Source organism: Marmota flaviventris, chromosome 9 (assembly GCF_047511675.1).
Source record: "Marmota flaviventris isolate mMarFla1 chromosome 9, mMarFla1.hap1, whole genome shotgun sequence".
In the NCBI taxonomy this organism is placed as follows: domain Eukaryota; kingdom Metazoa; phylum Chordata; class Mammalia; order Rodentia; family Sciuridae; genus Marmota; species Marmota flaviventris.
Genome location: NC_092506.1, coordinates 15126966 through 15199054, shown reverse-complemented (window position 1 = coordinate 15199054; position 72089 = coordinate 15126966). Strand labels below are relative to the sequence as shown.

The 72089-nt window shown below is 38.8% G+C and overlaps 2 protein-coding genes and 1 pseudogene across 2 annotated transcripts; 2 read left to right on the top strand and 1 right to left on the bottom strand.

The window, feature by feature from the left end:
* Positions 1–2452: 2452 nt before the first annotated feature.
* LOC114082391 (olfactory receptor 5AK2-like) lies at positions 2453–3382 on the bottom strand. Its single transcript, XM_027923635.2, has one exon. It carries the CDS (start codon positions 3380–3382, stop codon positions 2453–2455), a length of 930 nt encoding a protein of 309 aa, XP_027779436.2.
* A 15291-nt stretch (positions 3383–18673) lies between these two features.
* Positions 18674–19785, top strand: LOC139706943 (putative olfactory receptor 5AK3; annotated as a pseudogene).
* Positions 19786–42035: 22250 nt separating this feature from the next.
* LOC114099674 (putative olfactory receptor 5AK3) lies at positions 42036–42965 on the top strand. The gene has a single exon (XM_027944049.2). The coding sequence runs from the start codon at positions 42036–42038 to the stop codon at positions 42963–42965; it is 930 nt and encodes a 309-aa protein (XP_027799850.2).
* The last annotated feature ends 29124 nt before the right edge of the window (positions 42966–72089 follow it).

Sequence of the window (72089 nt, the reverse complement as noted above, 5' to 3'; positions counted from 1 at the left end):
AATCAATTCCTTCTTTCCTTATGATGGCGTAGTAGTTGCTATTTTGTATCTTCTGTATAGCTTTTGGTGATCAATACTTTCTGACAGAAAATCATCTTCCACCAGGCTCTCTAATTTGTTTCCGTACTGTGAAGCTAATTATCCTCTCATTTCTGTATTTCCTGCTTCCCCAAGCATTATTTTTCTTTAAAAGATAGCAAACAATAAAATTAAAAGAAAAAAAATCCCACATTTTTGCCTTTGCTGCAAAGAATGAGGCCTTAGATTTATGAGTTGTATCATTTAAAAATAGTGATTATAAACTAAGTTTATGTAAAATAAAAGAATTTTCTTCTCAACTTACAATAATTTTATCATCTTTTGAAAGGTAGGCTTAATTATTTTATCCTATTTGTGCTTATTAATTCTAGTATTTGTAGAGTCATAAATTTTGTTTGAACACTGTAGCTTAAAATGTAGCTTCTAAAATGGTTTTGTAAATTCTTAGAGATATTTGCAAACTTTGTTCAACCAAAGGCTGGCTTAAATGATTTTTAACTTTCAAAGTGGCAGAAACCTAGAGAAACTCCCTCTTCCCCTAATCCATACTTGGGCTCATTTAGCAAAGTTCATATTAAACTACAAATGCCCTCCCTAATGCCTCCTATGATAAGGCCTAATTTCTAAGCATGTGTTGCAGAAGTTAAAAAAAAAAAAAAAAACACCTGAACTTTTTAACTCTAGACATGGTTTAATCCATGCTTTTTAAAACAAACTAAAGTCCCTAAATATGAACTTGATCAATTTCATTAATTATATCTAATTATTTTTCTATAAAATAAACTTTTTCTTAACGTGGCCTGCCATGGGCTGGAACAGGTTAATTTGCTATAACTATTGCCTTACTTTTGTCCTTTATTTAATGTATTTCTAGTTTATAAATGTTGAATATAACTTATTTGGAACAGAAATTGACTAAGGATATTTCCCACCTCTGAGCAGTCCAGTTCCTCTGAGTAAGGGCATTGGTAGCCATTATCTCTAAGAACAATTGTATTAGGAGAATATCAGGATGGGAAAACTTCCTGACGTTCCCTCCATGAGGATGGTCCAGCATGGAAAAGATCAAACTTCTACTTCACTTTTAGAGATTTCCTCACATTTCAGAGTAGAGTTAAGATTTCTCTCAATAAGGGAAAGGATGGACAGGATACCAGCATCATCATATGAGACCAGACTTAACTAATTTGGGGACTTCTCTACTGTGATGCACCCTGATGCATGGTTGGGAATCATTTGAATTCCCTTGGCACATTTGGGTGATGGTTGGTTGACCACTGTTTCTATCTCAGTGAACTTTCTGGAAACATTGGGAAAGGTGGTGAACAAAGATCCCACTGACACCTCCCTATGGTTTAACTAACCAGAGAAAATACCAAAACAGAATTGCAACAAGGGTTCTCAGCCTTTTTTTAATATTTACTTTTTAGTTGGACACCATACCTTTATTTATTTATTTTGCTGAGGATCGAACCCAGGGCCTCACACATGCTAAACAAGCGCTCTACCTCTGAGCCACAACCCAGCCCTCAGCCTTTTAATTTATATTTCCTGTAAATAGGATGAGTGTGTGCTAAATCCTTTCAGTTTTCCTCCAGCTGTTGAGAACACCATGTTCAGAGTGCATACTTGACTTCCAGATTTAATCCTGGATTCTTGTATCTGTTCTCAATTTTGGAGTTTGGGCAATGAGTCTCCTCTGCCTTGGATTTTGTTTTCCTAAGACAAACACCGATAGTGGAAGAGAGGTGAAGATTCAAGGTACATTTTACCAATGATAATGCTGATATATACCAGATTTTCCTGACTTCGGTGTCAGTTTCCTAATTTGTTAAGAAAATAGGACAGAAAGGGTGGATTTCATTCCTTTTTCCTCCATATGTGTGATGATCTACCCTATTGTCCTCTTGGTCCGACTCTTCTGTAGGTACATATTATCTGAAGAAATGCCCTCTAAATTTGAATTCATAATAATAAGATAGATATTGAGAGAAAAACAAGAGCTATTTTTATTCTGAAGACAAGACCAAAAGAGAAGAGAAGGCAACTACTTCATAAAAACCAAACAGGTTTTTCCCTAGGTGAATCTTCATAGTGCAACTGAAGAGGCATTTATATAGCATTGATTATGTTCTCTTTAATTAATTTAATGTCAGATATATCAAGAGGCTCATCAAAGTGTACAAAGGCAATAGCAAAAACTTATTACTTATTTTCAGACGGCTGTTTTCTAGGAAACATATTATTAGAAATTCAATTATGTAATCAATTGATTTTTGGCATCTTTTAGGTGTTGTTGATAATTAAGGAATAGATTTTTATGTCAGAAACATTTGCCTCATCACTTGATTGAATACTAAGAGCCCTTTGGCCTTCTTGTTGGATCCTGCTGACATAGAAATCATGTTTCAAGCTAGAAGCTCTTAGTTCCTATGTGTTTTAGGGCTTTTATCACATCCTGGTTTCTCAGGCTGTAGATGAGAGGGTTTGACATGGGAATTATGATACCATAAAACACAGATGCCACTTTTTCTTGTTCTTGAGATCTATTGGTCCCATGGTGTACATACATATACAAGAGAGTCCCATAGAAAATAGTGACTGCTGTCAGGTGGGAGGCACATGTGGAGAAGGCTTTCTTCCTGCCTGCAGCAGAAGATATCCTCAGGATGGCAGCCAGGATGCATGTGTAGGAAAAGATGACGACCAGCACAGTGAATGTCAAGTTAAACCCCACAAAGACAGTCAGTACCATGATGTTGACGTGGATACTGGAGCATGACAGGGCAAGGATTGGGGGTACATCACAGAAGAAGTGGTTAATTGCATTGGATTTGCAAAAGTTCAACGAGAAAGTAAAACCTGTGTTTACAGAGGCATTCAGGAAACCCATGAAATATGAACCCAGCAGCAGCTGAATGCAGCGTCTCCGAGACATGACAGTTGGGTAGTGCAGTGGGTTACAGATGGCCACGTATCGGTCCACTGCCATCGCAGCCAGGATGTAGCAGTCACTGGTTACAAAAGTACCATAGACCAGCAATTGCACCAGACATCCTGTGAAGGAGATGGATTGTTTGTTGCACAGGAAATTCTGCAGCATCTTGGGAGTGATAGCAGAGGCATAGCAGAGGTCCACAAAAGCCAAGTGTTGGAGGAGAAAGTACATAGGGGTGTGAAGGGAGGAGTGGCTCTTGATGAGGAGGATCATCCCCACATTGCCTAGTAAGGTGGCTGCATAGGTCACCAGAAATACCATGAAGAGGATGTGCCAAAACTTGTGTTGACCCGCAAATCCTAGCAGAATGAATTCAGTCACTTCAGTGCCATTATTGTGTCCCATGGTTGCTAAAGATTAAACAGCATGTGTAAAGTGGCAAAGAGACAAGAGCAGAAAAGGTATGACCCTGTGATTCTCTTAATGTAGATGTGAAAATGGTATAACATTGGGTTCCACAGTGGGTTCAGAGCGTATTTCTGTGACATAATGGACTTGAATTTACAGGCTGAACCTTGGTGCTCAGCACAGATAATTGCCTGTGTATTTTGGAGAAATGGCTATTTGAGCATCAGCTGAGCTCTCAGGAAGTGATTGATGTTTCCTAAATATATCAGTTAAGGCACATAAAATATGCTGGCTTTTATTCACTTACGCTTTTTAAAAACGTTCTCTATATTTTAGTGAAAATACCATTTACCCGAATATAAATTGTCATATCTGAAAAACCTTAGCCTGCCCAGATAGTTGTATATGATCTTGCTCTAATTTATGCCCATTTTCCCATTTTACCCCTTTCCCTCCTCACCACCTCCACTGTGACTAACATGGTCACATACAGTCTTCTGTAAAAATGTTTTCAATGTATCTATGGAAATGGATCATTTCTTTTTAAGTTATTAATATGTTTTCGACCCAAATGTTTAAAATTCAATAAAGTGGTCTCAGCATTGTCAAAATTATTTAATAGTTTTAAAAGTGCATTATCACTTCCTGTACTTATCTCACCATGGCCAGGTAATGGAGTCCCTGGTGCAATGATGGTCCACAGACCACCCCTGGGCAAGTGTGCTCTGTGTTGTCCATTGTCTCCATTTACCTGTGTCTTCTGCTAGTGATGAAGAGCAGATCGCCTACAACTGGTCTTACTGCAAATACCTCAGTGTGAACATTTCTCTGTGATGTATTCCTGGAAACACCGCCACTGAGTTTGAGGGCCTGACACATACATTCACTCCGCCCAAGTGTGGCCACTTCACCTTCTGGTGGAAGCCCCAGTGCACACTGTAGCTACCTGTGCATGGGCCCCATATCCTCACTTCCTTGTGGTATCACAAAGTGCCTTATTATCGTTTTTTTCCTTAACTACAAAATAATTTGATTATTGTTCCAATAGTCATAGATTTTGTTGTTCTACTTATCATTAAATGTTTGGTGTTCTACTTTCTCATTAAAAGTTTTTATTTTTGCCAATATTTCTACTGAGTTGGTTTGTAGATACTTTTGTTTAGCCTTCTTTTGAATCTCTCATCTGCTCTTTCTCACATTCTGTATAAATTAACATTTTCTATGTTGTCCTTTATGGGCCAGAAATCATTAAATCCTAAATAAAAAAAAAATCCTAAAAAAAATTAGGAAAACAGCAATGTTACATAATAATTTTCATCTTTGAATCATGGTTTGTTTCTAAAGAAGAACTGCAATGAGGTCCATTCGTGTTTCTAAGTCATTTTACTGAGAGTCAAATCCTGTGATACAAGTTATTTTCCCTTTTATATTTGGTTGCTGGTACATGGTGCTTGTTGAATCATGATAGTTTGTACCATAAATATAAGTTGACACTTGTTCTTTTATGTTTTTTCATTCTTTATTTTTTTTAAATGTTCTTAAGAGTGATAATGTGTGTGTGCAAGCTTGCAGGTATGCATGTGTCAGATATATATAAAAATTTAAGTATTAAATTTGCAATTTAAAAATAACACACAAAAACACTCAATTCATCTATGTTGCAAGCAATTTCTACCAAACGTTTATGGATTACCTCCCATATTGCATAATATTCTCTCAAAAATTGTCCGAACATTTTCTGACTCATTTCATGATGCTAATATAGCCTCAACACAAAAGTAATATAATAGTAAAAGGAAAATTACAACCCCATTCATTTGTGAATGAAAATGTAAACAACTTCAAAAAAAAAAAACTCACCAAATCCAGTCATGTAGTAAATAAGTGATTGCTGGGGACAAAGGACTCTTCAGTATTTATTCTCTTCCCTTCTCAGGTTTTTTAATTCAATTGAGAAATAAAAGAAAGTGCATATAGAGAGACTATAATATTATCTTTAGGCAGCTGGGGAAAACTTCAGGTTTATTAAGCAAATTACTTGCTCCCAATCAACATAGTACGTAGATAGACTTACCAACTCAGTCTTGGCAACAATGATTTGTCTTTTCTCTAAAGCATTGCAGGGGAGCACCTCAGGGTGCAGGGTCATGGGCTTTAGTAAGCCAGATGCTCCAAGCGGGTAAGGGCAGAGCAGAACATGCCAGGATGTTCTTCTCAGATTCACCAATCAAACATGCCATTTCACCTTTCTAGAAACAGAACCCGTAAAATGGAGAGAAGGAGGACTTGATTTCACAAATCGAAGTCCTCTTGCAGGAAAGAAACATCAGAAGCAAGGAAAATGCACTTTCCATCAGCAATCAAGATCAAGTGACATTGATCCCAGGATGGAAAAATTTTTAACATTGAAAATCTCATTGACCTAATTTTCCATGCCACCACATTAATGTGGGAAAGCCATATGATCCTCTCAGCAGATACCAAAAAATATGATAAAATTAAACATTTTCATGATAGTAAAATAGAGTTAGAGGGGAGCTGTGTTGCCTTGGTACGTGTGGTCTAGCACACTGCTGTACCAAACACCCTCATTGTTAGTCAGTCCTGAGAAGCACTGGCCATAAACGAAGGAATAGGACCAGATGCCTACTATGACGAAGCTACTCAATGTTTTTCTTGAGTATTTAACCAGGAGAAGAAAAGACACACAAAAGAATTGAAAGCCACTACAGTTATGGGAAGAACTATGACTATTATTATTTGGAGATGATGAAATTTTCTGCATGAAAAACTGTAAAGAATTGCCAGATCAATTTGTAGACCAGCAAAGTCACATGATACAAAGTCACATGATATTGAGCTAATATGCAAAATGCTATTACAAATTCTAGAAAAATGGGGGGAAAACTATGTTTAAAAATACATGTGATGACAATAAATATAATGTATGTAAGTGTAAATCCAGTAGAGTGTGTCATGATACTTATTAAGGAAATAAAAGTTTGTCTAACAGTTTGAAGAAGACCAAGACATAGACAAATTTCATGGATAAGAACTCAGTACTACAAACACCACATTTCCCCCAAACAGATCTATAGATGCTAGAAATTATAGTCAAATACTTAAGAAATTTTTGTGTTCATCCTGATATTTTTATGTGGAATTTTAAAGGAAAATAAGGTGGAAGAGAATTTGCTCTACCAGATATCAGAAGTTATTTTAAAGAAATTTATAAGGACTCCGTGGAGCTGGCTTTAGGGTAGACTAATAGACCAGTGAAACTGAGGAAAGAAAGTCATAAACAGACTCATTTGTCTATGGAAACCTGATGTATAAAAACATGAACGTGTACATCAATGAAAACAGTGCAATATTCTTTGGTGCTTATCTGTGTATATAAAAAATTAGATTCCTATTTTATGTTTCGCCAAAATTATTTCCAAGTGGGTTACAGATTTAAAATTTATAGTTTTGAGAGTAAAATATTGCTGAATATGTATGACTTAGCTTACGTAGAAAAAAATATTGACACAAGACATAAACGTACAAATGATAAAACTTGAAAACTCATCTCTATTTAAAGCCAATATTATAAAACAGAAAGGATTAGATGTTCACTGGAAATTTAATCTGGCAAACTTGTTTGCAACTCATCCATGTCAAAGATTAGTATTTAGTATTTATAAATAGTTTCTATAAATAAATCTAATTGGAAAATTCAAAAAAGACATGAATTAGAGAATTATAACCAGGCGTGATGGTAACTGTAAAGTCAGCATTTCCGGAAGATGAGGCAGGAAGATCACAAGTTCAAAGCCAGCCTCAGCAAAAGCAAGGCCCTAAGCAACTCAGTGAGACCTTGACTCTAAATAAAATACAAAATAGGGCTGGGGATGTGGCTCAGTGCTCGAGTGTCCCTGAGTTCAATCCTCTGTACCCCCACCCCTGCCAAAAAAAAAAAGATTTATAGAAGAAAAGCTAAATGTATAATAGAGATATGAAAAGATGCCATGCAAGTAGTCAGAACCTGTAAACCCAGCAACCCAGGAGGCTTAGCTAGAAGGGTTTCAAGTTGGAGGACAGCCTGGACAAATTAGGGAGACCCTACCTCAAAACTTAAAAAATAAATAAATAAAAAGTTCTGGGGATATCATTCAGTGCTACAGCCCCTTGGATTCAATCCTCTTCCCCTCAAAGAAGTAAATGAAGGAAATGTGAAGAGACACTCTCCTCAGCTCACTAGTGATCAGACAATTGTATAGGAATACTGAATTGAATTATAATTTCATACTCATCGATTTAAATTGCCAAGTTTTGGACATAATGTGATCCTACAATAAATCATATTTGTCTGTTCAGAAAGTAAATGAGTGCAGTAATGTTGAAGACAATTTAGAAATACTTGTAAAATTGAACCTGCTTCTCTATGGCCCAGAATTTCCAGGATAGGTACATGTTCTAGAAAGATTAATGATCACATAAATATGGTAATACACAAATACATGCGTGTATTTATAAATATACGTATATACAAATATGTACATACACTTAAGAATGTTCTTGGCAGCATTGTCTGTCATAGAAACAATAGTCATCGTTACTACATACCTAGTGAAAATTCAGGAGACGGTGCCATGACATCTACATGGATGAATCTCTCCTATGGAACCCTGAGTAATGAAGACAAGAGGCAGACGTCAGCCTCGCTCAGAGGTCAGTAAGGCCAAGCAGAGCTGTGCTGGTTCCACATATGGAGTGGTTGAGGGTAGATGTGGATGTGCCTCTAGTGATGGGAATAGAGCCAGCTAAGCCTGTCACTGATGTGGGCTTATCTGGTGCTCTCGAGTATCTGGAGAAATAACAGAGTGGAATAATTCTGTAACAATGAAACAATCTGATCATTCTGAATTCAAACAGAAGGATATGCCATTGCCAGGGGCATTTTTCAAGAGCTAAAGAAACAAGGGGCATACACACAGAGATCTGCCTCTTATGGAAGGTTTTACTCAATGTGAAATTCTTTGGTCCATCTTTGATGAGGGTATTTGATAATCAAAGGAATGCTATGGAAAGGATAGTCAATCACTTGAGTGTTTTTGAACAATTTGCCCTCTTTTGCATAGCAGTACTTCTGAAGCTTCTTTTAAGTTGTGCATTGGAAATAAACAGACTGACCTAGGTTGGAATTCTGGTTCCACCACCTCAGAGACCAAGAATGCATCTGTCTTCAGCCTCAGTTCTTCCTCTGTAAAATGAGGAAAGTGGAACTAGTTAGAATACAATGATGTTCGTTGTAACCTTGTTACATTGACCTCAGCTTCTCATCCGTTGGTCTCAAATCCCATGCAAAGGACACGGAGGGCATCTCCTGTTCTTCCTTTCATTCAATCATTCGCTCATTCACATCCCTCCTAGGCAACTCTCAGCCCAATGCAGCTTCCTCACTCTGTTCCCATCCTATCACCAGGGATGAAGTGACTCCTGTAACGTGGGCTCTGACCCTTGGCTCCACCATTACCTGCACCCACCACAGTGATGCACAGTGGATGCTGAAAGTGAAATTTGGCTTTTCTTTACATCGCCGTTGCCTCCAGATTCTGTTTCTGCAGCTGGCACAGCTGATTGCCCACCGAGGTCTCTCTGAGGGGTTCCCCACCAGGGAGGTGACAGCTGGGGCCTCAGGGATCAGGGCTCACTCTCTTGAGAATATGAGGTTCCAGGCGTTGAGATGGAATTGGATAAACAATGTTCACTGTTATTTTTACTGACTAAAATGTAAGCTTTCTCTCTAGAGAGAACAACTTTTTGTATGTGTTTTTCTCATTGGGGTTTCTTTTTCTTCTTTTCTTCCTTTTTTCCCACTCATTCCTGCATTTGCTGCATCTATATCTCACTCTTCTTGCTGCTGTTCTCTGTTTCCCAAGATGACCACCTTCAAAAAAAAGTTTAGTGGACTTCACAGTAGGAGAGAACAGTTCCCATGGAACTGATATTAGTTCAGACACATCCCAAAGTTTTGGGGTCCCCATGGCCACATTTCTTTTAGACCTACAGGCTACAAATTTGGGGGCTTCCACAATCCCCCTCAGATTTGATAATTCACTAGAATATCTCATAAAACTCTGGCACTCTAGACGGAATGTTGAAATCCTGCCCACCAAGGGGATGGTATTAAGAGGTGCCTCTCTTTGAGAGGCAGTCGTAGTTCGAAGAGGTCAGAAGGTTGGAGCTAATGAATGGAATCTGTGCCCTTATAAGTGTCACAGGACCCGTTTCTTTCCCTCTCTGCTTCCTGCTCTATGGAGATACCATGAGAATTTGGCAGACTGCAGCCCAAAACAGGGCCCTCCCCAGAACCTGGTCAAGCAGCTACCCTAACCTCAGAATTCCAGCCTCCAGACTTATGGGAAATAAATGTCCATTATTTATGAGCCACACAGACTATTTGTTATTTGTTATAGAAGCTGAAACTGACTAAGGCAGATACTGGGACTGAGGGTTAGGTACTGCTGTTCTGAATATCGAAAATGGAAGCAGCTTTACATATGATAATGGTAGAGGCCAGAGGAATCTTGGGCTGTGGGATGGAAGAGGCATTGATTTCTGTGATCAGAATTTTATTGTGATTTTTATTTGTGCACATTAATTATTACAGAACAATGGATTTCACTGTGGCATATTCACACATACACAAAAACAATTTGGTCAGTTTCATTCTGGAATACATCCCCATGTCCCCTCCTCCTGGTCCCCTTCCTCTACCTTCATGTTCTATTTCTACTTTGATGGTGTCCCTTGTCTTCCTGTTTTGTTTTGTTTTTCCCCTCTAGCTTCCACCTTAGAAAGAAGATATATGATGATTTTTTTCCTACGTGTCTGACTCATTTTTTTCAACATTGTGATAACCAGTTCCATCTGTTTTCCTGCAAATGACATAATTTCATTCTTTTTTATGGTTGAGTAAAACACCATTGTGTGTGTGTGTGTGTGTGTGTGTGTATATATATATATATATACCACATTTTCCTTTTGCAATCTGTAAATTGCTTATTGTGAAGTTTGTCATGATAAACATGGGTGTGCATTTATATATACCAAGGAGTGGTATTGCTGGATCATAACAGCAGTTCTGTTTTGAGTTTTTTGAGGGATCCCCATGCTGATTTCCACAGTAGGTATACTAATTTGCATTCCCAACAGCAAGGTCTAAGGATTCTTTTTTCCTCCCATTCTCACCAGCATTTATTGTTGTTTATTCTCTTGATAATTTCCATTCTGACTGGGCTGAGCTGAGATGGAATTTCAATGTATTTTTAATTTGCATTTCCCTGGTGACTAACCATGTTGAACGTTTTTTCATATAATTATTACCTATTTGTACTTCTTCTTTAAAGAAGAGTCTGTTTAGTTCATTTCCCATATATTGGATGCTTGTTTGGGGTTTTTGTTGTTTTTTATTTTTGTTTGTTTGTGTTTGCATTTGGTTTTGGTGTTAGACTTTTTAGTGCTTTATACATTCAGGATATTCATTCCTTGTTGGAAGAGTACCTGTCGGAGATTTTCCCCATTCTGTAGGCTGTCTATTCACTCTGTTAATTATTGCCTTTACTGTGCAGAAGCTTTTTAATTTGATATCATCTATTTGTCAATTCTTGCTATCATTTTCTGAGCTACTGGAGTATATTCAGGAAGAAGTTTTTTTTTGGTGCATATATCTGGAAGTGTTCTCCCTGTTTTCATCTGGCAGTTTCAAAACTTCTGGTCTTATACATAGGTCTTTGATGTCCATTTGGAATTGACTTTTTTACAGGGAGAGAGGGATCCAGTTTAATTCTTCTACCTATGGATAGCTAATTTTTCCAGCACCATTTGTCTTTTCTCCAACATGTGCTTTTACTGCCTTTCTCGAGAACTAGATGACAGTAGCTGTAGCTGTGCGGGCTTCTTTCTGTGTCCTCAATTCTATTTCATTGGTCTATATGTTTGTGTTTCTGACAGAACTATGCTCCTTTTTAAACTATGTCTCTGTAGCATATTTTGAAATCAGATATTGTGTCACCTCCAACATTGAGCCTTTTTAAAAGTCATGAATAGGTGTTGAATTTTTTTTCCATAAACTTACATGATCCAGATTTTCTTTTACTGAACCAAGCTTTCAACACGATGGTAATGCACACCTGGTGATGTACATAATTGTGTGTGTATTCTGAATTGCTGATATTTTAGGAAAGAATCTTGCTTCTATGTTGATAAAAGATACAGGACAGTAGTTTATTTTATACTGCTTTATCTGGTATTGTTATCAGAGTGTTACCAGCTCACAGGCAGGACCACCCAGGGGGTCCCAGGTCCAGGTTCTTGGTGTCTTGAACAAAGAATTGAGCAAGATGCCAGAGGTTGGCAAGCAAGGCAAAGGTTTATTAAAATGAAAGAAAACACCCAGGATAGCAGAGTGGGCTGAGCTGCGCAGTAGCTTAAGGCCCTGTCTACACAGTGGAGCTCACTTTCACTGGTCTGCGTTAGTTCTCCCATTCTCTCCTGGGTGGATCTGGGGTTGGTGGCACTTTGATTGACAGCTGAATTTGACATAATTTCTTGTCTACTGTCCATGCATAAGTTTCTTCCCCACCACCGTCTAGGAAAATGCGGGGTTGGGGAGGGGGGGACCAAGATACAAGGCTAATGATATGTTAACTAGCAACAAATTAACTTTAGGTCAGTCCCTTGGGCTCTTGCCCATGCCCAGGATCAGAGACTTGTCCTTCAGAGTCTTGAATTCCTCTTGTGCTCATCTAGCTTCCTCCCTTTAACCACAAGATGGCCTAGTTTCCCTTCACAGGAAGGATTTCCAGAGAGTGTGTTGGGCAGGGCTGAGGGACCCTAAATAGAGCCCAGAACCCCAATGCCCTATCTCCTACCTGAGAGTAGCTCTCATATCAGATTAAGTTGGGAAGTGCTCTTTCCATAGAGTTTAATTCTCCCTTAAGTTTTGATGAATTCCTTAGGGGATTTTGATGGGAACATTCAAATGTTCTTAAGGATTGATTATTGATTTCATATTGAGTTAGTCATGCTTTTACTTTTCAGTGAGTTCATCTTTCTCTTTTGAGTTGTTCAAATCTATGTGTGTGGGTTGTTCATAGCATTCCTTTATTGGGTTCTTTCTTTTTTCTTTTTCTTTTTTGATATTTGTGCTTCTTCTCTCTTTTTTCTTTATCAGATCTACTAGAACATCATCAATTTTAATAATCTCTTCAACAAAACCACCTAATTTTTCATTGAGTTTTTTTCCCTGTGGTTTTTCTCTGCTCCATGTCATTTGTTCCTACTCTCAGCTTTATTTTTCTATTCCTCTGCTTGGGTTATGTTTACTTTGTTCTCTCCCTAGTTTCTTGGGCTGAAAGCTTTGACAATGGAGTTGAGACTTCTCTTTTCTACCTTAAGCTTTCAGGATGTACTTTTCCTTCTCGGCACTATTTTAGCTATATCCCATAAATTTTGGTGTATTGCAATCTTGCTTTCGTTCAGTTCAATATTTCTCATTTCCCTGGAGATTTCCTTATTGACCCATGTTTTATTTAGAAATGACTTATTTCTTTTTCCACTTCATAGAAATGTTTTAGTCAGCTTTTTCACTGCTGTGACTAAAAGACTTGACAATAACAATTTCAGAGGAGAAAAAGTTTCAGAGGTCTCAGTCCATAGACAGCCAGCTTCATTCCTTGGGGCTCAAGGTGAGTCAGAGCATCACTGCGAGGAAAGCACACAGAGGAAAGCAGATCATGGGATGATCAAGAAGCAGAGAGAGCCTAAGCTCAGCTCGCCAAATATATACACCAAAGGCAACCTCCCAGTGACCCACCTCCTCCTCCAGCCACACTCTACCTGCCTTCAGTTACCACTCAGTTAATCCCAATTAGGGTATTAATTCACTGATTGAGTTAAGGGCTCTCATAACGCAATCATTTCACCTCTGAATGTTCTTGCATTGTCTCACACGTGAGCTTCTGGGAGATGTCTAATATCTAAACCATAACAAGAGAGTTTTCTTTTCTCTTCATATTATTGGTCTCTAGCTCAATTTCATCGTGTTCAGAGCACACATATTGTATGATTTCAAATATTTTAAATTAATGCCAAATTTTGATGTGGTCAGATGTGGTCTGTCTCAATAAAAAATTGGTACATGCTTGAAAAAAGTGTATTCTGCTCATGTTACGTGGAATGTCCTGCAAATGTTATGAAAATCCTATCAGTTGAGAGTGAGGTCTCTCTTTGCTGATCTTTGTGTAGATGTTCTATCAAATTCCCTAATAATAATTGTGGATTATCTTTTCTACTCTTCACTCTTCAGTTTTTGCTCTCTCGTTTAGTGCCTGAACATTTAGAACTGCTATTTCTTATTGGTGGATCAATAAGTGTACCATAGTATAACATCTCTCTCTGTTCCTGCTAATTTTCTTTGCTATAAAGTCTGCTTTATCTGATATTTGACATAGCCACCCTTTCAATCTTTTGATCAATGTTTGTAGGGCTTTTCATTTCCTTCCTTTTACTTTTGACCTACATATATCATGGTATTTGAAGTGACTCTCTGTTCACAGCGTATAATAACACAGTGTTTCTCTATCCATTCTGCCAAACTTCTCCTCTGAATTGTCATCAGAGAAGCAATCTTGGAATATCAGAAAAGATGAGAGAGCATGGAAACATCCTCCTCTTGAATTTCCTAAATTAATTTGGAGTGTTGTTGAAAAATTCAGCACTCTCTGATATGGTTCTCAGTGTTCCTGGGGGAAATATTTAACATGATCATATTAAAAATTGGCCAGGTGCAGTGGTACTCCCACGCCTGTAATCCCAGCAACTCAGGATGCTGAGAAAGAAGGATTTGTAAGTTTGAGGCCAGCCTCAGCAATCAGATGAGACCCTCAGCAGTTTAATGGGACTCTGTCTCAAAATTTAAAAATAATAAAGTGCTGGGGGTGTAGCTCAGTGGTGAAGTGCCCCTGGATTGAATTCACAATTCATTAAATATAATAATAATAATAATAGTAATAATAATAATGGGAGTCAGGGATGTAAAAGAAAGTAAGGTCTCTATACCACTTACCAGTAAAATACAACAATAAATATGTACCTGCAGTATAACACATAGAGCAACCCCTGTAAACACTAGATAAATCTTACCATAATTCTAAAGTATGTTCAAGCAGCCCTCAGAAAAGCATGAAAAATAAAAGAAAAAACAAAAGGGAAAGAAACAAACAGAAAACAAAGAAAATCACATTCAAGTGTTATTGCATCAAGGACAACATAAATTTAAAAATAAATGATCTTTGTTTTTAAAGCAATAGGAGTCATGAATTCCAAATTCAACAGTGAAAGTCAAAAAACAAAGCTCTAAAAAGCAAGGTTCTCTCTCAACCCAAAACACATCTACAGATAATAATGATCAAAGAGTGAGTGTGTATCATTTCTCAAGTTTAACCACAAATAAATAAAGGGAATGAGAACAAAAGAGTTGGAGAGGGAGAGAGAGCTTGGTTATTAGAAGGGCCCACACCCTAACCATTATTCTAGGTCTTGCTTTCTCTTCTGACCGTATGACACGGGCACCTTTCCATAAAGGCATATATTTGTCTCATTTGGGGGGCTGTGTGTTGATCCACAATGTTAACCTACTGTGATTTATTTAAACCTACCTCTTAAATCATTTTGGACAAACATTGTTGCAGGCACATAATGAACTTCAAAGTGAGTGCCATAACTCCCATTTTACAGAGGAAGGAAGTAAGGCAGAGGGGGGCAACATCCGTAGCCTCTATTAACTGGCAAGACAGGAATTCAAACACAGGGCTGCCTGTCTCCTTTCCACTGCACGTAGGGGAATATGATGAAAGTTCAGAAGCACGGAGACCATGTGCATGCTAAGCATATTTAAAATATTCTGGTAGTGGGCTACTTTCTTTGCAGCATTTGTTTGACTCGGAGATGCCTCTATCATGCAAAAACAAAATAGTTCATATCGAGTCAATTCATCCCCAGTATACACATTCTGTTGTGGGGCGATGGGCAGGGCGTTAGTCCTCAGGCTTGAAAAGGGTCTCCATAATGTGACATCACCTTCGTTGAAATCAAAATGATTACAGTAAAACTGATAAAGTAAATATGATCACCCAATCAAGACTGCAGTTTCCATAGACACCTGACCAACCCCAGCTTCTGAGAATTATTGTCCCTCCTGGATGGATGGATTCTTCACCTGCATTTCAACACATTTACCTGAGGAAGGAGCTCATTAGAACTTACTGTTCTCAGGCCTCCCTAAAAGTTGAATTTGAGACAAGAGTGTCCTATTCTGTCAGTTGAGTTATCCCACCGTGCTTGTCTCTGCCAGATATTTGAAAGAACTAGAGAAGCTGATATCAACCACTGGCTTCCCCTGCTTCGGTGCCAATCTTGCCCCTGAAGATGGAGCTCTGCTTAGGTATGAGTGAAGAAGTAGCAGTCTACTGATGAACTAGGGATGTGTCTTTCTCCCCCTCTGCAACAGTTCTTTTATTACACAACATTTTCCATGAATAAAGATATATAAAATTCTAGGGAGAAATTCAACCACACTTTTAGCCATGGTACAATTCCAACTTAAGATAATACCTAATTTTAACTAACATACACATTCTTCAGTAATGACCTTTTCATTTTCTTCCATGAAAGTAAGTTTAGTAAATATATATACAATAACATATAATAACATAAAATTGATTGATATCTTGTTTGGGGGGTGGCTTGTACATTTCAAAGATGGCCCTTCTTCCTTGTAGATTTGACTTCATCCAAGGGACTTTTTTCTCTTTCTTTTTTCTTCTTCAGGTATCAGAGAGGTAAGCTACTGACATAAACGTTGTAACCAAAAGTTATAACCTATAACTTGCTTCTTAGAAGGCTCTCAATCAACCCTCATTCTTTTAACACTCCCTTCAACTCTTTCAGAGTATACCTGTTGATATCAGCTTTTGGAGTATCCTGTAGTATAAACCTAGTTGATTCTATGCTTTCTCTATTTCTGTTTCAGTATTTTATTTTCTGGGGTCTGATAAATGAGCAATCACTTGCCAATCCACTTTCAGATAGAAATTTAAACTTTTGCTACATCTGCATTCATTTATACCTTTTAATTAAAAAAAATCTTTGTACTGTGTGACTGAAATATTAATGATTTAAAGTAAGACTATATGTTGTTTTAAAAAAAACCCTCAGTTTCAGTGACATAAAATGATAGAAATTCTCAGTCACATAAAATCCAGAGGCATGTTGCTAACAGAGGGAGACTTCTGCAGGATGAATGTGTCACCGACGTTCTCATACTGGAATGGAATCGCCAACACCACAGGGTTGGGGGTGCGGCCTAATAACAGGTGGTTGGGGCCTGATCTGCTTTCATGAGCAAATTCATGATGTTATTGTGGAAGAGGCTTAGTTACAATAAGAGTGGTTTGTCACGAAAACCAGTTTGGCCTTCTCTTGCTCTCCTTCTTTCCTGCCCTCCACCTTCTACCGTGGAATGGCACAGTAAGAAAGTCCTCACCTGGTGTAGCTCCTCCATCTCAAAATGCCCAGGCTCCAGACCATGAGGTCCAAAAACCTCCTTCTCTGTATAAATTGCCTACTCCCTTGTGTTCTACTACAGGAACACAAAATGCTTTAAGACAGAGACTCTGCTTCACACACAGGAAATTAGCATAGAGTAAACCACCATGAGCCACACAAATACTGTCACCAGGCTTAACAGATGGAAATATAGGATTCACAGTTAAAATTGAGTTCTGGCTATGCAGTAATTGTTTTAATGCTACTAAAAATTATGTTGTTTATCTGAAATTCAAATTTTAACTTGGCATCTGGTATTGTATCTGGCCACCCTACCACAGGATTTGCAAAGTGTCCCTGAATGTCAACATCCAGCTAATATGTGAGGAAGAAAGGGAGCACAAAGTCATTTGGTTTTATTTGCATAGGAATGGGAGTGAAGAGATGATTCAGGCCTAAAGATAGCTTTTACCCATGTTCCTTTGGCCAGAATATTGTATCATTTGCACACACAAGCAAGTTTGGATGAAAGTGTGTGCAATTGTTCCAGAAGAAAAGGTGTCAAGGATACCAAGCCAATTCCTGACATACCAAGGGTCCATTATCCCACAATAATCAGGGTGTTACCATAAAAACACTAACAGGGTGTTTAAGGGCACTCTACACCACATGAAAAATCAGGCATGTGTGCATCAAAGCACCAAACTTTAGAAAAAAAAGAACTTAGATAGAAAATGCAAAAATACTTATGAGTTAAAATGAGCTATCATTATATATTAGTCAAATTGTTAGCACCTGTCTTTTCCTTAAGCTACACCATAACTGAAAAGAAAGAATTCTGTGGAAAATTCAAACATCCTTTTCATATAGATATAAAATGAGAAGATTGCCTAGTTTGCAAGGAGAACTTTTCTGATAGGAGTTACAAAAAGACAATGGTACAAGCACACAATCCCAGGCCATCAAACTGGAGGAACATGAAATCCATGGAGACACAGATCCCACTTCACACAAACATGCAGGAGCCCAGCATACAGTAGACAGTAAGCCACATGAGTACAGTCACCACACTTAACATTTGAAAATACAGGATGTACATTTAAATTCAAGTTTCAGATTCATAATAAGTGTTTTATTTCAATATTTCCATGCAATATTTTACTTATATTTCTACTAAAAATCATGTTGTTTGTCTGAAAGGATAGATTTAAAAAAAAAAAGATGAAAGGTGTATTGTCCATGAACATAGCTCAGAAAATTTTTCTCACTCTAATTCTATTAATGTCAAGAGCTTGAACCAGAACTATGACTAAAATGATAAATGGCTGAGAAAAACTGTTGGCTGCTGAGAAGGTACAAAATCATATTTGTTTACTGTCTCATCCAAGTAGAGATGCCTGTTTAATATAGTTGAAAAGTACATTAATCTATGTTTCTTAGAATCTGACATTAAAAAGCCAGCATTATATGCAGTGGTCTTCATTTTTAAATGAATACATGGATGAATTATACTGATTATGTGAAAAATACTGAAAGAATTATTTGGAAAGTACTAAATTCCCTCGTGAGTGTTTGTCAGAAAAGTCCAAGTCAAAGTGATGTGAAATGTAAGAATCATTCACTGTAAAATGTCACAAAGAGTTTCCTCTTTTCTTTTCCCTCTTTGCCTGGTTCTCTCTAGAGTTTTTAGCAGCCATGACAGAAAGACATGGCACTGAAGTGACTGAATTCTACCTTCTGGGATTTGGTGTCCAACATGATGAGTTTCAGAGTGTCCTATTCATCATTTCTCATGATCCATGTGACATCCATGGTGGGGAATACTGGAATAACCCTGTTCATTAGGACAGATTCCAGACTCCAAATATCCATGTACTTTTTCTTGCAACATTTGGCTTTGGTGATGTCTGTTGCACAACTGCTATCGATCCCAAGATGCTGAAAAACTTCATCGTAGAAAACAAGTCCTTATCATTAAGAGGATGGTAATGCAATTGGTTCTTGCAAAGTGGGCAACCAGTGACAGTTACCAGCCATGGCAGTTGACCCTTATATAGCCATCTGTAAGCCACTTTGCTGTCCCATAATTCTGTCTTGAACAGTCCTCGGCCAATTCACTGCTGGATTTTCATTGGTTCAATAAATACTCTGTCCACACAGGACTTACTGTTTCAATGTCCTTCTATAAGTCCAACAGCATCCGTGATTTTTTTGTAATGTCCCCCAAATCTCACTCTTCATGCTGCAACACTGATATCAGTATCATGCCACTTGTTGTTTGTGGGACTTAACTTGATGTTCACTGTGTTGATCGTCATCTTCTACATTTATATCATGACCACCACCCCAAAGATGTCTTCTACATCTTCTACCACAGCCATAGCTTTGCCAAGCTTATTGGGAGAAGCAACTGCCTGTACCAACATCAAACACTGTTTTCACAAATCAACCCACAGAATGAAATTTTAAAGAATGTTTCTGTCACTTTAAATGTGAAGACTGGACACAAGTGAGAAGAGCCATTCCCTCAAATCCTCACTGTCTTGATGTTCTCAGCCTTGTAATATATAGTTTATGGAATAAATATGTGAATGGAGCTTGGTAGCTCGAGATGCAGGGAGGAAGACCTTCTCCACGTGTGCCTCCCACCTGACAGTGGTCACCATTTTCTATGGCACCCTTGCTTACATGTACTTACAGCCTCATTCTGAGAATGCCCAGTAGAATATGAAAGTGGCCTCTGCATTTTATGGCATTGTCATTCCCATGTGAACCCCCTGATCTACAGCCTGAGAAACAGGAGGTGAAAGTGTTCAGTACATGAGAGCATCCAGTAGAGATGTTCTACCACAGTTTAGCATTTCTAAGATAGGAAGACATGTACACATCTTAAACCAATACGTTTTCATTCAATAAAGCAGTCTTCAAATGTGGGAAACAGAGTAGGAACTAAAAAAACGCCTCCCAGGAAGTACTGATACTGAACTAGTTTAAAGCCAGATCAAGCTTTGAGGAGGACACACCCTCCATAGGGATAGAGAGATGCCTAATTACACCAGAAATGCTGTAACATCTTTCTAATGGTTAATTTCCTTCTTTGTTGGCTCCACAATGACAGTGTGATTCATCCTGCCACCCAGAGAAATGAATGTCCACACCAATACAGATGCATAAAGATAATAAAGACATCTTGCTCAATACTGGATTCCCAACATCCAGCATGTTCTTAACATATTATCATTGCTCAATAAATATTTGTTGAGTAAATATTTTTTGTTTTACTCATACATTTGTTGAGCTTTTTTTTTGGCCAAACAAAAGCTCAGAAACCTAAACAGAGCACTCTCATAGGAGTTGGAAGTAGCAGCCAGCAGCTGGGTCCAGCCTTTTCTGGGTTAAAGAGTGAAACCACAGCCATAGCTTTGCAAGCTTATTAAGAGAGGCAACTTCCTGTACTAACATCAAACACTGTTATCACAAATCAACCCACAGAATGAAATTTTAAAGAATGTTTCTGTCACTTTAAATGTGAAGACTGGAATAAGGAACAACAAGACACAAGTGATAAGATCCATTCCCCCAAATCCTCAGTGTCTGATGTTCTCAGTTTTATAATACACAGTTTATGGAATAAATATGTGGGTGGAGCTTTGTAGCTTGAGAAAGCCTTGGGAGAATCTCCAAGAGTTGTTCCTGTTTTGTTATTACTGATGTTGTCTTATTTTTGTTTTTGAGGTTTGGGTGTTTGTATGTGTTATGTGTTGACAGAAGACACATGGACAGAATTATTTTCTGGCACAGGCAAACTAGGGCCATAAAAAAGAGCATGACCAGAGATGTCATTAACCAAGAGGAGTAGAGCCCCATTTTGGCAATGATGAATGACTGAGTCAGTTTTTTCACCCCCTGCAATGAAAGAACTCAATCTGCTCAATTGTAGAGGAGGAAAAGTTTATTTGAGGGCTTACAGTTTCAGAGGTCTTAGTCCATAGAAGGCCATATGAATTCCTCAGGGCTCTAGTGAGACAGAACATCATGGTAGAAAAGGGTAGTGGAGGAAAGCAACTCACATAATAATCAGAAAGCAGAGAAAGAGGTCTCCAATTGCCAGATACAAATATGTACCCCAAGCCATGCCCCAATTCCCACCTCCTCCAGGTACAACCTACCTCTTTGTTTACCACTCAGTTAATCCCTATGGGGATTAATTCACTGATTGGGTTAAGACTCTCACAACCCAATCACTTCTCCTCTGAACCTTCTTGCATTGTCTCACTTGTGAGCTTTTGGGGGGCACCTCACATCCCAGACACTTAGTGCTATGGTTTGAAAATGGTTTGAGTATTTCCCCTTAAGGTGTGTGTGTTGCAGGGATGGTCCCCATTTGGAAAAGATAAAAAGTTCTGGGACCTTTAAGAATAGGAGACTAGTGGAAGGTCATTGGAGTTACTGACCTCAAAATGAATTAATGTCATTTTCATGGGACCCCAGTTAATTCTCATAAGAAGATTATTATAAAAGAGCAAGACAGGGGGCCTCTCCCTATACTCTCTGGCTTCCAGTCTTGCCATGTGATCTCTCCCTTTCACACATCTCCCACCTTGATGCCGTTTGCTGTGATATGGCATCCAGGGAGGCCCACACCAGAGTTGGTGCCATGTTATATGGACTTTCAACCTCCCAAACTGTGAATTAAGTAAACATATTTTTATATACTATTCAGCCTTAGATATTCGGTTAAAGAAATATAAAATGAACTGTTAAACTTGGCATAACTGTTGATTATAAATAAATGGTTACTTCTATCTAAAACAAGGTCAGACAACTGCCAAGGATATTGATGTTAGAAAGCAGGAGATCATGGTTATGCACAACTGTAATGGAAGGATTTAAGGGGATAGTAAACACGAAATTATCTCAGAAGAATTCTATGTAGGAGGTAAAGGAGTAGAATAATGCCACTCTGTAAGAATTAGAATATACACAAATCGTGGTCTCCATAATATCTCCAATTAATTAACCAGTCCAGGACCTGAGAAACCCAAATGATGGGCTACCACAGATGTAGACAAATGGTACCACCTATCTAAGCTGTTGTGCAGGTGTGCTATTGTTACTAGAACAAACAACCTTTTATACTATGCACTGACACTTATTTGGGGATGCATTTTCTCTCAGAAAGCGAGGTAGCTTCTTTTGACATACATATCAGTATCCATTCCCAATCCTTCATATGAACTCTACTTAGTCATAGGATAATCTATGGAAACCCTCCCATTTTAAAACCTGCAGAACACCATTCTAATTCATGTAGGAGTTTGGACCCAAGGAAGAGGAAATGGCAAACCATGTGGTAATTTATACATCATCAATAAGAACAGGAAGTAATACAATATCCATGTACCATGTACAATAAAGTCTGATGCAAACTTGTGTATATTAGAAACACCTTGAAACAATTCACATTCTTTGGCAGGATATGTTTTTGTTAGTCCTGATCCCCTAAGAAGCCAACACTAGATGAGATTACATATGCAAAAACAAAATGTTTCAGAGAATTCTCATGTAAAAGGCAATAGGGCAATGAGAAAAATTGAGAAAGAAGCAAGTCTGACCCCAAATAAAGAAGGGAAGGAGAAAAGATTGAATGAGCATATGAGATGAGACTGTCATAAAATGTAAGGTTGCCAAGAAATCCTTGAGCCAAATGGGCTGACAAAGGAGTACTACGGAGACTAGTACTAAGGAGTCTAGTCATTTGGGTCTGCCTCAGAACTCCTTTCCCACAGTCATGAGCGGGGAACATCCCACAGGAGGTGTGGCCTCAGCAAAACTGCTACAATGGATTTCAAAGTGAGCAACTGAGACCCTTAGTCATTTACATTCTTGTGTAAATGACACAACTGTCATACACATAAATGAATTAGAATCTAATTACTTGTGTAATATTACATAGCAGAGAAAACGAATTTGTGATACTACTATCACAACACAACAGGCAGGTTTTAGTTCTATTGAGTAAAAAATAAACATCTCAGAAGAAAATAAAATCTAATTTTTCATTAATATCAGTAATAAGAACACTAGGAAATATGTTGTTTAGGCATGAAAATTTACTTAAAGCTAGAGATCAAAGAATTAAAGGCAGAGTCTTAGTAAAATAAATAAATAAATAAAACAGCATGGCACTTGCATAAAAGCAAACGTAGCTCAGAGGAAAAGAGAATGCAGAGTCAAACCCACGCATCTACAGGCATCCTATCCTCAACACAGCTGCCAAAAACATGTTAGAGAAAAGAGAGCCTCTTTGACAAATGGTAGTGGGAAAACTGGAGACCAATGTGTAGAAGAATGAAACCAAATCCCTCTCTCTCTCACCCTGCACAAAAGTTAACTCAAAATGAATCAAAGACCTGAGTATAAAACCAGAAATGGTGCAACTGCTAGAAGAAAATATAAGGTCAACAGCCCAACTATGGATACAGACAACTACTTCCTGAATAGGACACCTAAAGCTTAGAGGGAAGAAAAAGAATCGCTAAATAAGATGACATCACATTTAAAACTACTGCACACAAATAAAACAATTATCAAGGTGAAAATTGAGCCTAAAAACCTCAACACACACACACACACACACACACACACACACGACCCATTCAACAAAACAAATAGACAAATAAACAAAGTGGACAGTGCTAAAATAAAGCAGCACAAATGCCCAAGAAATACAGGTAAAAGAGGTTCATCATCTCTGATGTTATGTTTTAGATGTGAGGTGTCCCCCAAAATTCTATGTGTAAGAAAATGCACGGTTTAGAGGTAAAATTATTTTGTTATGAGATCCTTATCCCAATCAGTGAATTAATCCCCTGATGCCTGATTGGGGATTAACTGAGTGCTGATTATAGACTAGTAGGGTATATCTGGGGGAAATAAAGCCCTGGGGGTGTGCCTTTGGTGTTTATATTTTGTGCTTGTTGAGTGGAGTTCTCTTTCTGCTTCTTGATGTGATGTCTTGAGCTGCTTTCCTCCACCACCCTCTTCTGCCATGATGTCCAGCATCACCTTGAACCCTAAGGAATGGAGCCAGCCTACTATGGAATAAGAAGGCTTAAACCATGAGCCCCCAATAAACTTCTTCTCCTCTAATTGTTCTTGTCAGGTCTTTAAGTCACGGCATCAGAAAAACTGACTAAAACAGAAATTGGTACCATGAAGTGGGGTCATTGCTGTGACTAACCTGACAACATGGTCTAGAAACTTTTGGAACTTTTTGGAATTTGGGGGAGAAATTTTGTAAAGTTTAGGGATAACAGCTGGAAAAGCTTTAGATTATTTTAAGTGGAGCTTAATGAGAGATTCTAGTGGGAGTTCTGAAGACTAGAATTCTAATAGGACTGTGGACAGTAAAGACAGGACTCCTGAGGTTTCAGAAAAGGCAGACTCTATTAGAAATTGGAATAGTGGTCATGGTGCTACATTCTGGCTGAGAAGTTGTCTGCATTTTGCCCGTGTCCTAAGACTTCCTAGGAAGCTAATTTTAAAAGTGATGGACTTCTTAATCTGACAGAAGAAATTTCTAGGCAGCTTAGCATTCAGATGGTGGCATTATTGGCTGCTTTTAGACAAATTCGTTATGATAATCAGGACAGAAAACAGATCAGAAAGATTTGAAAAACTTGGACTTGAAAGGTGGGAGTAAAACTGGGTGAGATTGCAATAAATCACCGAATTGATCTTAAAGCAGGAAACAGAAACTTTATTCACCAGATGGGGGTCCAGATCCACCAGCTGACAGGCCCTGGGAAGGCTGCAAGTCTACACTTTCTGGGGTTTGAGTACACATTTTATAGTCTAAAACCATATTAAAGCATAAGTGGCTGTTGCTATGATTCAAAACCATAAACAAACGTCATGAGATCTGAATCATAGGCAGAAAAGAGAGTGGGCCAAAACATCCCTAGTTGTGTACGAGTTAAGGAATGGTTACTAGGATCTAGACAATCAATCTCTGATGGGGTACACTGTCCAAGAAAAATGGGAACCAAAGAGAGAACACTTTTACATTGTATAAGAATTGCCATTTTGTGTTGCTAAACATGCTGTGCTAAGCAACTGTTGATGGGTACAGAGGTGGGGCTTTCCCTGGGACAGGCATTTCTTACATGACTTGGAGTCTCAGGGCAAAATACAGTCTGTTTGGTCATTGCTCATATAGACAGGCCCAAAGCAGGGCTAAGGAAGTTGTAGTTACTAAAGACATTGTAGCCAATAATGAAATGCTAGAGACTATGCCCAGAAAAACTATACCTAGGAAAGATGCTTTGAGGGCATCTCAGGAATTGGCAAGATCACACCCATTTCAGGCCCAAAGGAATAAAAATTCTAATCAGGAGAGACCAGTGGGGTGCCCTGCTTGCACAGGACCCTGCTTGCATAGGAAGTGGTTTCACCATCCTCAGCCACCCAGGACTTAAAGGCTTGCTGAAACTGTGGTCCCTGAAGGCTTAGCTACTGCTCAGTATAGAAGCAGACCTTGCTGGCAACCACATGGTGCTGGTTCTGCACAAAAGCAGGATGCTGGAGTTAGGGGGTGACAGAGGCTTCCAGCAAGATTTCAAAGAAAGGCCTGGGAGGACAGGCAAAGTGCAATAGGGTTGGAGTCACTGCAGGCAGCCCCTGAGAGGGAACCGTGTGGAGATGTGAAGAGGAAGCTTGAGATCCCCCAAGATCGAAAAATGCCAGTAATGTGGGACATGTGCCAAGGAAACCTACAGGAGCCAAGCAGAGACAAACCCACAGAGAGGCCATATGGGCTGTAAATCAGCACAGCCAAAGGGCAGAGCTACACAAGCCCTGTGGAGAGAATGTCACAATGCCATGTGCTCCCAGTGCTGGACACCGAGTACAGAATGTGTCTGCCCAACTGGATTTCAGTCTTTGCACTTTTTTATATTTTATTTAGAGACAGGGTTTCACTGAATTGCTTAGTGTCTCGATAAGACGCTGAGGTTGGCTTTGGATTTATCATTCTCCTGTCTCAAGCTCCCAGGCCTCTGGGATTATAGGCATGCACCACCATGCCCGGCTCCATAAATTTTCTCTCTCTCTCTATGGCCTACAGAGCCTGTTATAAAAACCCTATTTATGGATAAGAAACTGATATTCTTGATTCCAACCCAGGTCTTTTGGCCCTGCAACCATTCATTCAAGAGAGAATACAAGCTAAGGGTAGAGGCAAAATGTTTTCATCATCTTTTTTGCTAATGTGACCAAAAGGCCTGACAAGAACAACTTCAGAGTAGGAAAAGTTTATTTCAGGGCTCATGATTTAAGAGTCCATAGACGGCTAGTTCTATTCCTTGGGGCTCGAAGCGACGCTGAACATCATGGTGTAAGAGTATGGTGAAAGAAAGCAGTTCATATGATGGTCAGCCAGCAGAGAAAGAGAATCCGCTTGCCAGATACAAAATATATACCCTGAGGCCATACCCCAATGACCCACCTCCTCCAGCCACACCCTACCCTTCAGTTACCACTCAGTTAATCCTGTCAGGAGATTAATTCACTGATTGAGTTAAGGCTTTCATAACCCAATCATTTCTCTTCTAAGCCTTCTTACATTGTCTCACACATGACCTTTGAGGACTCCTAACATCCAAACCATAACACAGAATAACATGGGATGACAATCTCTTGTACTTTGGTTATAATACACATTATAGAAATGACCTCTGCTGGGAAGATTGGCTCTGTCTGACCATGATACACTAATAAATGCTGCATCTTGTGAGCTCACTTCTGTCCCTAGTCTTTGAGATCTTTGCAAGACAAGTCCCATTCCTAAGGGCCTTGGAAATAAAATGCCCATGTGGAGCAGTCGGAAAACACTACTCTAGAAAGCAATCAGTCTTCACCAGTTTGCAGAAAGTTGCAAGATGAATCTAAGAAAAACAAAGCATCCATAATGAATCATGCATTTTTCCAATATATGGAGAAAACAGAAAAGCAAAAAATACAAAATAGTGTACATAAAATTTGCTCCTATGTCTGGATAGCATACCCTATGTCCAACAAGACACTAATCCCATGAAGATCAATTCCAGAAACCTCATTGGTGACTATACTTTCAAAGGTCCAAATATTTAACTTTTTAAATGTATAGTAGTCATTATATTTCCAAATCATTATCGAAAACAATAAATTCATATGTGTATACCTGTCTGTAAGTCTATATTATGTGTGTGTATATATATATACATACACACACATTTATGTGTATATATATATGTATATATTTATGATCCAAATTTACTCATTTGCTGAATAGTGTATCCAGATTTATAATGTAAACTGAGCTTTATAGCAACCTCAAAAGTCAGAGATATTAAAATCTTACCAAGAAAATATAGACTCAGAAATATGAGTGGCTCATAGAACATAAATAGCATAAATTCTATGGCTCTGCTATTCTCCATGGTCAATAACATAAATAATGGTTAAGGACACAGACATTGGGCTCACAACTTCAAAGAACTATGGTACATTTTAAATAAAAATGAGTTAGCTGTGAACATAAACAGTAAGAAAATGCCTTAGAAGTTAAAAAAAATAAGAAAATATAAGCTGAAAGCAGAATAAGCTGGAACAGAGTGTTATAGCTTAGATATAAGGTATCCCCCAAAGCTCATGTATTAGACAATGCAAAAAAGTTTAGAGGTGGAATGATCAGGTTTGAAAGCCTTAACCTAATCAGTGTGTTAATCCAGTTGAATGGATTAACTGTGATAACTACATCAGGTAGGATGTGGCTAGAGGAGGTAGTCATAGGGAGCAGGCCTTTGGGATAGGTATTTGTCCCTGGTAAGGGTGGCTCTCGAGATCTCGCTGCTTCCTGGTGGCCATATCCTGAGTTGCTTTCTTCTGCCACACTCTTCTTCCATGATGTCCTTACTTACCTTGGGCCCAGAGCAATGGATCCAGCCATCCATTAACTGAGACTCCCAAAACTTTGAGCCCCATATAAACTTTTCCTCTTGTAAAATTGATGTTGTCAGGTGTTTTGTCACAATGGCAAAAAAACTGACTAAAACACAGAATATTGATCACACAATTTACTGCATGACTTTTTTTCTAGTAGGGAAATAATTTAACAAAATGGGATTTATGGGTAATATAAATGGGAATTATTCATTAAAATGTTAAACAAAATGAGACGTCTAAAGTCCTAGACAACGGCTAAATGGGAGGCACTTGCCAGAAACATTCATGAAAAAGAAAAGAAAAGCTAAGAACCTCCTACATTTAACATTAACAAATGATTCAATTTTACTCTCAGCTTTAAGAGATGAAAACAAGATATATTAAAATGACTAACAATAGTTTCATATTAGTGAAAAGGGTAAAAATAAGTGAACTCAGACATACTTTATGTCACCATTCTCAAACATACAATATCCTATTTTAAGAAATAAATTAACAAAATGCAAATTTAAAATAATTATAGGGGCTGGGGATGTGGCTCAAGCGGTAGCGCGCTCGCCTGGTATGCGTGCGGCCCGGGTTCGATCCTCAGCACCACATACAAACAAAGATGTTGTGTCCGCCAAAAACTAAAAAATAAATATTAAAAATATTTTTAAAAAGTAAACTAAAATAAAATAATTGTATATCACTATATATCTATGAGAATGGCACTTTTTAAAATAGTAACAATGCTAAATGCAACAAGGAAAAATGCAGGAAAATGGAATTACTCATGCATTGATATAAGTGATATAGCCACTCAGGAAAACAGTTTGGCAGTGTCTTTATAAAACTAAACATGCAAATGCCATATGGCCCAGCACATCTGGCAATTTATTCCAGAAAAACGAAGACTTATGTTCATACAAAAGCCTGTACATGAATGTTCACAACTGCTTCATTTGCAGTAGATATCAACTCAACTCAACTCAGATGTCTTCAATGGTGACACAATCTGTGGTCCACACACAACATAAAATACTTCTCAAGAGGAAAAACAAATGAAGTACTGATACGCAGAACAATTTGGATTAATCTCCTGAGAATTAATCTGGATTTAAAAAGCCAATACTAAAAGGTCATGGAAAGTGTGCATTCATTTATAAAATATATCTTTAGGAAAAATATTTCAGAAGTGGAGATGAAATTAGTGATTGCCTGGGTAAGGAGTGGAGTGATAATGTCATGTGGAGAGGGGAAATACAGGATGAAGCTCATAAAAGAAACACAAGGATCTGCTCAGTGTCTTGATGGTGAAGATGAATACAGGAACCTACAAGGTGACAGAATGTTCCAGAACTTAATCAAACACACATGCACACATAAGTAAAGTTCAAAGGGGAAATCTGAATAAGATCCAGTATCTCCAGTGGGCTGGGTGTATCGTAGTTCAATTGGTAGAGTGCTTGCCTTGCACACACAAGGCCTTGGGTTCGATCCCCAGCACCACAAAAAAAAAAAAAAACAGTATCCTCATAATTGTATTACACTATAGACTCACAACATGTCCTCTTAGGGAGTGTATCAGTTTCCTAGTGCTGCTGTAACAAATGACAACACACAGAAAGGCTGAAAACGACATAATTTTAATATCTTACAGTCCTGGAAGTCAGAAGTCCAAAATGAGTCTCAAGATAGGTATCTGCAAAAAAAAAAAAAAAAGATAGGTATCTGCAAGCCCATGTTTTATACAGCTCTATTCACAATCTGGAATCAACATAGATGCCCTTCAACAGATGGATGGATGAAGGAGTGTTATTCAGCCATAAAAAAGTATGAAACACTGATGTTTGCGTCAAAATGGACAGAACTGTAAGTCAGCAAAATAAGCCACAGAAATAAAATATATGTGTTCTCTACTGTGTGAAAGCTAAACAAAATGTCTACCTGAATGTAGAGTATAATTACTAAATATTTGGAAAAGTGGCAGGGAGATAGAAAAAGAGTGATTGTATTTAATCAGTTCATGTTCTATGTGTATATGGAAATGTCACACTGAATGCCAGTAATAAGCATAATTAATTCATGTTAATAAAAATGAAAAAGAAAATCAAGGTGTCAACTGGACGGTGTTCCTTTCTGGATGCTCTAAAGAAGAATCCATCGCTTGGCCTTTTTAAGTTTGCCAAAGTCACGTGCATTTCTTGGCTGTCTGTAACCATCATAACATCTTAAAATCTCTCTCTGACTCCTAATCCTCTGACTCCCTTTTCTATTTAAAGGAACACCATGATTACTTTGGGCTCATCTGGATAATCCAGGACAATATCCCATCTCAAGTTCATCTGATTAGCAACCTTAATTCTGCCACCTTAGCATCTCTTGATCATGTAAACTAACATACACACAGTTCCACACAGATGTCTTTAGGGAACCATTACTCTGCCTATCATAGAAGAGAAAGGAAAATCATTCAAGAGACCTCTCTGAATTATTTCTTATGCATCTACAATCATAAGATTCTACAATTCATATAATCCATACAATCTGCAATTCATACTTCATATGAATCTATAATCATCTTTATAAAAATTCAATTGAAATACTTTTAGTGAAAGTGGTTACTAATTTTCACTGGGGTTAACTTGATCGCCACTGTATAGATCACCATTTTCTTATACACACCTATCTTCCACTATCCTGAGATTGTTTTCTGCTATAAGGAAAGAAAAAAAAAATCTTCCCCACAAGTGTCTCCCATTTGACCACTGTCAGTCATTTTCAGTAGGGCCCTCTCTTATGTGAACTTCCAGCCTGAACCAAACCCATTTCAAGAGCAAGAAAAAACAAGTGTCTATATTTTGCAGCATTAAGAGTATCACATTAAACCTCCTTATCTATCACCTATGAATGAAATAAGGAAGGATAAGAAACTTGAAAATCAGTAGCAAAAAACTACTTGTAAATTGAGAATCAATTACTAATACCAGGCATCAGAAATATCCTGCAGTGAATGTTCTACATATTTGCTGATATCTCGTGTCCAAATTATTCAAGGTCTGGAGAGACAGATTTGCAACATCACACTGCAAAGGGTAGCATGCAGAGAAGGAAATGATCTATGGCCACTTTTATAACATTCCACAATAGGTCCCCACTAGAGTGAATTAGTTTTTAGCTGGCAACCTGCTCAAGATATGATTCATCCTCTTGTAAATGTATATATGAGAAACACAAATTTGATCCCTATTAAGGCAGAATAATTTGTATTTTTCTCATTACTGTATCTCCAGCATCTGTAATTGTCAGAAATATATTAGGTACTCATTAATTAGTCGTTAAATGAAGGAAAAAAGAATGTACACCAAAAACTTGGCTGTGTTCACTAAAATGAGAAAGAAGACAAGTCACAATACAGTAGAGATAACTATACTTGTTAGAATCCTAAAATTTATAAATACGTGTTGAATCCAGGAGTTGTATCTAAAACATTGTGATAGACAAAGAACTCAAAAAACTTAACACCAAAAAGCCAATAACCCAATCAATAAACGGGCTATGGATCTGAATGGACACTTTACAGGAGAACAAATACGATAAATGAACATATCTAAACGAACCCCACTATTATGCTTAACTATAATGTTATAATGCACTAATAAAAACATTTAAAAGTATTTGCAAATAAATATTTAAACACAAAAAATTTCCTTAATTGGAGAAAATATTGCATCATACACAAAATGGTTTGGGACAAGAATGACCTGGAGAAGAGACGATCCACAAAATTGAAAGTCTTCCATGATGCCATGTTGTGTTCACTGGCAGGGGCCTACAGTTGACTGCTTATCCACTAATACTATTTTGTACTGAAGGTGAAGCAACTATATAAGTATTTATTTCCAAGTTAAGCTTCCATTGCTGCTCTGGTGACACATGTGTTAGTTTGTAGTCCTGACATATGGCTTTGAGTAGAGAAGATTTATGTGATGGTGTGTAATAAGAATTAAGTTTCCTTACAGACATATTGGGCCTTTTCCCTCTGCTACTAGACGGTGATCTCTAAGTCCCTGAAAAGTCCTTCCTAATAAATAGTTTTGTCTACAAAGCTCTGGCCTCTGGATGGTCTAGCAATGTAATTTACGGGGGCTTTGGGACATTTCATGTCATTTCCAAACTCCAGAGAACTGAAGACAAAAGGTATTATGTGGAATCGCTGGAAGATATGGGAAATAAACATCAGCTGCATAGGCAATGTATGATCACACCCTAATAAAACATTCAGGACGACAAAGTTTTGGGCAAATTTCCTGGGTGAACACCTGCATTCATGCCGCCATTGATGTTGGAGGATAACCAGTCCTGAACATAATGCGAGCTTCATTTTTAGACCCCTCCCAGAGCTCACTCTGTGTCTCTTTGTTTGCCCATTAATTTGAGGCCTTCAACTATAATAAACCTACAAATGTATGAGTATAGCTTTACAGAAACCTAATTCAGGTCCTATAACAAATTTCCATAGACCAAGTGACTTACAAACAAAACAAATTTATTTCTTCAAGTTGTAGAGACTGAAATTTCATTTCTCACACTCCTAATTTTATTTCTCACACTTATTTTACTTCCAACCCCCCAAATCTACATTCTTCTTTCATGTAAAATATAGTCATTCCATCACAACAACCCCAAAGTCTTTTTTTTTTTTTTTTTTTTTTTGGTACTGGGGATTAAGCCCAGGGTCACTTAACCACTGAGCCACAGCCCAGAACTTTTGTATTTTATTTAGAGACAAGGTCTTGCTGAGTTGCTTAGGGCCTCACTAAGTTGCTGGAGCTGACTTTGAACTTGCCATCCTCCTGCCTCAGCTTCCTGAGCCACTGAGATTACAGACATGCACCACCACACCCACCCTGTTAAGTCTTAATTCAACCCTGCATCAGTTCCAAAGTCTGAAATGTCATCTAAGTATCATCTAAATCAGATATGAATAAAACTTAAGGTGCAATCTATGCCAAACAAAATTCCTCTCCAGCAGTGAACCTCTAAATCCAAACAAGTTACTTTGCTTCGAAACACAAAATGTGGGTCAGGCATAGGACAGACATTTCCTTTCCTAAAGCAAAACCACTGGGGCAGAGGATCTGCCTTCCAGATTCACTGGGCTGGAAAAATTGCCCCCACAGTTCAGTGGCTCTCTGCTGCAGTCACCCACGATCAGTTCTGTTAGGGTGGGGACTGCATCACCAATAGGGCTCTACCCACTGTCTTGCCCCACAGTTTCCCTGGGCATTAGTCCCAGTGACACCAGAATGCACAGGCCCAGGTGAGTAGGCAACCTTGCAACCTGGACCTGTGCACTTTGGGCCTCTAGTGGGAGTGGTGTCCCTGAAGATATCCAAACTGCTTCAGGGTCATTATTCCACTTACCCCACATATACACATCCAGGTTGTCCTGTGGGTCTAAGAAGTCTGGCACACTTCCCTAATTTTGTACCATTTTCTGTTTCCCTTAGTCCTGGCTGGAACAGCTTCTTCCACTTTAATCTCATCTCTATTCCTGTCTGAGATGGTAATACAGACCATGGTTCACATTCATCCTCATTTCCTTACCCAAATGTGCTTTCTCATTACTTCTCATACCGTTACTCAGTGTGGACAGGCCATTTCCAAAATCTTTTAGTTCCAGTTCCTTTTTGCTTAATAACCCTGTCTTCAAATCACTTTTCTCTTCTTGCATTTTACTATAAGCAGTTAGGGGGAACCACGGTAAAACTTCTTTGATGTTTTACTTAGAAAGCTCTTCAGCAAAATAGACAATTTTATTGCTCAGAATTTCTGTCTCCCACAAAACCCCAGAACACAAACATAATAAGTCAGTTAAGTTCTTGCCACTTTATAGCAAGGATATCCTTTTCTCCACTGTCCAGCAATATGTTCCTAATTTCTGTCTGAGACCGCAACAGAAGAGCCTTTACCGTCTATACATACAATGTTCTGTTTATAGCTACCTAGGAATCTTTAAGACAGAAATTGTCATTGCAGATCTCCTGGTTTTTGTTGTTGTTGTTGTTTTTCTGAGCCCTCACCAAAATTCTTTTAGAAGTCTGTTCACAGAAACCAAGCCTTTTTCTCACAGGCAACTAAAATCTCTTTTAGCATCTACCCATTGCCCAATTCCAAAGCAGATTTCACAATTTTAGGTATTTGCAACACAGCACCCTACTCTGTGTGCCAACTTATGTCTTAGTTCAGGCTGCTGCAAGAAATGATCACAGCCCGAGTGGCTTACAAATAACTGAAATTTATTTCCAGTTCTGAAAGCAGGAAATCTAAGATCATGGCGTTAGCATTGTCAGGTTCTGATGAGGGCCCTCTTCTGCGTGTCACACGGTAAAAAAAAAAAAAAAAAAAAAAGGCAGGAGACAGACAGCTCTCTCAGTTCTTTTTAAATAAGAAAACATCCCCTTCATAAGAGTTCCACCCTTGTGACTTAAGTTCTTTCCAAAGTCTCTACCTCCTAAACCATACATTAGTGGTCAAGATTCAAGATAAGGTTTGAGAGGATACGGATTCAGTCTCTACCACCTGAGTTTTGGGAATTATTCTTGGGGGCTATCAAACCTGAGAGTGAATATGTAGCGAGAAGTGTTCCCTTAGAATGTGCATTTGCTAAACTCCTTGAAGGGAATCTCCAGCAGCAGATAAGGAGCAGGAAGAGAGATACAGAAGAAGAAAAACTAGGAACAGCTGAGTTACTAGCTGGGACACACTCTTGGAAAATGGAACTCCATCCCACAGGGGACTCTCATGAACTACATGGATATTTTTCAAAATTATTCCTCTAAAGAACAGGTAGCTAAGACATTTGCCATTGTTGTTAATATCCCCACACAAATGTGGTGACCCTGCTGAGGCATCTTCCATGTTTTCAGAGACATTTCTGAGGCAGAGAAGCAAGAGACACAGTAAGAGAATGGCCACTAAGAGCACAGACAGAGCTATGCACCACAGATGCATGGAAATCAGATACAAGGGAAATGTGGTATGGGGCATGGATACTTCTGATAATCTACCACCCACTACCCACCACCCACCATTTTGAAACAGAATGTGATGTCTGGATCCACAATAGACATGTTGGACTGTAAGCAACCAGCATACGAGAAAGACTAAGCAAATCACAAAAGTCCTAGTCCTGATTCCCAGATTATTATTATGAAGGAAAAATAAATCCCAGTATTTAAGCCAAAGGAAGTCAACTTTTCTTTTACTAGCAGTTGAACCCATTCCTGATACACTGGTCATGCAACAGGTAGTACTGAACCTCAATTCAGCAACTTTGACAATAACTCTCCTTCATATATTTGCTTGTTAATAAAAAAGATGCAGACTGACTGAATTTAATTTAGATTGATTAAACTTGAGGTTTGGCCCTGGCAGCTTTCTAGCCAAACACAGTTCAAAGTTTCTAATTTCACGAATTTTGACTTGAAATATTCTGATGTCGTGATGTACATGGAATAAAGTCTGTCTTCTCATAGGGCCAATATTAAAAATACGTAAATTTTTCAGCAAAGGGCAGGAAAAAAAGGGATTCAATTTAATTGTTTTCTTTAAATAATGATAGCCAATGTTATTGTGTAAAATATGCTCAAACAGTATCTCTACTGTGACAGTAATGACTAAATATCCTTAAATTTAGCTTAGATTTAGGTTTTCTCAGAAAGCCATGTTTATTACTGATTGTGGTGGCGAGGATAATTAACTAGACCTAAACACAGCTTCTTAGACATGGAAAAAGGCTCAATTTCATTAATAACAAGAAAGAAAGCAGCTTTTCTCTAACGAGACAACTCTGTAAAAAATAGAAGAAATCCCTAACAACAACAATACAAAAAATCATTGCCCCCTCTAAAAAGCTTAAATGTTTGTTATCATAAATTGAGTAGAGAACATTGTTTATCCCAATTCCACCTCAGTCCCTGGTGCCTCAGACCTTCAGGGAGAGAATATTGATCCCTCAAGCCCCGATGATAAACACCTGCTGTGGGATAACAAAACAGAGAGGACCCCCGTGGGCAATCAGCCTGCACCAGCTGCAGAAAGAGAATCTGGAGGCAACTTCAGAGTAAGTACAACAGAGCAAATAACATTTTCCAACATCAGCTGTGTGTCTCTCCATGTGCACAGACAATGGCGGAGCAAAGGGTAGGAGCCAGAATTTCAGCCTGTGTCACCCAAGAGCAGGAGGACTCCTTATCACTGGTGATGTGACAGAATTGGAGTGAGAGGTGAACTGAGCAGAGCGCTGCCTGTCAAAAGCCCATGAATGAACAAATGATTGAATGAATGAATGAACATAAGATACCCTTAGTGCATTATTTGTATACGTTATAACTAATTTTTAAGTGCCCTGTCAATGCTAGCCCTGTGCTGGGAAGTTTACATAAATCAGCTCATTGCCATTACCCTATCAGAATTCTGGTTTTAGTGAACTTGGACCTGTTGTAGCTCCTCTGACAAGTGCTTCTATCCTCTGGATGGAAGCCTCCCTGCAGATCTGCACTTCAGCTGTTCTACTGCAAATTTACCAGAGAAGGCAACTCAATATTCCCTGACCCTTAGCTGTCACACAATGTAGACTTGAAGGGGATTATTTCTTGTTCCATCACTACAGTTTTCACACCCTGCCTGTTTCTCAAAATATTGGAAGGAACCAGAGAAATCCGCATAGACAGCAGCCTTAGCATGCTTTATTCCCATTGCTAAAGGCATACGCTTACTAAAATTGTCCATCTAATCTTTGGAACTACAGCTCTGCCTGACATTACTGACATGTGAGCAAAGATGAGATTTTTCCTTCGATGACAAAATCCTGTTATTATACAAGATTCAAGATATACAAAACCATGCCATTAAAATAATATAACAACCTCTGCTGTAACCACCATCTAACTTCTGCAGCTTTCCATTTGAGAAAATTTGTCCATGTCGGTGGTGTAACACTAGCTTACTGATTTATTTAGTAGCTCATGTTTTTATGACAGTGTTTCTATAAATATTCTTGTGCATATATGTGTATTACATATACATGTATATTTATATTATGGTTTAGATTGGGGTGCCCCAAAAAGCTCATAGGTGAGACAATGCAAAAAGGCTCACAGTGAAATTATTAGAGTATGAGAGGTATGACAATCAGTGGATCAATCCACTGACAGAGATTAACTGGATGATGACTATAGGCAGGTAAAATGTGACGGGAAGAAGTAGGCCACTGGAGGCATGCCTTTGGGGTGTACATTTCGTTGCTGGTGAGCAGAGTTCTCTCTGCTTTCTGATTGCCATGTCTTGAGGTGCTTTCCTCTGCAACTCCCCTCCGCCATGATGTTCTGTCTCACTTTGGTTCCAAGTTCTGGAGTCTGCTACCTATGGACTGAGACTTCTGAAACTGGGAGCCAAAATAAATTTTTTCTTCTCCACATTTTTCTTATCAGGTCTTTTTGGTCAGAGCCTCAGAAATAAGCTCACTAAACCACTGAAATTCTGGATCAAAGGGAAGTATTTATTTAATTTCACTAATATTTTCTAATTTGTCTCCAATACAAGATAATATACCTTTCCAGCAGAAATACATGAGGCCCTGTGGCTCCATATCCTGACCACAACTTGGTATTTTCAATTTATAAGCATAAAATTATATTTAAATGAAGTATTCATATATGGTTATCTAATTCTAGTGAGTTGTGCATCATTTCCTATTTCCATTGACCATTTAGGTTTCATTTTCTATAATTCTCTGTCTTTCATGAAGATTTTCTTTTGATTGATTTATAGAAATTATTTAGATACACTAGATACTAATCCTGTGACATTCAGTCAGTATCATTTTTCTCTTTTATAAGATTGATAATTTTTATTTTTAATGAAGTTGATTTTCAATGTTTTATGATTTGTGCTCTTTAAAATTTATCTGTATATCTGAGCCATAGATATTCTGCTCTTCTACTCTGGAAGCTTTCAAATCTACACCTTAATTCCATTGAAACCGATTTTGCAAAATGCAAAGAAGGACTCCAATATTATTTTTTTAATGTTATGAAAGTTTATAGCCCCACATTTTTCATGGATCAACTTGCTACTACTGTCTTCAGACATTAAGTTTCCATGACTGATAGATCTCTTCATTGATTCATTTTCTCAGCACCATGGATATAAGTCTACCTTCACACCCATACCAGACTGTCTTTATTATTGCTGCTTTGTAATAACTTCCCCCATGTCTGATAAGACAAAGTTCACATCTTGTTTTCCTTTAAAATTATCTTAGCTATTCTGGGATCTATTCTCTTCCCTGTAAAATTTAAACAGGTTAATCAGGGTATATATAAATTTTCCTCAAGCAAGCTGGGTGCAGTGGTACATGCCTGTACTCCCAACGACTCAGTAGAAACAGAATTGAAAGTTTTGAGGACAGCTGGGTACTGGGGGTATAACAGTGATAAAGTACCCCTATGTTCAATCCCCAATACCAAAAGAAAAAAGAAAGAAATGAAGGAAAAGAAACAAAGAAAGGAAGGAAGAAGGAAAGAAAAAAGAAAAGATCCCTAATCAAACACTGAACCAAACTCTTAGCTCTAAAATTTTTAAATAAAATTTTTCCTGTTTATGGTAAATAGAAACATAATTGATAGTTGACATCAATTCTAGGATTACTAAGAATTTATCTGACAAATCTTTATGGTTTTCTATGGAGACAATCACACCATCCAAAAATAGTTGTGGTTCTTTCTATCACGATAATTTTCATTTATTTTGCATTTCCTTTTGCCTTGGTGAGGACTTCAGGAAGTACTGAATAGATTCAGTCATAACAGGCTTGCTTGCCTTATCCCTTCATTTACAGGTACAGCTTCTTCTGTCTTATGGTAATAAGCATTAGCACAGCAATGGACGAGATAATCTTTACCAAGCTAATACTCTTCCCTTCCATTTCCATTTTTCTAATACTCTATTAGAATTTTACCAAATAATTTTGCATCTATGAGAAGATTATCTGACTATCCTCCTTTTCTATGTTAATATGGCAAATTATATAATAAATTTTCCAGTGGTTAAAAAAAATACTCATTCCTGGGAAAAATGTAACATGGTTTTTATTGCAAATGGGGGGAAAAATGTCTTTTTCCCTGCTTTTGGTATTTGTTTCCTATAAAAGGAGTTCAATTTATGTAGTCAACGCCTCATCTCTCCATGTCAAGCTCCCCATTCCTTTCCTGGAGAGGAGGAACGGACATTTAATTGATGAATCTGAGAACACACTGGCTTGCCCTGCTCTGTCCTCATCCTTTTGGCAGCAGCCACCCTGCTAAATCCCAGGTGCCTGAGCCCCAAAGGCACTCTCCTACCATGTGAAAGACATAACCAGTCATTCCTGCCAAGACTAGGTGTGTCAGCCTGCCTGCTTACCGTGTTTATGAGCAACATGTAACTTGCTTAATAAACCCAAAGTCCTCATTCAGGTGCTTAAAGGTGATATTAAGGTCTGATATATTCACTTTCTTTTACTTCTTAACTGATTAAAAACCCAGGGAAGGAAGAAAATAGCTATTTATCAAAGACCCCTTGGTCCAGAACAATCATTTATTTAATAATACATGTCTGGATTTGGTGAGTACACATTTTCTAAGATGTGCACATCTATATTCACAATGAGTAATGTTCTAATTTTATTTTCTTATGTTTTATTTATTTTGCTGTCAAAGGTATATGAGCCTCATGAGACAAGCTAGAAAATGTTCTCTTGAAATTTGGGGGGAAATTTTTACATAATATTAGAATCAGTTATTCCATGAGTGTTTAATAGGTCCTCACTGAAGCATAGTTGATTCCAGTGGTTTTGTAAGTAGACTTTAAAATATAAAGTCAAATTATTCAGTGGTTTTAAATCATTTAAGTATTTGGAACATACACACTGACATCAACTGAATACCATCAATCTCTGTATTTTTGGATTTATTTTATAAAAATAAATATTGAGGAAATTCCAAAGCCATTTATCTCATTCTATTTATAATATACAGTACTGTGACTCAATAAGCATGATGGAATACTAATCCACCATAAGAAAAAAATAAGTTTTATTATTGTATTTGTATCTGTTGGAAAAAGGAAATGGAGAAAGAAAAGGACTTCCTTCAATTTTTTTTCCAAAGACCAACTATAAGTCAAAAAATATCAATTATTACTTCAAGTTTAATAATTCCTAATCTAGAAAAGATATAACAAAAAAAAGATGACAGAATATTTAACAATTTTTGTCAAATTAACAACTAACAAGGTGGTGGAATGTGATGAACACCATTATCCAAAGTACATGTATGAAGACACAAATTGGTGTGAATATACTTTATATACAACCAGAGATATGAAAAAAATGTGCTCTATATGTGTAATATGAGTTGTAATGCATTTCACTGTGATATATAAAAAATCAATTAAAAAAAGAATCTGAGCAATAAAAGTTGGAAATTAAAAAAAAACTAACAAGGGACTCATATCTAGGATTTTTTTTAAGTCAATTTTTTTAATGTCCAATAGAAATATTTGCAAAACTATACGAATAAGCAATTCACAGAAAATTATTATGCTTGAGTTCTAGGGAAAATATTAAATCATTATCAAATTTATTAGTTATTAGAGGAAAAATTTAAATGAGATTTTGGAGGTTTAGTAACCAGTTCACTTGTTTCCAATAAACACGGTATGTAGACAAGCTTACCCATATAGTCTTGGTAGTAATGACTGGTCATGTCCTTTATGCATAGGAAAGTACCTCTGTAGTATGCAGCAGGCTGCATACACATGTTTTACTGGTAAAAAGAAAAAGCAGTAAAAAATAATGTTCACCAGGAAGTGAGGATATGGGAACAACCCCACATCTGGGAAGACTGTACACAGGTACATGAGCAATGGCAAGAGATCTGGCAATCCTTGGTCAATTGAGGGTGCATAGTACCCTCAATTCAAAAAACTTTTCACCAAGAATATGTCCCAGAAAAAAATTTCACTCTGAACTATTTGTCTTAGGGACAAGTTATAAGCAAACTTCTGTCTATCACTAGGGGAACACAGAAATAAATTATGAAGGATAAATACTATAGACATAGCTACTCAAAGTGTGGTCCATGGAACAGCATCAGACCTTAGACTGTACAGCACCACTCCATGATGGTATGAGTACAGGAAGTAAAATCGAGCATTTAAATAAATGATGGAATTTTGGCAATGCTATAGTATTTTTAATCTCCTTTTACAAATTTTTTGGAACAACAGATTGAGAATTTTTTTAAGCATGTAAACACTTGACATACTTGGTTATGACCATGAGTCATGATGGCCAGAGTAGAGTTGGTAAGAAATGGAAAAGGTAAATTAAGAATGTAGAAATAAGTTGGGATCGGGCTGGAGTTATGGCTCAGCGGTAGAGCACTCACCTAGCACGTGTAAGGGTTTGATCTCAGCAACAGAAAGAAAGAAAGAAAGAAAGAGGAAGGGGGGAGGAAGGAAGGAAGGAAGGAAGGAAGGAAGGAAGGAAGGAAGGAAGGAAGGAAGGGAAGGAAGGAAGGAAGGAAGGTATTGAGTACAAACTAAACTAAAAAAAAGAAAGAAATTGGGATAAGATTACATAGAAATTTCAAGGAGAAGTTAAGATTTTTAGATAAAAAGTTAGTATTTACTTAAATTGAGATACTTTGATTTTTCAAAAAAGGAAAACTAAAGTATGTTTTACATTTTGTTAATTGATATATTTATAAAATGCCAATCAGTCTGTCACCTAGGAACATAACTACTGCTTCATGTCAATTTCTCAAAACTGTAGATAAAATTATCCAAGTTGAATGTCAAGTTTTAGTTGATAAAGTCAGAGTCAATTACGTTAACAGAAAGTATTCTCTGGCTTATTATGAAACCAAATATTACCTTACCATTTCCAGTTCTTGAATACGTTAAAGGATCATAATCATCTTACCTATCTCTACTCTTCTTTCTTCACAACTTTTCAGCTGATGTCTTATCTACGCTAGCCATGGAACAGAACAACAGCACTGAAGTGACTGAATTCATCCTCTTGGGATTTGCAGGTCAACACAAGTCCCGGCACATCCTCTTCATATTATTTCTAGTGATCTATGTGGTCACGTTAGTGGGCAATGTCGGGATGATCCTACTCATCAAGATCCACTCCTCCCTTCACACTCCTATGTACTTTTTCCTCCAACACTTGGCCATTATTGATCTCTGTTACACCTCTGCCATCACTCCCAAGATGCTACAGAACTTCATAGAGATAAAGCAGTCCATCTCTTTCATGGGATGTCTGGTGCAACTATTGGTCTATGGTACTTTTGCCACAAGTGACTGCTATATTCTGGCTGCGATGGCAGTGGACCGTTATGTGGCCATCTGTAACCCACTGCACTATCCAGTTGTCATGTCTCGGAGACTCCGCATTCAGCTGCTGCTGGGTTCATACTTCATGGGTTTCCTGAATGCCTCTGTAAACACAGGTTTTACTTTCTCATTGAACTTTTGCAAATCCAATGCAATTAACCACTTTTTCTGTGATGTGCCCCCAATCCTTGCCCTGTCATGCTCCAGTATCCACGTCAACATCATGCTGCTGACTGTCTTTGTGGGGTTTAACTTGACATTCACTGTGCTGGTCGTCATCTTTTCCTACACTTGCATCCTGGCTGCCATCCTGAGGATATCTTCTGCTGCAGGCAGGAAGAAAGCCTTCTCCACATGTGCCTCCCACCTGACAGCAGTCACCATTTTCTATGGGACTCTCTCGTACATGTACCTACACCACCATACCAATGAGTCTCAAGAGCAGGAAAAAGTGTCTTCTGTGTTTTATGGCATAATTATCCCCATGTTAAACCCCTTGATATATAGCTTGAGAAACCAAGATGTGATAGAAGCTATAAGAAAGACAGCAAACAAGTGCTTATAATTTGAATTGCGATTTCTAACTCAGCTTGGTTTGTAAAGCAAACCAAAAATGTTCCCTTATTTCCCAACCTCAGAAAATGTGGCAAATGCTGGTGAGGCACAAAGTCATTACTTTATTATATCAATAGCATTTTTTAAATGACAAAATCATAGAATTTACAGGGAAATGGATGGCATTAGAGCAGATTATGCTAAGTGAAGCTAGCCAATCCCTAAAAAACAAATGCCAAATGTCTTCTTTGATATAAGGAGAGTAACTAAGAACAGTGTAGGGACGAAGAACAGGAGAAGAAGATTAACATTTAACAGGGATGAGAGGTGGGAGGGAAAGGGAGAGAGAAGGGAAATTGCATGGTAATGGAAGGAGACCCTCAGGGTTATACAGTGGAGGAGGTAGAGAGAGAGGAGGGGAGGGGAGGGGAGAGGTGGGGAGGGGGGAGGGTGGAGGATGGGAAAGGCAGTGGAGCACAACAGACACTAGTATGGCAATTTGTAAATCAATGGATGTGTAACTGATGTGATTCTGCAATCTGTGTATGGGGTGAAGGTGGGAGTTCATAACCCACTTGAATCAAAGTGTGGAATATGATATGTCAAGAAATTTGTAATGTTTTGAACAACCCACAATAAAAAATTAAAAAAAATAAAAAAAAAAAAATAAATGACAACAGAATGCATTACAATTCTTATTGCACATATGCAGCACAATTTTTCATATCTCTGGTTGTATATAAAGTATGTTGACACCAATTCGTGTCTTCATACATGTTCTTTGAATAATGATGCCCATCACATTCCACCAAAAGTTGTAGAAAAACATCTCAAATGATTAAATAAATTAACTTCTAATTAATGTGTTTTAAAAGGCATCTGAAAAGATGCCTTTGATACAGCTTTTGTACATTTTTAAAAAATATTTTTTAGTTATACATGGACTCAGTTTCTTTATTTTGTTTATTTACTTTTATACATTTTTGTGGTGCTGAGGATCGAACCCACTGCCTCACATGTGGGAGGCAAGCACTTTACCGCTGAGCCACATGCTTTTGTACATTTTGATGAACGTTTTTTAAGTACCTTCCATTTAAAAAGAAAAGTTAAGTCAATCTAAGATAAATGCATAATCCATGTTGTCTTTGTACTTTGTACTTTGTACAGAGCATATACTCATCAGAGCAAAATTGAAAAGATGTTCTCTTGAAAGTATTCTTACTCATATTTCTGTATGGCTAATCAATTTACTATTGTAAATTAAAATTTGTATTGTAAATTATAAATTAAAATTTGAAGAATCATTTCTTTGGATAATATTGGCAAAAAAAGAAGAAATAAAAGATAATAAATTGAATACTTATCAATATTGGGTCCAATATATTTTTTCCCAGCAGTTTCCCTAGGAATTAGTAGATTGACACAGTAATAAGGAAGACTTGGGGCATATTAATTTTATCATTGATAAAATATAATTTGAATCCCCAACTATAAATTGGGATTTCAGTATCCCAATTTATATACCCCGTAAGGTTGTACTTCTTAGAAGGAGAACAAGATCCAGTGCAGATTTTTGTGCTACAGAACAACAAATTTTCCTGAATTTAATGCTTTATACCACTCAGTGTCCAAAAAAAATGAGGAAAAATATAGGAGTGTAAGCATAAATCTAGAAGTCAAATATGGACTCAAACCCCAATGTTCTCACCATTTGGAAAACAAATAAAATAGAATATGAGAGAATGGATATCAAACATATACCATCTGGCAATGTAAATAAAAGGGCTGACATTACTTGTTCTTGTTCTTCTCCCAATCTTGACAGTCATTTAAACCAAAGGGAGTGCAAGGATTGACAGGTTGGAGTTTGCTACCTTTCTTCACATTTCCAGAAGATCCAGACCCACAGGCTAAGGTAGGAATAGTGGATAGGGAACCAAACAATACCAAGAGAAAACTGATGGTACCAGTCTGTGGAGCAGGATGCCTTATGGGAAAGAAATGCTCAAATCAGGAAAATCTGGTCTTATATAGTATTGCTGGAAACCTACCCATCCACTTGTCTGTTGAGAGAAAACCTATTTCTACTCTGTAATGTGAGTAAAAGTTCTCCAGATGGGGACATACAACTCTTTGATTACCATCCTGGACTGCCTCTGGGGAGAGACATCCAAGTTTTACTATCCTGATAATTCTCCCTATGCAAACATTCTTAAATATAATAGCTATAAATGCATTTGCAAAAATTCAGTAAATCACAAAAAAGATGGCAGCAAATTATATTCCATGCATGTGTGATTGGATCAAAATGAATCCCCAATATTATGTAGAAGTATAATTCACCAATAAAAATATAAATAAATAAATATTATTAATAAAAAAAGATTTGAAAAACAAAACAAAATCCCTACAAAATAGTCAATAAATGGTAGAAACAGACATTATTACCTTATACATATATGACTACATGACCAACATAATTCTATAACATGTACAATCAGAAAAATGAGAAATTATACCCATTTATGTATGATATATTAAAGCATTCTACTGTCATGTGTAACTAATTAAAATTTTAAAAAAACAGTAAACAATTAATAAAATGTCACTGGTAGGTTTTTACCTATCTATGATTATTCTAAATGTAAACATATTGCCATTTCTAATCAAAAGACAGAGTGACTGTAAGTGGATTTAAAAAAAAAATAAGATACAACAACATGTGTCCTCCAAGAGACTCACTATAGACTTATGTACAGAAATAGACTGAAAGTGAAGACATGGTAACAGGTATCCCATTCAAATGATAAAACAGATTAGAATAGCTATATTCAAAATCTGTCACCAAGGATACAGAAGGTTAATATTTGATGATAAAGGAATCAGTTCACCAATAGGATATGACAATTATAACTATATATGCAAACACCATCAGAGCACCTAAATATGTAAAGCCAACATTAGCAAATCCATGAAAAAAAAATGGTCAGCAAAATAAGAGGATTTCAGTATCCCAATTTATATATCCCACTTTTCAACTCTAGACAGATCATCTGGACAGAAAATCAAAAAAGAACAGCTGACTTGTGGACTCAAAAAATTCTACAGACCAAATGTAACAGACAGCACATTTCATCCAACAAATGAGTGTTTAGTGTTGTTTAAATATTTTAAATGCAAGAGTCTTCTTGAATATATGATTTGTAACTATCTTCTCCCATTCTCCACTGGGCTGTTTTTCACTTAATTAATATAGTGTCTTTCGCAGCACAAACATTTACTTTTTCTTGAAGTTCAATTTATATATTTTCTTTTCATGAATTATTCTTTACAAAAATTGACATAACACACATGTATTTTAAAAAATGTATTTATTTTATGTAATGTGATGTTTTGAAATTGAGGAATGTATTATGAAATCATTAAATCTAGCAAATTAGCATATATATCACTTCACAAATTTATTTGTATGGTGAGAAGTTTCATAATCTACTCTTAACATTTTTCAAAAACAGAAGATATTGCTATTAGCCACAGTCATCGTGCTACACAATAAATCTCTTGAGTTTATTCCTCCTATCCAACTGAAATTTTATAACTTTGCCCAAAAAATCTCCCACATCCCCCCTACACACACACACACACACACACACACACACACACTACCCCAGCCCCCTGGAACCAACACTTTACATATAACAAGAAGAAATTACGTTAAGTGGAATAATCCAGGCACCAAAAGACAAAAACCACATGATAAACATGAGGAGAGGTATAGCTGGGTCATATAATGGATCCATTCCTAGTCTTTTGAAGAACTTCCATGCTGATTTCCATAGTGTTTGTACTAATTTACAATTCCACCAATAAGTGTTTCACTCTTATAACAACTCATTCCTGTGAGAACTACTTCAGGGTCCCATGGAAGCACCTTCTTACCTCCTGAGAGCAGCACTTACAATGACCTGATCGGATCCCACTAGGCCAAGCTTCCCAGAGTTGTCCCTTTGAGGACAAACCACTTCCAAACCATAGCCAAGTTGTTCAATCACGTAAATTAGTAGCAGAACCAAGATTTAATTAATTCCAGAACTTATTCCCATGACCAAAACAATACACTTTTTTGGGGAGGGGGGGTAGACAAAGTAGCCTAATTGGAATATTTTTTTTCTAAATAACAGATTACTTTTTCCCCATGCTTTATATTGTAGCATAATTTATATAGAGCAAAAATGAATCATACTTAGATAAATTCCTTAGTCAAATCTCTAATAATTTACATCCTCTTAGTAGCTGGTTCATGGGATTTTTAATGGCGCTATTGTAAACATGTGTCTTATTTTTTCCTTGTACTTCTGTAAGTTTGATGTCACTTTTTCTGGGATAAACCCTCAGGCTTTGATCTTTCATGCTCCAACATTGACATCAGCATAGTAATCACTGCCTTTATGGAATTTAACTTAAACACTGCATTGGTCACCAAATTCCCTTATACCTATATCCTAGCCACTGTCCAGAGGATGTCATGAGGATGGATATTTCCCTACTTGGGGCTCCCACATGACAATAGGCACCGTTTTTATAGGGCTTTCTCTTGTGTGTAATTAAATTCTGATTCTAATACACCCCAAGAGAATACGAAAGTAACATTCGTGTTCTAGAACATTTTGGTTCTCATGTTCAACCCTAGATTGATCTACAGTTAGAGAGACAAAAGATGTATCAAAAGTGTTAATCACAGCAACACAGAAGCATTTATGAATTTGACCCTAATTGCTAACATCCAAATATTTTTAAAAGATGCTGTCTATCCAGAACTATTTTTTCCAAATGCCCCCCAAATATGTTGAGTTTCCTTAAGCCCTAAATTACATGGAAGTCATAAAAAGCATGAAAAATACATACATAAAAAGCATAAAAAATCAGCAACATTATTCAAAAAGGCTTTGAAAGCCAACTAATGCTCTATTAATCTGAGAGAAGCAATATCAACTTCCAAGGAAAGTAAAGAATGGGAAAGGGATTTTTTTTTTCCCATTGGACGAACATAAAAGAGTCTTTAAAGTTATTTGACCTAGATGGTGGACCACAGAAAAGAAGACATTAGGTAAATTTCTAACCAACTCTTCTCATGTTCTTTAAGCATAAAGTACTCATATTATCAAACCATCCAACCATGCCTGGATGTCCACTCCCAAGACCTGAAGCCACTGGGGACCTTGGAACCAGAGAAGAATGCAGGCTGACCACTATGCTGGCAGCCATAGCCAGTGGGGACCTGTCATATTGAAAAGTTCCCCACATCTCTTCTCTCCAACATCAAGTTTAGCAGCAACCTGCCCAGCAGTGGCATAGCCTGGCAAAGCAAGGGAAGATTTCTCCTGCTCCAACATCACAAAATCTGATAGCTGTGTCACTTCCAAGAAGTGTTAACAAAATTTGGCTTAGCTCAGCATTTTCCAAATGAAATCCAGAGAACTTGTTCTCATGAAGTGTTCATCATAAAAAGGATTCCACACCCTAGTAATAATCAAAGTTTACCCAATGGATACCAGATTTCCTTACTGCTAGGCTTTCCAGAAGTATATTACATAACCATGCACATTGCAAATCTCTAAGAGGGAAAGAGTGCAGAGTATTTTTCAATTTACTGGGTCAGGGGACCCATTTTAATCTATATACTATTTGATGTATTGTCTCAATTATGAAATGCATATTTATGTGATATTTTAATATTTGTGATGTTGGAATATCTTAAAGGTCAGATGTACATTTAATAGAGCAATGAAAATGGTCATTAAACTGATGATGGTCTTTGTGTCTATCAGCCAATCTATGTATATCTATCTGTTATATAGTGATGAAAAACATTATGAACTTAGAATCAGTATTCTCTATAATGAAATTTGGGGGAAAAATACCTTTTTAAAGGAGATCTGGCTAAAATACTTTTATAAAAGTAACAAACAGTAGAGGTGTGAGCAGAGTATTGAAAGTATATTCAGCTCTTGCTATCCATGAGTTCAGCATTTATGGATTCAACTAACCATGGACTGAAAATATATGGGAAAAAATTGTGTCTGTACTGAGCATGCACAGACTTTTTTTCTTGTCATTATTACCTAAACAGTACAGCATAGCAACTATTTATATAGCATTTACATTGTATTGCATATTATAAGTAATCTACAAATGAATGGAAGTATACAGGATGATGTGTGGGAGTTATATGCAAATATTTTGTCATTTTACATAAGGATCTTGAGCATCCATAGGTTTTAGTATTGGCATAGGATCCTGGAAATAATTCCCCATAGATATGGAAGCACTGGTCTTACTAGAAAACACTTTTTGAAAAATATCTTCAGACATGAAACAGAATAAAACATTTGTGCATATGTAATTAATATTCTATTCAGTCATCAACATAAATGCCTTTACAAATTCTCCTAGGATGCATGTTATTTAGCCTGTTGTAGTTATTATGGATTTAAAAATCTTTTTTTATATAAGTATCTGATAGTAGGGCTGGCCATTTCACAAAATCTACCTATTTTGGTGAGGTCTTGGTTCCTGAAAGTCCATATAAATGTCATAACTTTAATATGAGTCAACACTCTCTCCTGCCTAACAGAAATGCCTTGTAAACACACTGTGGAATCTCAGCTCACGTTCACCAAAGCATGAAGTGAATTCCAGACGTAAAGCTTCAGTTCCAGGGAGAGATGATCATTCCCACCCATTACCCCATATTACCCCATTCCTGTCCACACTACCCTTGTCAAGACACCTGTGGAGAAATAGCCAAAATACTGTTAGCCTTTAGTTATTGGGGTTTTTTGTTTGTGTGTGTGTGTGTGTGTGGTGGTGGTGGTGGTGGCAGGGGCTACCACAAACCTGGTAGCTTAAACAATGGGAATTTATTGTCTCACGACTTCTGCATGGTGTAAGTCTGAAATCAAGGCATTAGCAGGATTAGTTCTTTCTAAGGGATGTGAGGGAAGAATCTATTTCAGGCTTTTCTCCTTGGCTTATAGATGACCACCATCGAATTCACACAATATTTTCCATGTTCATGTTGATTTCCAAATTTTTATAAGGGCATCAGTCATACTGGACTTAGGTCCACCCTAGTAACCTTATTTTTAACTCAGTTACCTCTATAAAAACTCACGCCCAAATAAGGTCACATTTCTGAGGAACCAAGGCTTAAGCCTTGGACATGAGAATTTTTGATGAGGAGACACTATCTATAATAAAGGCTGTTCAACTGTTTAAAACACTAAGAATCTTGTGAATTATTTCAAGCTAAACAAACCCAGACCAATCCTGTATTCCCTCTTCTCTCTTGGTAGATGAATCTCTGAATAGTGATTTGGGCCTCCTGTGGCATTTCAGAGTTACAGGAAATCCATTTTCTCCTGGATAGGTTGCCTTTCATGCCCTTCAGGGGAAAAAAAAAAGTGAGCTTCAGTTAATTAACTGAGTCAGGACTGGAGAACCAGAAAGAACTGAACTCTCAAATTCTCAGGGGTATGACTTGAACACAGGGAAGATTATAAGAAGTCAATGGCCTCTCAGTATAAAAACCCCAGCTTCAAGCTTAACCACAGCATCCAATGGCACCTAATCTGAAACAAAAAATTCTATAATAATAGCCAATAGTGATAATTATAGTAAACATTGATTGAATATTCACTGTGTGCTTGCAATAGGTGCTTCACATATATAATTCTATTTAAAAATCCTCATAATCACTGTATGCAGCTAACAATTTTTAATTAAACTTGGTAAGTAAAGAACTTAGCAGAAAGCTTGGCACAGAGTATGTGCTTAAGAACCAAAGGTAATATTCCTCTCCATTTTGCAAATGAGAATACCAAGATTCAGACACACTAGGATTGTGCTATGAAAGGTGGATCCTACATTTGAACCTAGGGATGCTAGACTCCAAAGTTTGTGATCTTGCCTACAGAACAATACTGTAGCACATCCTCATTCCTGTGCCACAGAAGTGCAAGACTGTATTAAAGCCCCTGAAATGTCCATCACATCTTCTGTCCCTCCTGAGCCATTGAATCTTATATGATTGCCCCTATTTAGTCTCTAGGGCTTGATTCTTACACACGTTTTTAGGCTTAAATTAGAAAGAGAACTTGTGATCTTCATCTTCTTCTAGGACTCCTTCTTCCCAGATAGTTCCAGGAGCTCTCCATAAGCCACCAGCAGTGATCCCATCTGTCCTGCATGAACTCAGGTTAACTATAGCCACCTGTTTCCCAAGAGTTAAGTGGCTGGTGAAAGTGGAACCAGGAAATCCAAAAGCTATTTCAACTATGTCTATTTTTATAGCAGCCAATGGTGTAGGCAATCACAAGTCTAGGGCTACAGATGCAGTTCTGCTTGCCCCACATGCTTACGTACCTGAATTTGTGAGCCGCAAGTTAGCATGTTCCTAGGGTCTTCAGAGTTCTCGTTTGGATTATCTTTGGGTTGGAAGAGCTGTTTCAGCCAGGAAGTCCATGTTTGATATCCCTACCACCATTGTCCCCGGTAACTCTAGTCATCAATAGAAGAGACACTATGGTCTGCACAACAAAACATTTTTCAGAAATGCTTGCCCTTTATCTCAACAGCAACTGGTAAATGTACCAGATAAAACCTTGGGATCTCCCAATAAATGAGAATCAAGTAGTTGAAGAAGGACACTCTGTTCATCTAGTTTCCAAATCAACCGGTTCACCTTCAACTCACATTAGAAGAGCCATTTTCTTCCCTCAATTTCTTCACCCAAGATATGCAGTATCTCCCTCAAAAAATGCCAAGTGTTTTTAGATATCTGACCCTCACAGCAGTTCTATTAATCTACTTCGTGTCATTAGTCACTTTTACAAATGAAGAAAATGACACTATGGGTGGTCAAATGACTCTTCCCTAGATCTCTCAGCCAGAGAATTACAAGCCAAGATTAGCATTCGGTTTGGTTCATCTGTCTTTCTGTTTTCTTTACGTCTCTGAAGCTCAATATCCCTGTTCAACTCCAGCGTCTGTAATTACATTACAGAAATCTTGTCCTTCTCAATCAATTTTCAGAAATTGATTCCTTCAGATGAATTATTTAGGAATGGATGCTCAGATCTGGGCTACTTGGTGAGCAAAACTGAGCAAAACAGTCATGTTTTTACTCCATAGAGCTTCTAGTTCAGCATCACTGGTTCAACCCGTCCAGAACTTAGCTGAAGATGCCAAAATCATTTGTACCAAAAGAGATACTCAAAAACAAGGAATAAATGGCCTTTCATAAGGAAACTAAAAGGAAGTCAGAGTCTAATTCCTGGAAGAGCCCATTAGGAAGATTCTTGGGTGCTTGGAGAGATGATTCAAAGGCTAAAGTGAACCATCCTTAAAGAGGACACCAAGCCTTCTATCTGCAGCAGCTGAACGTGTGATTAGCTCATTAAGAAAACATTTGTCTCTTCCCTTTAACATGTGAAATTCTCAGACTGAGCCAGACAAGGTAGATGCTGGGGTCTCTGTTTTTTTATAACAATGTATTCATAGCCACAGTGAAAGACAGAGACAAATCTGACTCACGCAACTAAATCACTCTTGACACTGAACAGGCCTGAATCAGTGTCTGGAGTCCTTGTCAATCAGCCCCATCTCTAAATCTCACAAGGCCTCTGTGTTTTCATCCACAACAGGAGGATGAGAAGAGCCTATAGAAATGGTTACTAGGAAAATGCTTGGTGAAAACGCAGACCAATGTGCCATGAAAATTCTTAGTATAAAGCCCCTCTTGGAGACCTTGCTCAAAATTTTCTTATGCTTGAAGAGCTGCTGTCAGATCTGCTTTCTGGTTTGAAGCAATAAACATTGTTTGGGGAAGACTCTTTTGTTTTGCAGACCTCAGGTGAGCACTATTTATTTGCTTGCTTGCTTGTTTTTGAAAGCGAGACCTGAGTAACTCAAATACAGAGGCCTCACACTGGGCCATTATTGTAATTTGCTAGTATCCATCAGCACCTGTTTCCCAAGAGTTACGTGGCAGTCTCCCTTCTTCCTGCAGTGCAGCGGTTTTGGTATGGTTTGAGTGTATCTCCCAAAGATTCATGTATTAGAAGTCTGGCCCTCAGTGTGGCAATGTTAGGAGGTGGTGGAATATAAGGTGCAGCTTAATGAATATGCCCTGGTCTGTTGTTTTCCACCATCTGACATAGCCCAGAGCCAGCCTGTGTTGTTTGGAATTGGGCCTTCAAAATTGTGAACTGGATGAACATCTTTTCTTCATAAGTTATCCAGCCTTGGGTATTTTGTCAAAGCAACAGAAAACTGACTAATGCATTTGGTAATTGAATTCTTCAGTTTGAATTGTATGACTGACCCCAGAGTGAATGACTTTCTTCCCCAGCCCCCTTGGCAGTCACATGTGTCCATATGTCTAAGTTATGGTCTGTAGTACGTGAGAATCATGTCCTAGCAAAGAGGAATATGTGCTTTGCTTTCTCTTCCCCACCAGCTGGAATGAAGATGTTACAGAAGGAGTTATAGAATCAACACAGGCCACAAGGTGGGATCCATATGTTGGGTTTGGCAGAGTGAGACAGAAGGAGCAGGAGTCCCTGGCTCCATGGAAAAATTGCTGTTTCGGTAATAGAGTTTATCCTCCGTTACATGACCAGAAAATAAACTCTTATCTTGTTTGGGGTACATTGCTGTTATTTTAGTTTTTCTTACAAGATCTGAACCTGATTTACAACTTGTATGGAATTTCTAGCTGCCATAACAAACCTAAATGTGGAACATTGGCTTAGAGCCAGCAGCCGGCAAAATAGAAAACACATCCAAAGGCTGAACGCTTGGTGGTCCCTGTCATACCACAACAAAATATTTAAACTCTTACCTGCAATCTTAAAGAAAAACCTTGTACTGGCAGAGCTTCTAATTCTGATGAATATGTTAAGAAATTTTTGTACACTTGCTTTTAGTAAATTCTGAGCAAAACAATTCATCTTGGCTGTGAGAGGTAACCAGAGACAGCCTTGGAGGGAGGTAAGATTGTAGCCCCCACCCTTTCTCAAGAACCTCTCTTACCTATTGGTTATGGAAATAAGATCAAAGATCTTACTTCTTACCTATGCGTTCTGTTTTAGATGGTCATAAAGTAGACATCAAAAATTATTCAAGGGCTGAGGGTACAGCTCAGTCGTAGCGTGCATAATGTAGCTAACAATGTGCTCTACCACTTCACTGCACTCTGTTCTTCCCAGAGAGCCGGACAAGAGGTTTGGATGGGCTGCATTAGAATCATTTAGTAATGCATAACAGTATTGCTACACACTAAATGACTTAAAATCAGTTCAACCCCAGCACTGAATAAAAAATTGTCCAAGCAGTGCATAGTCAATAAAAACCAAGCTTAAAACAGAGGCCTAGAGAACTTTTGCTATCAACATGTAACAAATTAGAAGTAAAATATCTATAACTAAAAACCTATTTTATCTAGAAGCACACAATTCCACATTTTAACAGCTCTAAAATTGAGATGCATCTTATAATTAATGTGATAAAGCATTGTGTCTAGATTTAATTGGAAAAAATATTTTTCCTAGTGATATATAAAATGATAACGTAGACTCAATCCATAGTAAATTCAATACAAGGCAGCTTGGTTTTGAAGTAATCTTGCTACCAAAGAAATTGCAGCCTGGTCTATGTAGGCCATGTTTGCCTAACCAAAGGAATTCTTAGGAACCCAGACATATGTCAGTGATGTGGACTACAAAATTTATACAGTCACCAGGAAAGGCAGATTCTCTAATGCCAACTTTAGACATAGCCACAAAGAATAATAGGTTAGGAAGAACCTCCAAGGGGTCATGGAATACAATTAATAATGCATGAGGGATTCCCTCCCAGAGAGCAGGACCAGAAGCTTTGATAGGTTGGGTATCAGTTATCTATTAATATATAACAGTACTGTTATACACCAAGTGCTTAAAAAAGGACACATTTGGGCTGGGTATGTGGTTTAAGTGGTAGCGCGCTCGCCTGGCATGCGTGCGGCCCGGGTTAGGTCCTCAGCACCACATACAAACAAAGATGTTGTGTCCGCCGATAACTAAAAAATAAATATTAAAATTCTCTCTCTCTCTCTCTCTCTCTCTCTCTCTCTCTCTCTCTCTCTCTCTATTAAAAAAAAAAATAGGACACATTTACTAGCTCGGTGTCTGTGAATCAGGCTCTGGCCACACCTTAGTCGAAACTTCTGCTTCATAGTCTCGTAAGAAGCTGCAATCAAGGTGCTGACCAGGACTGTGGTCTCAACTCCAGGCCCAGCTGGGGCAGACTCCACTTCCAATTTCACACGTTTGTTGGAAGAATGAAGCTTCTTGCAGCTGTAGACTGAGGGCTTCAGTTTCTACTGGCTCTTACCTGGAGAGGCCTCTAGCCGCCCCCATTCCTTGCCACATGGAACTTACCAACATGGCTACTTGTTTCATCAAAGTCACCAAGGGAGAGAGTCTTCTGGCAAGAAAGTCATCACAATACTGTGTAATGCTACCACAGAGTGGCATTCCATCACCTCTGCTGTATTCTATTAGTTAAAAGCAAGCCATAGGTCCTGTGCATACTCAGGGGAGGGGTTACCTAACTGTCTGAACACCAAGAGGTGTGGAGCAGAGAGGCCACTTTAGACTCTGTCTACCATGTTGACTAAATGAGGAATTGAGTCTGCTGCCAAGACACAGAGTTTCAATTCCTCCACAGCAAGATTCCATCACTGCTGTGAATCCAATTGCTTCTCAGTCTCCTCCTTCTCAGATGGGAGTTTTAACTATATTAGATCTTCTACCATGATAACAAGGAAGGTGCAGTCTTCTTAGAGTTACAGGAAGGCTCCACGCATGGATGTATCCATATCTGGCCTTGCTGCCAAAAAGAGTGCCCCTCCCTGAGGTCCTAGAGTGTAAAAGCTACATGGTGGTCCCACTTCAGGAGACAGTGTTTTGTGTGAGGGAGAAGACACAAATGTTTGGGTGGCCAGCAATGGGAAAGGCAGAAGAAAATGCTGGTCATCCCCCAGTAAGCACTTCACCATATTTCCCCTAATAACAGAACCCCTCAATTATAGGTAGGGAGTGGACCATCTAAAGACACTATTTTCCAAACTGTGCAGTATATCCATGTAATTAAGTTCCAGCCTATGGACTGTTAATGAAAATGATCAATGCACCTCCCAAGCTATTTCTTGGAAGAGAAGGATTTCTGCCTATCCCCTTTCTCTTTTCATCCTCCCCCAGTGATAAGGCATCTTAAACTATAAGATGATACAAGGAAGATGCAAAACAACAAAGTAGAGGGTCTTTCTCCAACATGGTGGACCCCCAACTGCCACTGGTCAGAAACAGGAGTAGCTTTCCATGTTCCTTAAGACACTGTCAGTGTGGCTTTGTTGTAGCAACCAAAGCTATATCTTAATTAATAGAGATGTCAGCTGAGCTGTTTGATAAACCAGCTGTATCTTTAGTAGAATTATATTCACAAATATGTTTTTCCCTAATCCTGTGACCATAAGTTGTTATTTGGATATGTATATGTTTATATTTTTTCAGGAATATTTTAGAAAGGAATTAGTACCCTGATGGGTTTTCTTTTCCTTTACCCCCATGAAGGTAGAAAATTCAGTGAAGGCACTGGATTTGATACAACCACAGTCTGCTTTTGACTTGCAGCCTTCCATCTGTGGTCTTCTTGAAAACTAATATTGCAAATTTGAAGAATGTACAATCTGGGTTCACTAACTATTTTCTTAGAGCCACAGGAGTCAGAAACACCCTAGGATGCTTTTCTGTAGGGAATGGAAAATCTCACTGTTGAACACTTCAAAAGAAACAGGAAACAAGATTTCCTTGGATGGAGCAGGAGAAAAAAAATTTGTTTGTTCCCTAAGAGCCCTGAAGTGAGTCCTGAAGATGAGGCTAGCAATACTTGGCATAGTCCCAGAGATGAAATGTCTCTTTCATTCAGTGGAGAAGCAGACTTAGGCCTAAGGAAGAAGAATCCCTTTGAGCACCTGCAAAGTCTTCTTTAGGCCAATGGGATCTGAGAATAGCCAGTAGTTCTGTGTGATGCTCTGAATTTCCAATGTCTCTGTATGGTTAACTTCATGTGTCAACTTAACTGTGCTAAGGGATGCCCATATAGCTGGTAAGACACTAGAAGTATCTACAAAGTTTCTTTCAGAAGAAATTCCCATCTGAATCATTAGACTGGGCAAAGAAGATTGCCCTTCACCAATGTGGGTGTGCAACATCCAATCTGTTGAGTGCCTAAACAGAGGGGAAAAGACAGAGGAAGGGCAAATAAGTAAATAAGTGCTCTCTCTCTCTCTCTCTCTCTCTCTCTCTCTCTCGAATTGGGACTCCATCTTCTCCTATTATTGGACATTTGTGCTCCTGGTTTTCAGCCCTTCTGAACCCAGAGTGGGACTCATATCTTGGGTTCCCCTAGTTCTCAAGCCTTTTAGTTTAGGCTGTTACGCTACTGGTTCCCTGGACCTCCAGTTTTACACATGGAAGATCATCTGCATCCACAATCTCAGGAGCCAATTCTTCATAAGAGAGAGAGGAATATACATATTCTATTGGTCCTATTTCTCTGAAGAGCCCTTACCAATACACTCTCCTAACTATCAGTCCTATTATTCATTTGTACAGCAAATAAATATGTACTTGGCACTTTTCTAGGTCCTTGAAAGACACAAAGACCAAAACAGCAAAGATCTCTTCCCTTTAGAAGTTTTAACCTAGCAGAGGCAGGCAGCCATTAAACACTAAAGGCAATCAATAAATAAAATAGATTAAAAGTATGTTTCTATATAAGGAGAGCAAAGTTGCAAGATTAAATAGAATGATCAGGATAACCTCACTGAGAGGAACTGAAAGAGATTCCAGGGATTTGAAGGAGGTGTCACAGAGGAAATAATAAGACCAATGACCTGAAGCAGGAGCATTCCCTGATTGCTTTAGAAACACCCGAATCCACTGTGGTCAGAATGGAATGAGCAAGAGGGAGACGGTGTGGGAGTTAACAGCAGGCCAGATCACACAGTCTTGCAAGTCATGACACCAGTGTTTCTTGGAGTCCCATAAGGAGTTATTTGGGGATTTGAGCAGATAAGTAACATGATCTGGATTATGTTTTAACAGGCTGTCTGGAGGTTATTGGCTCAAGCAGCCAAATCCTGCGAGGACTGAAACAGGCCTCAGTTGCTGTTTGGTCCAGAGACTCAAATAATAATACCCAGGCTTGTTTCTTTACATCTCTCACCTCAGTCTCCTCTACTTGTTGTCCCCTGCTGCAGGGTGGCCCCTCTCCTGACAGTGAGTGGCAGAAACAACCCAAATTCTAACACAACTAAGTCCAGTAAAGAAAAAAAAAATGAAGTCCCAGAAAAAAAAAAAGTGTCTCTTTCTAACTTATTGATTGTGCTTAGGTTGTGTGCTCCTTTCTGAAACCCTGGGAGAGGTTAAGGACAATTAGCACATGCTCCTGAATCTGCAGATAGGACCAATCCTACTCAACCACAAAGCTGAGTGAACAGAGTGGGTATCCTAAGGGAACTTGAGCACACTATTATCTGAAGGAAGGAGGTTGTACATTGGACCACAGTAATATATGTGCCCACTCATTTGAAAATAGAGAGATCCATATGCCCATCATTTTAACGTAAGGTAGATCATGGTTGGCTGAGTAGAGGTGTGGGACAAAGGGCTTTATGGCAGAGAGAGGCCAATTCTAAGGGAAAGGATCTGGGAGGGTCACTTATACTTGAGCACTAGTCTTGATTCTGCTTGTCACTCATTTTCATCTTTAGAAGTCCAGGGTTTCAGTTCCTGTTCCATCTCTAACTTCTCATGCCATATACACCAACTCACTTCTCCATAGAGAGTCCTCACCTAAAAAATAAAATGGTAGTCTTAAATTCTTAGGCTTCTCCAGCTCTGACGTTGTAGGATTCTTGCTCCACACTTGGTCGCTAACATCCTTCTCCCTCTATGATCAGGTCCCATGGTATCATGCACCCCTCATATCAGTCTCCTTGCCTACTTCAACCTTCTCAGTGTTCTGCTCCAGCCTGACATCCATCGGCCATTGACTGCCCCACCCTTTCCCAACTAAGTGATAAAGGAACTTTTATTATGTTATAATTATTTGTATTTTGACAGAAGCCTTCTAGAACTCAGATTTTTTAGAATGATAGAATTTAGGGTTTTTGTTTTCCCTTAAGTAAGTCGGGAGGCCTCTCCAGAAACATCCTGTGGACTTGGCTGCTTTTGCATACACTCAGCCAGTTCTTGTATAATTAGAGAAAACCAGACTTGAAGAAGCTGGACTTTCAGATTTTTGAAGTCATATAATGTCTTGGCAATCTGGGCAATGAATATATGAGGATTTTCCTTTTCTTTTTTTTTTTACAAGGGTTTTTAATTTCCCTTTGACATAGGAACTCAGTTGGCTCTAAAGTAATGTCCCTGAAGCAAGCATGGAGACACTTAACTCAATGGAATATCTGGTTGAATTTCTCAAATGATATCTTGTCTAATGTGACATGAAAAAAATATGAGAGAACGATGAAAGAGATGTGGTAGGAACCCTCATTCCAACTCATATTTTTTTCAATTTGTTCTAATTAGTAATACATGACAGTAGAATGCACTTTGATACATCATACATAAATGAGTATAATTTCTCATTCTTCTGGTGTACATGATGTAGAATCACATTGGTTATGTAATGGTAGTCATATATGTACATAAGACAATAATGTCTGATTCATTTTACTATCCTTCCTACCCCCAAATCCTCTCCCCTCCCTTCACTCCCCTCTACCTAATCTAAAGTAACTCTATTCTTCCCTACCCCCTCTCCCCCCATTGTGAATTAGCATCCACATGTCAGAGAAAACATTCTGCCTTTGGTTTTGGGGATTGGTTTATTTCACTTAGCATGATCTTCTCCAGCTCCATCCATTTACCAGCAAATGCCATAATTTCATTCTTCTTTAAGGCTGAGTAATATTGCACTGTATATCTATATCACATTTTATCAAAACCACTCTAGGATTTCATCTCGCTCCAGTCAGAATAGCAATTATCAAGAATACAAGTAAAAATAAATGTTGGCGAGGTTGTGGGGAAAAGGTACACTCGTACATTGCTGGTGGGAATGCAAATTGGTACAACCATTACAGAAAGCAGTATGGAGATTCCTCCAAAAACTAGGAATGGGAACCACCATTTGACCAGCTATCCCACTCCTTGGTTTGTACCAAAAGGACTTAAAATTAGCATATTACAGTGACACAGCCATATCAATGTTTATGGCAGCTCAACTCATAATAGCTAAACTATGGAATGAACATAGGTGCCCTTGAACAGATGAATGGATAAAGAAAATGTGGTCTATATACACTACCAAATATTACTCATTCCAATTCATTTGAACAGTACTTTCATCACTGACCTGCAACTGAGCTTCTCAAGACATGCCCTAGTCTTCCCAGTCACTGGTCCTCTATCTACATTGTTCATCCTCTTGGCATGTCTTTTTCTCCAATTCCAGCTCTGCTGTCTCCATCATCCCTCCTTTCAAATCTGACTTCATGTGTTGTCTCCACCAACGAGTCTCTCCTGATGTACCAAGGAGTCTCTCCTGATGTCTCCACTGGAAATGAAATGAGTGACCTCTGAGCATCCAAAGTAACTGCCTCTACCTCCCCTACAGCAATGATCCTAAAGGACCCCGATAAAAGAATTTACTGCTCAGCCCCTGCACACTCATATAAATATGAGTCTGGGTGCTATATGACTCCAAGCTTCATTTTGGACCCTGTTGAAAACTGGGCCTGGTAATGCTGACCCAAATGACAAACCACTGGTAATGTCCGACCTCAACAGAATTTTCAGTCCCTTTCTGTGCCTGCAGTAGACAACCTCTCAGATGGTCCCCAGTGAGTCCTCCCTACTGGTGTTCACATCCTGTATGACCCCCTTCCTTTGACTCCTTGAATGTAGGCTGAACTACTTAGTGACTCCCTGAGAGTGAATAATATGCTAAAAAAGAAATAGCAAGCCATGTCCAACATCAGCAAGATTAAGGAATAAAAAAATTTGCACTCATTCTTAGTATCACCTTCTTTTCTCCCCATTCTCCTCTCTCCACCATCCTTCTGAAGGAAGCCAGTTCCATGCTTTAGGTTGCCCTTTGGGAGCTACCATGCCCATGGGGTAGGGAACTTATGTCTACAACCAACAGCCCCAACTGGCCTCCTGGTAGACCAGGAGCCATGTGAGTGAACTTGAAATAGAATCCTCCTCTAGTTGTCTGGATGAGACTGAAGCCCTAGTTAATGCCTAGATAACAGCCCATGACAGGCTGTAAGCCAGAAGCACTCAGCTAAGCCACATGGGAATTCTTCAACCACAGAAATCTAATAAACATTCTTTATTTTAAGCTACTAAGTTTTCGGGTAATTCATCACAAAGCAATGGATAACTAATATAGTAACCAATCAAAAAGGCTTTTCAGATTCCTACTATTTTGGGAAGGCTCTTGTTCCTTCTTCCCCTTTATCTGTCTCTCATGTGATGTAGACTACATTTTGGCATTTGTTATTCTTCAACAACCTACTATTTTTTTAGGCAATATGCTGGTGTCGAGAATTAAGCCCAGAACTGGATGATTCCAATGAGTCACAGATTTCTCTTCCAAGAAATTGTATAGATATCCAAATTGCAGAAAAGTTTTTCTCCGTTAAAATATAATCCTTAAGAAGTTGGGCTGATTTTTGTGTGTTTTTATATATTTAATAACCCTAAATTTTAATTTGCTGGTTTATCAATTTTAGATAGATGCATATTTCTTATTAATGAGGTCAAACTATGAGAAGAGGAACAAAGTCTACTCAGTTCTCTTCAAATGCCCTAAAGCAGCTGGGAAGTAAAGCTTGTTATAAACCCAGAAAATTCCAAGAGAATCATCTGAGGGCATGAACTGACATTTTTAACATCCTTCCCACACATTCATCATGTTCTTTCATAAGCCCCAGTGAGACCATCACCAGTGAGTGGCTTCAGTTGCTGAAAAGCAGGGGGTCCAGCCTTTTAGGAATGACCCCTACTGTGAGTCTTAACTCCTAAAGGTCACAGCTGCTGCTGGAAGACGAGATGCTATTGTTACTGGTGGTGACAATATTAATATTTTATCAAAGTCCTGCAAAACCTCCTTCTGTGCCTGGATTCCTTGTTGGTTTCACTTCCTAAAACTCATTAGGTCTGTTCATTTCAACCCTCAAATTCCTAAAAAACTAAGTAATGGATTATTTTAATCAAATCAACATCAAAAGCATATATTGTATACCCATCTGTGAGGCGCAAGTGGGAGTTTGGTGGGGAGGGAAAGATACAAAGATGACTAAACATGAGATGATGCCCACAAATTCAGAATCTGTACAATGCTCAAAAAAAATAGCTTTCTGTGATTTCTACGTGTCCCCCAAAAAGCACGTGTTAGAAGCTTAAACCCCAATGCAGCAGTGTTGGGAGGTCCAGCCTAATGGAGGTGCTTTGGTCATCAGGGCTCTGCCTTCATGACCAGATTAACCCCGATCATGAAGAGGCTTGAGGCTGCAAGTTCGATCTTTTGTTTTTTTATGCACATGTGTTCTTTTGCCCTCTGCCTTCTGCTATGGGATGACACAGCAAGAATGTCCTTGCCAAACACAGACAACCCTGGAGATTGCCAAATGTCCTTGCCAAATACTCTCAACCTTGGAGGTTCCAGCCTCCAGAATTGGAAGAAATAAATTTCTGCTCTTTATCAATTATCCAATCTCAAGTATTCTGTTAACCACATCACCAAACAGACTAAGTTCTATGCTCAAAGACCTCAAAACGCATTGGAGTACAAGATTGAAAACATAGGTAGTGGCCAGGTATGGTGGTAGTGCTCACTCATAATTCCAGTGGTTTGGAGGACATAGCAGGAGGATTGCAAGTGTGAGACCGGTCTCAACAACTTAGTGAGACCCTGTCTGAAAACAAAAAAAAATAAAGAGGACTGTGGATGTAACTCAAAGGTAAAACACCCCTGGATTCAATCTCCAGTACCAGAAAGAAAGGAACAGAAAAAGGAAACATACGTAGTGAATTCGAGGTCAGTCCCTGAATACTACACGTGGTTGAACAAAATACTTCCCTTTTGTCAGCCTCAGTTTCCTCATCTGCACAACAGGGAATTTGGATTGGACCAGGTATGCTGTAGGTAGGCAGAATTCTTGGATGGTCCCATGGTGTACACACCTGTGGCATCCTCTCCCCATGAATGTGGCTGAGACCCACATATGAGATAGAATTTGGTTTCCATTAGTAAGTTTTAATATGTCACAAAAGTGAAGAGATTTTTGCAGATGCACTTAAAGGTCAAAAATTATTTGGCTTTCAGTTAAAAGGGAGATTATCTAGCTTAATTGGATGAAAGCCTTAAAAGAGAACCTTCCTGAAAAGACAGGTCCTCCTGTCAACCTGAAAGACTAGACTGCTGTATTATGCGAGGGCTGTGAGACAGCGTGTGACAAGGAACATGAGTGGCCAAGGAGCTCAGAGTGACCTCCAACTGACAGCCAGCAAACAAACAAGGACCTAAGTCCCCCAAATGCAAAGAAATGAGTTCTCCCAACAACATGAACTTGAAAGAAAACCAAATCTCCAGAAAGGAATCAGGCCAATAAATTCATGTTAATTTGTTACATAATCATAGAAAACTAATACAGATTCTGTATGAGTTCCATCTTGCCTGCTCTAATGGTTGACGATATCTGCCTGGAGCTCCCTACAGAAAAGGAAAGCCAGCCGCAGCCATTTATCAAGGTCTTAAGCAACTTAGACTCTGTCTCCCGTTAAAAAAAATAAAAAGGGCCTGGGGATGTGGCTCAGTGGTTAAACACCCCTAGGTTCAATCCCTGGTACCAAAAAAGAGAAAGAGAGAGAAAACCGAGCTCTGGAAGAGAGATTCCAATAATGGCAGATCATGGGGAGCCTCACAGATCAAGGGAGAACATTCCTAGGACCACAGCTAAGCCAAAGGGACCCCTAGCTTTCCACCAAATGCCCATCAGTTCCCCCAAATTTTACTGAATCAGGGCAGCAAAACTCCGCAGACCAAAGAAGCCCTCTCTAGTGACCACGTGGACGTTTAAGTCAGCCAGACCTGTGTTCAGATCTTGGCTCTGCCACTAACTAATTGAGAATCCCAGGAAATTTATCACATTCTTTAAAGCCCCACCTCTGGGATAATGATATCCCTCTACAACTTATTTTATGACTAGTAATAAAAATGATTTATAGAGGTTCAGGCTGCACTGTGCATAGAAAGGGTTCTAGACTGGAAGCCAAGAGTCCTGGGCACAGTCCATGGATTACTCAAGGGCTGCCGTACAGGGTAGGTGAGACCCTGGACTCCGGAGCCACACTGCCTTGGTTAAAGTCCCAGTTCCACCACTTACTAACTGTGTACATTACTTAAATATCACAGGGTACGTGTTAAAGTTAATTGCACGTTCCATGTCTCTAAAATGACCATTTTCATAATAGTCCCCAATTCATAGGATCATTGTGAAAGTTTAATGAGCTCAATGGAGACAAACACTTAGAGTAGTGTCTGACAAGCTCACACTCTATAAGTGTTTGCTATTATCATTACTGTTCTTTCATCTGACATCCATTTGTCGAGACTATACATTCCAAGACATGTTAGAGCTAGAATTGTGTAGATGTACGTATGTAGGCCTCTCCCATAGAGAAGCTCAACACAAACAGATAAAACGGATTACTTTTTCATTTCTACATAAGAGCTAATTACAATAACAAAAGAGTCAACAAATGCCACGAGAGCCCAGAAGAGGGAGCTGAACATTGGAAGAATAAGTGAATGTCACAGAGAAGGAACATTTAAACTGTGCCTTATTGTTGATGAGCCACAGAAAGGTGAAGGGCAAAGGGAGTCAGGTACAGAAACAAAGCTATATAAACATTAAGAACAGCTATGCCTTGGAAGCATTGTACCGCAGTGAAAAAAAAATTAGAATGATATTTATAGTACCATGCAATTTCTGGGACATAAAGACTTGCACACAAAACAACTTACATTTTGCAAAAACACCTACCTAAAAAAAAAAAAATGATGTTCATGAAATACACTGAATGGGAATGCAGAACCAGGATTTAAAATTTTAAATAAAATTTAAATAGAGAGAGAACAAGACCATGCACACCCAGTGGTGATAATGAACCATGAATTGAAAGCCAAGAAGGGAGAGAGAAAAGTAACAGGGGAAGAGAGGGAGCAGGATATGTGAAAAACTGCCAGCCACACACTGCTTCTGATCTTCTGGGAGGGCCAGGTTGCTACTGGTAGAGAGGCATCAGGTTAATTTATCTAAATTCTCAAAAGTAACGTTAAAGCCAGTTTACGAATGCCCACGCACACACGTTAAATGTGGAGCAGGGTGAAGAGCCATCAGAAAAGGGGATGCAAACCCGATTTGCCCCCCTTACCCCTGTGCAATTAGAAATAGATGCCTCTTCTCCTGGACAGACTCAGCCTGTGACAGGCACACTGCTCAGCCAGCTGGGTGCTAGCCAGATTTGACACCAAGCCTGCCCTCAGCAGGGCACCCTGGTGTTGAATGTGACTGTTCAACCCAAGAGGTAGCCCTGCAGTAGTTAGTGTCTTTCATCAAATCTCCAGGAAAAAAAAAAAAAAAAACAGCCCTAAACAACATGCAATATGAGGACACAAAGGCACAGAAGGTGCAGATGGTGAGAACCTCTCCTATTGGCAAATTCAAGAGCCCCCCAGCCTCAGAGCAGGAAAGTGGCCAACCTCAGCCTCCCACATCAGAGCTTTCCCTGGGCCTGGGAAAACCCATCACTTGCAAAACAGGATAGTATGCCATCATCTTCCAAAGGAATGTCTACAATGCTGTTCCAGGAACGTCCAGGTCAGCACATGACTTTGTAGCCTCAAATTCTTTTCCCTCTAGCCAAGACAATTTGAATCAAACACTGCTGGCCTTCTCTTACCCTAGGATCTCTAAGGAGAATAATACCAGGTGCTCTTGACTGGGTCGATGATAACGCTTAGCAAAAGTAGAAGAGGGACAGAGAGAAAAGGATACAGAGAGGTTAATAGGAACGAGCAACCTGGAGAGCTAAAGAACAAATGATAGTCCAAGTGGCCCTTGTGAACTTCACATCTGGTAACCTTGGTGAGGTGCACCGTGCTGGTGCTTTTACATCCCTGGACTCATGAGATGTTTATGTGATCCTGTAGAATTGGCAAGCACATCATATAGAGTGTTGCAGAGGGGGCGGGGGAGAGAAAGACATAGATAAGTGGGAGGGGTCAAGTCTCAAGGCAAGGAGACCACAGCCAGCTAACTACCAGGTGGCAAGGCATTGTTAACTATGAAAGAGCACCATGGACCATGTGGCACGGGATTCAGGATGGCAGATTTTGCAGACAAATGAAACTGGTTTGAAGCCAACCAGAGGAAACCAGGACAAGTCCATTAACTGCTCTAAGCTTGTTTCCTCATTTACGAAATGGAATTCAATAGTAATAGCCACATTAGAGGTTTGCTGTAGGGGGAGGGAAATATTTATAAAGTGCTTAACAAAATGCCACAGTAAGTGCTCAATTAAATAGAAGCAACTATTCATTTATGTGCTCAATAAATATTACTGTTTATTTTGTGTCAGCCACAGATCCAAGCCCAGGGGTATGACATTTAAGAAAAAGCAGATAGGGTACTTGTTCTCAGGAAGCATTCAAGCTAGCGGCATGCATAGGCAATAATAAAATAATTGCCAAAGTAATTATTAATAGTAAATAATTTCATATCCCATATAATTATGTGATGCCAAAATATTGTAAAACTGGTTCAGTCTGGGGAGATGTAGTCTAAGGAGGAGCGGGAAACAATTACCAGTAGGAGAAAAATTAGATTTAAAAATCTGAAAAATGGAGTCTAACAAAGGAGAAACACCATAAGGAAAAAGATCAGCATGCCCTATACTGTGGCTGAAGTGCTGAGACAGAAAGAGTCACTCAGGATGAACTGGGATGAAGAAGGGTGTGGAGGCAGGAACAGTATCTCCTGGATCATAGTAGGAATCAGTGAGAAGCCACCAAGGGATCTTATTTCTATTAGGATTTCTCTATTTTTATCCTTTAATTTAAATTTATTTTTGAATAATACATAAAAACAGAAACTGTTCATATTTGTGGGGTATCATGGCATTTTGACACATGTGTACCCTATTTATTGTTGAAGTCAGGTGAGACATATCTGTTCCCTCAAATCTTCACTGTTCACTCAAAATCCTTTCTCCTAGCTTTTTGAGATATAGAATATTATCATTATATATAACCACTTTATATTTTGAGGTCAAGAGGCCAAGATAACATGTTCATGGAGGGTCTGAAGTATGACTCTTGCTATATGCATGGAGAATGAATGGGAAGGAAAACAAGAGAATGGGTATTAAGAAAAATTATTTTGTAGATTACACTGATCTAGGCTAGAGATGATGCTGGTTTGTGATAGCAGTGGAGGAAATGGGACAAAGTGTAGGAATTGGAAATCTATTCAGTAAATAGAATCAAAAGGACTTTAGGATGGACTGAGCATGGGGGATAGAGAAAAGGAGCCAATAGAAGATGCCCCACGGGTTTCTGGAAGGGCCAGTCACTCAGGTATCCCAATGTGAGGGAAAGACAAATACATGTCTTGGTAGCAATGTTGAGGCTGAGATGTGTTTTGAGACGTCCCAGTAGAGATGTTGTTCAGATCAATGTTTCTGGACCCCAGAGAGAAGTTGAGGTAGTGGACTTGTATTTAACAGTCATTGACATATTGATGACATCAATGAGGCCATGTAGAGTGAAGATATGAAATGCTTTATTTAAAAAAAAAAAACAGGGAGGAGGAAGAATTAAGGTCTTAGGACCATGCCTTAAGGAATTCCAACATAGTAATAAGGTAGTGGAGGGTGAACCATCAAAGGAAGGTAGAAATGGAGCATTTTAAAACTGAAATAAAATCTAGAAAGCGGAGAGCAACCCAAGCCAAAAGAAGAGAGTTTGAAGAAGTCTGCGTTTATTAAAAGCTGCTGAAATTTATGTAAACTGAGTGTCACACATCACAGGTCTATTTGTTGTTCAACACCTTCCATCAAAATAAAAAAATATTTTAAAGGTTTAAATGTTTAAGTCATCTGCCTGGATGTCTGCAGCCAAGAGGTGGTGAACAGGGCTTCCAACCCAAATCAAAGCCTTTCCTGGGGAGTTGCTCTTGGCCTCTGCTATCTTCCACAGTGATTCAGTGCAGCCTTCCCCCAGAGCAGCACTGTGAGTTGACAAATTGGAGGAACCTGACACTGAACTTGGCAGCAACATTTGTCCTCTCTCCTCCTCATGGCCACACATCTCAATAGACAAAAACTATTTATTTTCTGTCTCTAGATTACTAAATGGTAGCGGGAATGCTAAAAGAGAAATGATAAAGGAGATGGTTGCTGCAGCACATGCCAGGACTTTAACCCAATTGTAGCTGTGATCTCATCTAGAGAGCAGGCTGGGAACAGGTGCATCTGGGAAACTGACAAAACATCTGACCACAGTCTCCTTGCAGAAGGGCTGCAGATAATGCTGCAGAGAAATCTTTAAAAGGGAAGGAGCCTATTCCAAAGAACTTAACTCAGAGAGTCTCACTGAATAGCATGAAATCACCATCCTGAGTTCAGTATGTAGCAGCTATTACTCAAATCAATCTTCACCCTGCTGGGTTCAAAAAAAAAAAAATGATTGAATATCCAAGCTGAAGGAATCATTTTATCATCTTCCTTTCTCTCAACACTCATAACTTACTCTCAGTCCCTACATTAGGACCATTAAGAGCATTTTACTTTATTCCCTGTTGGTGTCAATCACCTTGAGAAGCCCAGGACTCCCAGCTCACTCCATCCACTAACCCACAAATTCTACTGCCTCCGTGGCTTCATCACATTTATGAACTCACCCTCCATCCTTCTCCCCACTTCTGAAGTCATTTCACTAGGACTCCAGAACTCAAGCTCTCTGATGGGTAAATTTCCCTGAGTCTTTGAACTCTTCTAATAACTAATTCCCTCCACCTTCTGCTCTACCTGGAACTTGGCACTTCCTAGAGGACACTATAGCCATGGCAAGGTCAAACCCTATCTTCTCCTATAGCCATGGCAAGGTCAAACCCTATCTTCTCCCTGACTCATCACACCACTGGGCCTGAATTGGGGATTTCTGCTTCCATGGTGATATTTAAGACCATTATCTCTACCTTCTTGGCCAAAACTCAAAGCCTTGAATCTCACATCCTAAAACTACATCTCCCTCTATGCCTGTTTGTTAAAGTCATTTGTCCCACCCCCTCCAAAGGTGAGCCACTACCCCTCCATTCTTGACATCAGCTCATGTATCACTGTCACTGTTTCCAACACAAGTCTTGTCTGTGGTTCAAAGAGATCAATGTTCCCATAGGAATCTCTGCCCAGTTCTGGCCCCTCAGTATTGTCACCGCCTGTCCCCCACCAATCCTGATCTGTTCTTGTCCTACTCCAGGCCTTATCATTATCGATAACCACAACTCTTACATAATCATTAATTCACACATCACACTCTAACCTGCCATAGTCTGGCTGGGCACAAAATCACGAGCCACTCACAGCCTTGTAGATTCAAACAGCAATTCTTTATTCCCGAACTCACACCGGCACTCTACAAACACGTTCTGGGCAAAATCCACACTCTCCACCGGGCTCTGAATCCCAAAATACTCTCTGAATCCCGCAAGAACTCAACGAGAACTCAAGGAGCAGGCGCACCTGAGGCAGCAGGATACGCCCTATTCCCAGCAGGGTACACCTTAAACCTGGAACAGCCCTAAACCCAGAACGCCCTAAATCCTGATCCGCCCTGGTCCTTGAGCAAGGTCACCTTTCATGCAAAGTCACTGCAAAACCTGGGTCCACCATGGAGAGTCCTTCCTCTAAGCAACATGGAGTAGGCTGACAAAGAAATTGCGGTGCGTCATTCCTACTTGGCAATGGCTCTCAGCACTAACCACCACCTTTGGACTAAGTGGCTGCCCCTGGACCTTCAATATACTTATCTGCCACCTTTCAGCTGTCCCTCCTATCTGATCCTCCTCCTTACTTAGCTTCAATTCCACAGTCAATCATCCCCACCATCCCGCACCTATCTCCCACTCCCTTGCCCCTCCCCCTCTTGCTTTGTCATTTTCTCTTGGCTGAACCATAGCTCTAATTCAGTCCACCCCACTGGATTCTGCAGTGGCACCCATCCAACCAACAGAAAGACCTGCTACCATGCTGGCTGGTCTCCTTTGTCCTCCCGTTATCCTCAAGATCCCAGTTGCTCTCTGGCAACTGTATTTCTCTGTGTGTCCACTCTCTGAGACAACTATGTCATCCCGTCCCTTCTCTCCTCAACCCTCTCACATTGCTGCTCTGCCTCATCCCCAGCTAATCAATTTGATTGTTATTTCATGGAAAAAGAAATTAAAAGAACTTCTACATCTACCCATCTTCCCGAGGCTGTGACCTGATACTCCTAACACCCTCCACAGTCATGTCCCTGTTTAAAGTCAAGCCCTCAGTCTAAGCATTAAATCCTATTCCTTTTTATCTATTTAAAGACACCATCCTTCCAATTTTTCCTTCTCCTTCTTGCATTTTCAACTTTCCCCTTTATACTAGATCATTTCCATCAGCATACAAATATGCTATCCTTTCTCCCAATACTTTTATAACAATTGAAAATAACAAAAGTCCTCTTTGGTTCACTCTTTGTCTTCTCTTTATTGAAAAACTCATTGGAAGAATTGTCTAAACTCACTGTCCAAAAGCTCTCCTCCCATTATCTCTTAAATTCACTCCGACCAGACTTTTGTCAAGGTCACAATAACCTACATGGCTGAAGCCAATGGTCAGTCCTCAGCCCTGATCTTGCTTCATCTGTGGCTGGCACTTATCACAGCTGATGACTCCTCTTTACTTGAAACCTTTTCTTTTTCATTTGTCATCTAGGATTTTACATTCACTTTGTTTCCCTCTGATCTGTCTGGCTGCTTTTTCTCAACCAGCTTTTCTGATTCCTCCAGATGTCCCTGACCTCCAGATGTCAGAGGGTCTTAGAGTTTAGTCTTTAGACCTCTACTTTTATCCTTATACTGTTCAAATGCCTATACCTTCCAAATTTATATATCTGGCCTAGTTTCTCCCTTTGGGCCCACTCTGCATCTCTACCTGAATGTCTGATAGACATCTCAAACTTAACATGGCTATTGTCCCATAGATTCCCCCCAAAACATGCTCCTCACACAGCATTTCCCATCTCATCAACTGGTGAATCCATCATTTAGTTGCTCAAATACACTAGAGTCATCATCCACAGTTTTGTCTTTCCCCACATCTAATATGTCAGCAAATACTTTCAGATACATCTCCTCTCACCTTTATCTGTGAGCTATTTCCAGAATTCTGTTTGTCCTCACCACTTCCATTGCCTTGACCTTGTCCAAACCAAGCTATCACTATGTCTCTCCTGTATTATTGTGATAGGCTCTTAACTGCTCTCCCTGCTTCTGTCCTTGTCCTCTTATAGGATATTCCCCACAAGGAACTGGATCATGTTAAACTAAAGGTCATGTCAAAACTAAAGGATCCTGTTAAATCAAAAGTTGGTTCTGTTGAGCATGGTGGTGCATCCCTATAATTCCAGTGACTTGGGAGGCTGAGGCAGGAGGGTTGCAAGTTTGAAGCCAGCCTCAGCATCTTAGAGAGGCCCTAAGTAACTAAGCAAAACCATATCTCAACAATGAAAAGGGGAGGGATGTAGCTCATTGGTAAAGCACCCCTAGATTAAATCCCCAGTACTGAAATAAATAAATAAGTCAGGTCTTTTTTCCCTCTTTGTTTAGAACTCTCCAGTGGGTGCTAACCAAGCTCCT

What these genes read in the sequence shown, in the direction of transcription:
- LOC114082391 (XM_027923635.2), bottom strand. Translation starts at nt 3,382, where the DNA reads ATGGGACACAATAATGGCACTGAAGTGACTGAATTCATTCTGCTAGGA.
- LOC114099674 (XM_027944049.2), top strand. Translation starts at nt 42,036, where the DNA reads ATGGAACAGAACAACAGCACTGAAGTGACTGAATTCATCCTCTTGGGA.